This window comes from Oryzias latipes, chromosome 15 (assembly GCF_053564925.1).
Source record: "Oryzias latipes strain Hd-rR chromosome 15, Olatipes_Hd-rR_3.1".
In the NCBI taxonomy this organism is placed as follows: Eukaryota; Metazoa; Chordata; class Actinopteri; order Beloniformes; family Adrianichthyidae; genus Oryzias; species Oryzias latipes.
The window spans coordinates 8,013,619-8,074,566 of record NC_136251.1 but is presented as its reverse complement, the minus strand read 5'-3'; the positions used below and the strand labels follow the sequence as shown (position 1 = coordinate 8,074,566).

Genomic DNA, 60,948 nt, shown 5'->3' with positions numbered 1-60,948 from the left:
TACGGTTATTATGAAACACCTGTTCGCTCATCATTTGAATTTTAATCCGTGTGGTCAGTGCTTTTTCTGAACGAAGCCAGGATTAGCAGTATGCTAACACGGGCTAACAACATTAGCTTTAGGTGGCGCTGCACGTAAACGTGTAAGAATAACATCAGCCTTTATTTAGTCGGGACAAGACTGGAAACACAAATCCGCGTGATTGTTTGAATGTTTTCTAAGGACTGAGCGACATTTCTGCCTGAAGCTCAAACCGCTGTGTGTGTGCTGACGATCCGAGCTGTGCACAGACACACACTTTTAGACCCGGTTCTGAGTTCGGTTGTTTGTACCCCTAGAGCTGCGGGACGGATCGCAGTCTTAAATCTCCCACACATAGCGCTCATGTAACAAGAGCCCCCCCCTTTCCCATCAAACACAAAGCTGTAAATCCGCACTCCGCCGGTCCACTTCACTAGTGAAGTGCGGGAGCGGACTACTTCTTTTCTATTTTGTTACTTTTTTTGTTAAAGTCACCTCCCTCCGTTTATACTGGATCATCGTGGATTAGTCATTAGTTGGGAAATAAAATGAAAAAAGCAAAAAAACGAATAGCAGTTATATAAGAACGAAAAATGTAAAAATACCCCACCCCCCCGACGATGTCATCGTCCATCCCGATGGTTGACGGCAAACATCGTCAACGGCCAATTTAAGGGACATCGCCCAACCCTAATTGATACAACCAAATCAAGATTATCGGAAGAAAGGTATTTATAAATGTTTTGTGATGGAAAACATTTTAATCAATGGAGTTCCAGCTTTACTGACACAGCCCTATTTTTGTGGATTTGGAGCTCTGCTTTAAACCAGTTTTACTTGTTTGTACGTTTAGTGTCTCTATCTGGATAGTGACTTTCTGTGGCATTGCCACATGAATGATCTGTGGTTTAGACAGTCAGTGAAATGCCTCTGTGGTTTAGACTCTCATGAGCAGAACATCCATGAAAGCCATTCACCCTCACTGGTCACCTCTTTGGGTTTCACTTGCCAGCTTCCTTCCTCCCTCCTTCTTTCCCAGGACTCTGCCAGCTGAACTTTCCTTCGATCTGTGATGTTCTAATCAGAACAACCACACACACACACACACACATCCTCCCACTCACACCAGCAAACTAACTCTGGAGTCCAACACTGACAAATTAACTTATTTGTGCGATCGACAGTATTGACACTGTGTTTGTGTGTGTTTGTTCTTTTCAAGAGCTCATTTCCATATAAACAAGCCCAGAGTTGTCTTTAAATTGTGAAAATGTTTTGTGCCGTCATGCACCCTGCTTTGTGTGTCCTTTATGTCTGTGCTTGTGCTTCAAGAATAAAAAGACAGGCTGTTTTTTTTAACAACACAGATGTGTGGAATTTCTCTAAATTCAAGTCTCCACATTTCCTGTTTGTTTTGATTGCAGGTTGTTTTGTTCCATCTGCCACTTCTTTCTGCACATCATCTGCAATGATATGGATCAGGGAGAAGAGGAAAGAAACTGAGGGGTTATAAATGAGAGCTTCCCAACCAACAGATTGAAAATGCTTCTTCATGTAAAGTAAATCTCTTCAGTAGAGAAAAACTGTTTTAGCTTCAAGTGCAAAAGACGTGTAGAAAGAAATTTAAGCTTAAAATTGTATTTCTGAGTTTTTATTTATTCAAATCATTTTCAATCAAGAGCAGACAAAAAAATATAGTTTTGACAAAGAGCTTATTTGTGACATAAGAAATACACTGGATGGTCAACAATTAATTTTAAGCGGGAGTACAAATAATATTATGACAAGCAGTAGTAGCCCTTGTGGCTCTGTTGAGTTGACAGCAGGTAATTTTAGTGGAAAGATGCATATAAATAAAAATAAATAAATAAAAAGATTGTAAAATGATCAATTTGTTAAGGATCCATAGACTCTAACTTCAGAAGTCTATTTTAAAATTAAGCTGGGCAATGGCTCAGCATGAAACCGAAAATTCTTATTTTTTAAATGTTGATTTCTTTTTTTTTTACTTCTAAAATTTCCCAAAAGATTGTACATTCAAAATACCTTTAATAGGACTTATACACGTCTTAAGTAAATGTTATCCCTTAGATTACAACTCTATAAAAAAAACATCTACACATTTACATTTGATCAATTTTTTTCTCCATTGCATTTACCAAAAACATACATCAGTAACTTTTACTTTAAGTTTAATGTTTGGTTCTGTAGGTCAGTGATGGGACAAATGTCTAAGACTTCCAGTTGGAGGGGGTTGGCTGTCAGAGCAGAAAATGTGGTAAGATAAATGAGGGGTTCCCCAGTTTGAGCCCTGGGCAGCAAACAAGTCCAATACTTGGGAGAAGACTGACTTAAAATGTCTGGGTTATTGATGGCTGCCCGCCAGTGGAAAAACACGTCGAAGTTCAACCAAAAGCGCTAATATTCACACAAATACGGTATAGGTTCTTTTTCTCGTATGTTAAGTACTGTAGCTGCAGGAATTTTTTTTTATTATATTTTTAATTTTTAAAGTAAGTGAGTCAGCTGTCAAAGGTTTCAAGACATAAAAACAAAACAATATTAAACCATATAATAGAGATGCTGAAAAAACATATCAAAGAAATGGATATGAAAAAAAGCCCTAAAAGTTGAGAGAAATCTGAGTGAGAGAAGGAATCATAGATAAACGGAGATGTGTTCGTCAGCAGGAGAGAACACAGAGCAGAGAGAATAAAAAAACAAGAACACATTTTCAAGATAAAGGCAAAGGCAGAACTAAGTAAGAACAAACAATTTAGCCCCAAAATGATCAAAACTTTAACAAACCAAAAAATGAAGACACAAAATCTGTCCAGTGGCATTCTACACGGTGATAACTACCGTATTTTCCGGACTATAAGTCGCTCCGGAGTATAAGTCGCACCAGCCCAAAAATGCATAATGAAGTAGAAAAAAACACAGATAAGTCGCACTGGACTATAAGTCGCATTTTGACGGGAAATTTATTTGACAAAATCTGAGACCAAGAACTAATAACTTGCACAACCTCATATGACACAATCATAGCAGACTGTTTATCTCATAATTTCACAGTAATTCTTTCTCATACCTATTTATTTATTCTTTTCATGAAGCATCATTGGCCAACTAATACTCTGTTTTCATCCTGTATTTGTAGAAACAGTTGTCATTTTTATTGCATTTCTGAATAAATGAAATCATTGGAAAATATAATATTATGTTGTTAGCCTTCAAAATCTTACTGTAAAAAAAGATTTGCTGATTCTCTGAGTCACTTAACATACTCTTAACACTTAACATACCTCATACATCAAATTGACCCAGGAACATCATCTCTGTTCCTCACAAATGAACATAACAGGAGGGTTAACAATGTATTTATTTCAATTTAGTTCTAATATAAGTCGCTGCGGAGTATAAGTCGCACCCCTTGCCAAACTATGAAAAAAAGGGCGACTTAAAGTCCGGAAAATACGGTAATTGTTGGCCTTTGTTGATTTTTTTTTTTAATTTTCTTTGTTTTTCCGTTTTGCTTTTTTCCTGTTTCTGGTTCCAGTCATAACAAAATCACTGAAACAACATATTATTTGACTCAAAGTGCATCCATCTAGAAGCTGGGTTGGTTTCTTCTTCCTGCAGTTTAATCGTAGAAAATATACAGAAAAATCCTACAAAGAGATTTTAATATTTAAGTATTTGTATCATAATATCAAATGCAGGACTGCTTGTGGTTCCTAGAATTAGTAAAAGTACGGTTGGAGGTAGAGCGTTTAGCCACCAAGCCCCTGTCTTATGGAATAAACTCCCAGCTCATGTAAGAGAGGCCGACTCAGTTTCTACATTCAAAGTTAGACTTTAAACATTCCTCTTTGGACAGGCTTATTGTCGGACTAGCTAGTGTTAAGAGAATTTTTACCTTACTGTTAATTTTTCTAAAATTGAACTGAACAATAACAATAAAGTTGTTTGTAGGCTGCTAGAAGTTGAAGCTGGGGTAACTATGGTGCTCTGGGGTTCTGTCCTCTTTTCTCATCTACTTCTACCCTTCCTCTCTAGTCTATTTTTGATCATTATTCATTATTTAGTTCTCCATGCATCTGTTTGGTGCAGTGCGATTCATGTACTGTCCCTCTTACCCTCTCCCCTCCTGTGGGAGTGGGAGTGCTTCCAGATTCCAGTTGGCTTATCCGTGCTCCTGTACCTGACCGTGTAGCTCATCTCTGGCTCGTCTCTACCACTGCTCCTACATCTGGCTGTGGTTTCTGTCTCCGGCTCGTCTCGCGCCCCCAGCCGTCCCCCAACTTCATCTGGATGAAGCTCATTTGCTGGACTTTAAATATGTAGTTGTAGCGTTAGATAAATTAATTCTTCTCTATGAGTTCTGGTAAATCGCCTGTCCGTCCTGGGGGAGGATCCCTCCTTCGTTTGGACACCCCTGAGGTTTCTTCATTTCTTCCGGATCCCAAATTTTTTTAGGAGTTTGTCCTTACCGCGAAGGAGGGTCTAAAAGCAGGTAAGCTAGTTTAGTCTGTTTAGTTAAAGTTTAGTATTCTACTATTGAATTCTATGCATTTATGATCCTTTTTGATTGTATGTTAACCTTGCAATTACCGTGCGAAACCCATTGAGACGACTGTTGTGAATTTGGGCTGTATAAATAAAATTAAATTGAAATTGAAAATGGAATTGAATCATTCAGACATCCATGTTTTTCTACAAAAACAAAGAAACCTCTGACATGCTGGTCATCCAAGTTCAACACTAACCCAAACCAGACAATGACAACTTTAATGTTGGGAAAAGAATATTTACAGACCTGCAAAAAAAATGAAACTTCCAGTTTTGTCCATGAAAAGGCGAGAGGCTGTTCCACAACTTTTTATTTGTCTGATTAATAACCTGAGAGGCACTTTTGTTCTGTGTTTTTATTTTTACTTGCAACACTGTCAGGATCAGTCAGCTTTAAAGGGACCAGAAACCAACATTTTTAGGTTAAGTAAATGGCCAATAACGAATGTATGAAGGAGATTTAACATTTCTAAATCTGACTTCTCAATTAACCCTTGTGTTATCTTAGATGACCCCACCCTTACTTTGAGGTGTTCTCCCTACCATGACAAAGTGTCATGACGAGCGTAACGGTTAGACCCAGACGCCGGAACCCGGAAGAAACACAGGTGAGTACGTGGTGGAGTGAAAAAAGGATTTAATATTGATTCTTGATTTGTGGATTGGTCTTGGCGGAGTTGACGTCCTTGGAGGAACCCACGGCGAGGATGGTTCGGTCCGGTGGCCCGTGGCGTCACTGGTGGGTCGGCAGAGGCTCGTGGTGTTTCAAGAGTTATGGCAGAGGCTCTAGGTGTGACAGGAGGGCTTGGATCCGTGGATGAAGAAGACTCAGACGACCACTCGTGTTTATGGATTCCTGGGAACAAGGTAGAGAGCGAGACTTAGACCAAGGCTTAATAACGAGAGCTATGAACATGACAACCATACTATGCACCATCAGGGGCAACGGACTGGCGATGAATTCTGGTCCAGGGGCTCCTTAAGAAGACACGCAGGTGATGAGGTAAGTGGTCGCAGTTGAGTCGCATCAGGAACCAAGCAGAGAGGGGAGGAGTCTGACAGAGGCACCATGACACAAAGGTGGATAAAGGTTTCATGTAATCCATGGACACCAGTGAAGATCACAAATCACTGAAGAAAAAAGGTTCAGAGCACTGTCTAGTGGGTCTAAATGACCCAACTCCCAATGTTAAAGTGCCTAGGATAGCACAAGGGTTACAAAATGGTGAAACCCCCTGGTATTGGGAATGAGTCTGCTCCCCAGGTGGATGTTCTGTTTACTATTGAGATGTGGAGAATATGGGCTTTGTGGCGAAGAGAGTGAAAAGTAAAGCTCTAAATCTGCCAGTAAATCTATATTCTAAACCTCATGTGTTAGCTGTGGGATGTAAACAAAGGTTAAGGATCAAAGCTTCAAAATTTGGACCTGGTCTTCCTGTAGGGTGACTGAGATCTCCCAAAAGTCAAGATGCTCAGGTCAGCCACTCCTGGAGGAACACTGCAAGCTGCTACACTGCAAAAAACGGAATCTTAGGAAAGTAAAAAGACCCTTGTTTAAGGAAAATGTCTTTCTTTCTGTCTTGCAAGAAAAACAATCTTATCTAGAGAGTTGTTCAACAACAACATTATCTTATTTAGAAAAAAACTATTTTAATGACTAAAATTTTGTTCTTAAAATAAGAATTCTTGGTAGGACCATTTTTCTTACCCAAATGGCAGATTTTATTTTCTATATTTAAAGAAAATTTGGGGTAAGAATTCTTGACTAAGAAGCCTTTTTCTGCAGTGTACACCTCCGCAAGCATGCAAAAGGAGGAGGAAGCCTTGTAGGCAACGCTGGACAGGCTAAAGATATAATTTCCCCTTTTAGGCCAGGAACTGAGTCGGTTTCCTCCTGAAATTGGAAGAGGTGGCTGAGGAGAGAGATCTGGGCTTCCTTGTTGACACTCCTACCTCTGTGATCCAAACCCCATATGGCAAATAACAGATGGATCAACGGATGACTACAGGGTTTGGTTGATTTCTATAATATAAATATTTTCATGTATGTTTTTTTTACACTGGCAGATACTTCTGGTTGTCCCCTTATTTTTTTCCACACAAAATCTTACCCAAATTTGCCGTGCTTAAGATTTTAGGGATCACACACACACACAAACTCTACACAGAATGACACACGCTGAGGAGACCCAGGTTAACTGCCGAGCCGACGGAAGGTCCAGTGAACTCTGACTCTTAATAACAGGAGCCAATGTCTGATTTCATTTCCTGTGCAACCCTTTGCCCTTTTACCACTTTTTCTGTCCCTTTGTGATTTCCCACACTTTGCTTTTGCCTTTATGAAGTAAAAGAGTGAACAAAATGTCTTCATCTCTCCTTGCACAAAAATATAAAAAGTTTTTTCTACACTGGGATTCCAATAATCACTTCTGAAGAAAGTGAAGACATTCTTATTTTGTATAAATGTCAGCTTCATTCGTTTGCTTTTATCAGTGGCAACTCTGCTCATGGTTCTCTGAGTTGGACCTTTAAATGGAAGATATGTAAGATGAAATAATACAGGTTTTAAAGTATGACTCATGAGTGATTAAAGGCAGCATAACTGCTGACTCTTTCTTTTAAAAGTAGCTTTCTGGGAAAAAAATCACCTTACTGCTGCTTCCATCCTGCAAATGTACACTCATACTTACAGATTAAACCTTTTCAGAGTGGAAGAAAGATTTTTTTTTCTTCCAATTTATCCATTCAACTCTCACCCTTATTAAGTTATTGCTAAAGTGGGTTGAAGTGTCATGGCTCAGAAAGCCAATTATCTCCTGCTGTCCTCTGAGACGTGACTTTAATTATCAACTTTTTATAACTCTGGTCTTAATGATATAGCCGTCGGTGAATATGTCTGGCTTTATTTATTTATCTCTTTTTTTTGGTCTGGTTTGATATCTCACTCTTGTGAAGCAGCCTCCGGCTGTACGCTTCTAAATACGGCTCTAACCTTCTTTTAGCGCTCTGCTTCAGCGTGATCCATTGCTATCTTTTGTTTTTTTGGCTTTACCTTTGCAAATGAATTTAACAGGTAAAGGTACAAATGTCAATGTGAATACTAGGATAAGGGCTGTGTTGCAGGATCTCTCCCTGAATTTAAAAATGCAAAACATGTGATGGCAAAATGTGGAGAAATGTTTACTTGTTGGTTCGAAGGAAAATATTTTGCTGTTCTCTATTGAAGCAGGAAATCCAAAGCAGGACGTTTTTATCCCTCAATGGAATTTAGCTTTGCTTCCAGAAAAGCTGTGCAGAAAACAATCGAGATGTGGAAGCCCTTCAGCATTAAAATGCTTTTTAATTAATGTCTTCCAGCTCTTGAAAAGTGCAGACTGATGATTACCAAGCTTTGGTTTGATCATTCTTGTGTCCATATGGCTACAAAGCGACTTTAACTTTTTAAATGTTCTGAAAATGCTGATGGTTTTTTTAACTTTCTACTTTATTTTTTATTCTGTCCTGCACTGCAAGAATCAGATTGTTTTTGCAAAATTTCGTTCTTACTCTTGCACATTTGAGTGAAATATTCTCAAACTTATAATTGAAATTGGACACCTATTACCTGGAGAAAATGAATTTTGGGCATAGTAAGCAACCCCCCCCCCAAAAAAAACAAACAAACAAACAAAAAAAAAACAATAAAGATATCATAACGGAGTAGACTGTCAAAAAAATGAATGGGGTCAAAATATCATATAGGGCTAAAAATATTTCCAAATCTACACACAAAATTAAATCAGAACACTATGACCACACAATATTCAACAGAGATTTTTAATTATTATGGCTGCAGGATCTATGGTTTGGTAACCATTTCACTGCAAAGTTTGAAATGATGCGATTTTCACATTTTCCCACAGTATGGAAAAAGAAAAGTTGTTCTTCCAGCGATCTTCACACGGATACCAGGTTAAGTCAACAAGAAGAGGCTGCCATCTTGCCATCACTACCAGCTATAAATTTAAAGTCCTCTTAAGGATTTCAATCTGTCGCCTCCAAACTCCTCGCACATCATTGGGAAACTACTGTGGAAAAAATGTTGGAATTAGAAATTGTAGATTTTGATCAGCGTCAGCATGGTGGAAATGAAACTGGAAACAAAGGAAATGAAACTGCACTTACTCTGTCCTTTTGTGGACAGATGGGACCTCCCTCTGCTGCAACAGTCCCTCTGGCCTTGAGCGATGCTCTGAAAAAACTCCTTCAGATTACTTTTCAGTCACAATATCATCCAAAGGAATCCCTGTCACCTTGCTCCATCCCTCTGGGAACTCTGGTTATGGACATAATCTTTAGATTTTGCTGGCGCATGGTGGAGGTTGGAACAGATCCAAGTGGAGAGGCAACCGCTGACCTTCAGGGAGCTGCCAACTGAAGAGCTCTGGAGTGCTGTCTCTCATCTCCTGCAGAGCTTCATATAAAAACAAATGTGCAAAAAACTCCTAATCTTCTGTTTGCATTCTCACTGCTGTTAACAAACAAAAATGTTCAACAGTGCATCTCTACAGGTATGGCCCAATCTGAGGCTCCGGAAGATCTTCTTTGACGCAAAATGTATTTTATTTTGAAAGGACACTGCATGTCCAGTGGTTAAAAGTAATATGATATAAATATAGCACTGTTCTCATTCAAGAATTACAATTATCTTAGAGCTAATTTTGCAAAAGAATGGCTTAATGGGAAACGGAAATAAAGCATATTTTTCTGATCAATGAGGTGGCTTTTGCGGCCCTCAGTGGGTGTTGGTGAGTAAGAAACTGGACCATATGTCTCTTTTAGTGTTAAAGGTGGCAGACCCCTGATTTAGTTAGTTAATTCACATAAGAGGCCTATTGTCTGTTTTTAGTATTTGGTATTTAAACATATTTTTCAAAGAACGCTTTGTCATGTCAGCATCTCTGTGACGCACTTTGTGTGTGAGAGGAGCTTTGCAAATAAAGGTGCCACGCCTTGTGGTAAAACTGCATTTTATACAGTGAACAAAGCTTGTCCAGATTGTAATGAGAGGATGGGTTAGTTCAGCACAGCCGGAGAGCAAACTGGGACTGTTAGGAGTTTTTTATTTCTGTGTCCCCAGCAGCAATAATAAAGGGGAGCAGAACCTCCGGCTCTGTGACCGAAACTGACAGAGAAACCTCACAAGCAAGCGTCCACTCACTATTTTAAATCCAGCAGTGGACAAAAATAAATAAATATATATAATATAAAAATAGCCAAGATGTAGTGTTAATGTGATCAAAGTGCAATTAGGCATCTGGACCATGAGCAGCAGCTTGAGGCAACATGGCGAGATGAATCACTTAACCAGGGCTTATTTGCTATTAGGCATCTCATGCTGATGTGCTGCTGGGATTAACCGTAACATATCCTGGTTGTTGTTCAAATGTCCCTGCAAAGCCTATTTGCTTTCACAGCATTTCTTTTGTAAGCGACACATCCATCCATCTTAGGAAGTCAAATAAAATTAGGTCAAATGTGTAGCTGCACGAGTGCAGACAGATGCAGCACTCTCATGGAGGTCTGCAGCAAGAAGGAAAGAAACAAGAGAAAGGAACCCAAACTGAAGCTAATAAAAAAAAAAAAAATTATTGAGAGAAAGAAAAAAAAACATTTATCAGAAGCTTTTTTTTGTCATTATGCAGTTCACAACGACATTATTTGCCAGTAGCTCTTTTCAATAAATACCTATACAAGCAAGTGCAGCCATAGCATGTCAAGGTGAATTGATAAGTTAGTGGGTCATGTTGAGTCTAAGGGAGCCAGTTTAGCTTGTGCTGGTTTGCGGCGCCTTCCGTCCGTGAAACCTGGGTTCGACTCCGGGCTGCTCCCTGTTCCCTTCTCTACCTCTGTGCCGGTTCCAAGCCCGGTTTGAGAAGGTTGCGTCAGGAAGGGCATCCGGCGTAAAACATTGCCAAAATTTACTATGCGACTTGTTCGCTGTGGCGACCCCTGATGGGAGAAGCCGAAAGTGGAAGAAGAGTGGGTTATGTTAAGTCTGTGAAGGGGGGGGTGGCACAAGTGTGTGATTGGGGGGGAAGGGGGTGGATGGACTTCACAGCTCTGGGAAAGAAGCTGTTTCTCAGTCTATTGGTGTGGGTTCTGATGTTCCTGCATCTCTTTCCAGAGGGATAGAGGTACCAACAGTTGGTGTCCCGGGTGGGTGGGGTCTGCAGCTATACAACCAATCTTCCATCGGACCCTGCTGTCGTACACGAGTCAAATTGTTGTAGAGTTCCTCCAACAATCTCCTGTGTGTTTTTCCTGTCTTGAGTTGTACAGCTCCCGTCCCACACCATAGCACTCCAACGGAGGATGCTTTCTATGGTGGCTCTGTAGAAGTTTCCTAGTAGTTGTGTTGAGAGTCCAGTCCCCTGAAGCTTCCCAAGGAAGAAGAGTCTCAGTTGAGCCTTCTTCATCAGGTGGGATGTGTGCAGCGGCCAGGTTAGGTCAGAGGTGATGTGGATCCCCAGGAACGTCATGTGGTCCACCCGCCAACTGTCAAACAACTGGTAGCCCAATGCTCTAACATCCACAAACAGCAACTCCTATCACAACTTGAAATTGAAGCGATACAATACAATACCACGGGAGAGCCAGAACAGCAGGTCAGAGAGGACGCTATACCACGCTCCCACCCTGAGATTGGCTACACAGCCCCAACACTACAGATATGCTGAGAGAGGCAGCAACTGACCTGAAAGACAAGATCATGTCTAGAATGACCACTAGGCAACCCCGACACCAGCTACAACGGTTAAGTAATGTACCGCCTGAAAGTCTTCTGGAAACTGTGAATGAAGCATTGAGGGCAATTCCTACAACAACCATCACAGAAACCAATGAACTGGTTTACACTTCAGCAGCAGTGATCCTTGAGATGCTTGGCTATAAGAACAAACATGGAAGAAAACAATACCCACCATGGACGCAACGGTTAGAGGCCAAAATCAAGGCAACTCTGAAGGATGTGAGTAAGCTGACAGAGGCTCAAAGAGGTACAATGAGAAAGCAAGTACCTAAGAGATACAGTCAGATGCCCATACCTGAAGCACTGGAAACTGCCAAACAAAGGCTCCTAGACTTGAGCAGCCGCCTAAAGAGGTACACAAGAGACAATGAAGCCAGACGGATAAACAGGCTGTTCGCAACTCAGCCTGCGAAAGTGTACGCTCAGTGGCATGGTCAAAACAGCCGAGCACACCCACCAAGGCTGGAAACTGAACAGTACTGGAAAAGAATATGGGAGAAAGAGGCGGCACATAACAGCAATGCCCAGTGGCTGGTCTCTCTGAGAAATGAACATAGCAACCTCCCTGAACAGAATCCAGTATCCATCACAGTGGCAGACATCCAAAAAAGAGTCTCAGGTATGAAGAACTGGACAGCACTGGGCCCTGACATGATACATGCCTACAGGCTAAATAAACTCACCGCACTCCACGAGCACCTGGCAGCACAAATGAACCAGCTGCTAAGAGATGGGACTCACGAATGGCTAACGGAAGGGCGAACGATCCTAGTCGATCCTAGTCCAGAAGGATCCCTCAAAAGGTGCAGTCCCATCCAACTACCGGCCAATAACCTGTCTGTCCACAACATGGAAGCTCATGTCAGGCATCATTGCAACCAAGATAAATGGGCACATGGATCAATACATGAGCAACACACAGAAGGGCATTGGTAGAGTCTCCAGAGTAGCCAAACACCAACTCCTGGCTGACAGAACAGTCGCTCAAGACTGCAGGTAACGACACACCAACCTGTGCACAGCCTGGATTGATTACAAGAAAGCCTATGACTCAATGCCACACACATGGATCACTAAATGCTTGGAGCTGTACAACATCAACAGAACTCTAAGAGCCTTCATAGAAAACTCAATGAAGCTGTGGAAAACCACCCTTGAAGCCAATGGGAAGCCACTTGCAAAAGTGTCCATCAAATGTGGGATATACCAAGGTGATGCTCTGTCCCCACTGCTGTTCTGCATAGGTCTGAACCCCCTCAGCCAAATAATCAACAAGACTGGCTATGGATACCGACTCAGGAATGGGGCCAATATCAGTCACCTCTTCTACATGGATGACATCAAGCTATATGCTAAGAGTGAGCTTGACATTGACTCCTTGATCCACACCACCAGGATCTACAGTACTGACATTGGGATGTCATTCGGGCTCGAGAAATGCAGCCGGATGGTGACAAAGAGAGGCAAGGTAGTCCACAAAGGAGGGGTCTCACTCCCGGAAGGAACAATAGCAGACATTGAGGACAGTTACAAGTACCTTGGAATTCCGCAGGCAAATGGCAACCTGGAGCAGGCAACAAGGAAAGCTGCAACAGCTAAATACCTCCACAAGTAAGGCAAGTCCTGAGAAGCCAGCTCAATGGCAAAAATAAGACCCGGGCAATAAACAGCTACGCACTGCCAGTTATCAGATACCTTGCGGGAATAATCAGATGGCCAAAGGAAGAGATACAGACCACGGATGTTAAAACATGAAAGCTCCTCACCATGCATGGAGGGTTCCATCCCAAATCCAGCACCCTGAGACTGTATGCTAGCCGCAAGGAAGGAGGCCGAGGACTAGTGAGTGTAGAAGCCACTATCCAGGTGAAACATCCAAGATCCATGAGTACATCAAGCTCAAGGCCCCAACTGACAGTGTGCTCAGTGAATGTCTCAGGCAATGGAGAGCAGAGGATACAGTGCTGGAGAACAGATCCTCACGGGAGGACAAACCCCTGCATGGGATGTACCACCGGACCATAACTGAAGTGGCTGATATCAAGAAGTCCTACCAATGGCTAGAAAGAGCTGGCCTACAGGACAGCACTGAAGCAATCATCCTGGCAGCTCAAGAACAAGCCCTGAGCACAAGAGCGATAGAGGCTCAGATCTACCACACCAGACAAGACCCAAGGTGTAGGCTGTGCAAAGAGGCGCCTGAAACAATCCAGCACATAACTGCAGGGTGTAAGATGCTGGCAGGGAAAGCATGCATGGAGCGCCACAATCAAGTGGCTGGAATAATATACTGGAACATGTGTGCAGAATATGAACTGGAAACCCCAAGGTCAAAATGGGAAACACCTCCGAAGGTGGTAGAGAATGAGAGGGCAAAGATCCTGTGGGACTTCCAGATCCAGACTGATAGGATGGTAATGGCAAACCAACCAGACATTGTAGTGGTGGATAAAGAACAGAGGAAAGCCGTTGTGGTGGATGTGGCAGTGCCAAGCGATGGGAACATCAGAAAGAAGGAACATGAGAAACCAGGGACTCAGAGAAGAACTGGAGAAAGCATGGAAAGTGAAGGTGACAGTGGTGCCTATGCTAATTGGAGCACTCTGGGCAGTAACCCCCAAGCTGGAGGAGTGGCTACAACAGACACCTGGAAAGACCTCAGACCTCTCAGTCCAGAAGAGCGCAGTGCTAGGAACAGCTAAGATACTGCGCAGGACCCTCAAGCTCCCAGGCCTCTGGTAGAGGACCCGAGCTTGAAGGAGAAACCACCCGCGGAGGGTGAGAGGGGCGTTTTATATATATATATATATATATATATATATATATATATATATATATATATATATATATATATATATATATATATATATACACATACATATGTAACAAGTTGAAATTTGGAAACTATATAATTCAAATATATATATTAATAATTTCTTATATCATTTGGAAGAAAAGGAAAAAAAAGAAAAAAGTAACTGGTCAAAACTACTGAAGAAAAATACAGCAAACTAACCCAGGTTATATCGACACACTTTCATCATTGTGGTTGAAATTTATCATTTTTTCTTTATTTCTTCCCTATCACACAGCATTTTTTTCCTTTCTTTTTTTTTTTGTTGCAGGGTATAAAGCATAAACTGCTCTTGATGTAAAAAAAAACTGTCAAACAGGCTAAGTAATCATTAATGTTATTACGCAATTAATTTGACTTATTGACTTGACTGCAAAGTGGTTGTCAAAGGACACCCTTTGGCTATAAAATAGTTGAATTGAACTAAAATTGACTGAACTGAAAGAGAATTGCTCCCAGAAGTGCTCAGATTCAGCAACTCTTACAGCAGGATCGGAGCGTATTTTGTTCAGCGGAGCTCGGTGGGATCTACTGAGGGCAGAGGGGGTCAGATATCTTCTTTTGTACACTGCTCTTAAACTGTAGTTGCAGCCTGTGTGCTGAGGTGAGTAAAACAGGTCCAGCTCTAAAGCTTTAAAAGCTCATGAAGCATAAAAGAGGATTGCTTGCATCAATCATAAATTCATATTAGGAGAAAATGGCTTTAGGATTAATAAAAAAAAAAAAAACAGCATTCTGTCATGGTTCCCAAAATCTTTGACAATTATACACACACTGGCTAGTCTATTAGGCCCACTTGTCAGGAAAACAAATATTTAATCATTTTCTAAACGATCTCCTGATGTTTAAACCGGGCATCAGAATGGAGAAGACTGAGTTGACGTGATTGTTGGTGCCAGACGAGCTGGTCTGAATATTTCAGACACTGCTGATATACTTGGATTTTCTCCCACAACCATCTCTAGGGTTTACAGAGAATGGTAGAAAAAGAGAAAATAACCAGTGAATGGCAGTTTTGTGGGCGGAAATGCCTTGCTGATGCTAGAGGTCAGAGGAGAATGGCCAGACTGGTTCTAGCTGATAGAAAGGCAACAGTAACTCAAAGAACCACTGGTCCCAACTGAGGTCTGCAGAAGGGCATCTTTGAGTAACAAACCTGCAGCAACTGCGTGATGCTGTCATGTCAATTTGTGTCGAGCTCTGAGGAGTGTTTCCAGTACCTTGTTGAATCTTTGCCACCAAGGATTAAGGCAGTTCAGAGGGCAAAAGGGGATCTAACCTGGTAGGAGCAAAAAGTGGCCGGTGAGTGTATATATAATTTTTTTGGATAACAATACATTTATTTGCTTTAGGCATTTTTTTTTTTTTTTTTTAACTTGTTCTGTCCAACAACAGAGCAAACAGATTAGAGCTGAAGGCTTTTTGTGTTGGACAGGTTTTACTATCACAAAAAGAGGTTATATAGCTTCGAGAAACTAGAGTGTAGATTTGTATAAACCCCTTTTTGTCGTATTATTTTTTATTTATTTGTTACATTTAGTGTGTGTGGGGAGGGAGAGGGGAAGAATGTGAGGGGGGGTGGAAGAGAGTTAAAGGAAGAAAGGTGAAAAGGTGGGGGATACAAGCACTGATTTGAATAAGTTATTATTTTAAGCTGTAACAATTATGCCAGATCTGCTGGAAAGACGAATGTTACATCAAAGGTGAAAATCTGACACTAAGATGAGCGAGAGAAAAAAAAAAATCTGTCCATCAATACACTGTGGGTAAGGAGGAGGGATGAAGCAGACAGGGAGCAGTGTGGCAGTGTGCACGTGCACGTGGGGGTGGAGATACATGCATGCTGCCGACGTGAACCGTGTGTTCATAAGGGGAACCAGATCCTACCCAGCCAGACCTGGAGAGGGGAGGAGAGCCCCCCAGGCCAGAAGCCCCCCAGCACCCGGACCCAGGCAGCCCGGGAGGGGAGGAGGAGGGGACCGCCCACCCCACCAGCCAGGCACAGAGAGGGCCCCCCTACAGGGTCCCCCCCAATGGCCAGAGGCACAAGCGAACCCAGTGACTGGCCCCCAGGCCACGAGACAGGAGCGCTTAACCGTACCAGGCGGCAGCCATGGGGGCCACCGGGCGCCGGACACCGAGACAAAGGCCAGGGACGAAGCCAGGGCCCCCGGGACCCATGAGTCGGCCACCCCCCGACCGGCGCCCCGTCTCCGCAAGCCAGCCCAGGCACGCGACCTTAGCAACCCAGGGATCGCCATGCACCCACAGCCACCCATGTATGGAGGTGTGGGAGTGCTGTGTGTGTGCTGCAGGTAAAATAGGAGGTCCCCAGTTTGGGGGGCTCCACTGCTGCCAAGCCGCAAAGCCCCCCACTCCGGGGTCCCTCTGTGAGTGGTGTGTATTTGCTGCGTGTGTGCTGCTAGCATGCAGTGTGTGTGTCTACAGAGGAAGTTAAAATTGTGGGGGGGCCAGCGAAAGGTGAGCACGGATGTTTCACCGTGCCCCCCTCCACCAGACCCTCTCCACAAGGCCCTAGATGAATCAGAGTGTCTAATATGCAAGTAAAAAGCGGGAAGGAGGGCGGGTGCCAACGAGAACCCAGAGAGGGGCATCCCCAGTGAGCCCCGCCAGCATACACCTCCCATCCAGATCCCGGAGCCCCATGTGCCTGTGTGCAATATTTGTTTGGGTGAGAGCGGGGAGGAGCAGGCGGATGGGCACAACCGGGGGAGAAGGCTCCCACGAGCGACCGGCCCCCCCAGCCGGCCGCGGTAGGCGCCCCCCCTCCCAGAGCGGCCAGGCAGCCAGAAACGGCAAGCCAGCCGCAGTTGGAGGCCAGAACCTCGTAGCGCCGAGAGACAGCCAGCAAGGAAGGGTCCCGGTGCCAGAACGGAGGGGCAGGGGGTCCAGCCCCACCATTCATACCCTGGCCTCCCTAAGGACTAGCACACCACCCCCCCAGCCCCCCCCCCAAAAAAAATAAATAAATTAATTAATTAATTTTTTTTAAATAATAATATTAATAATAATCAAATAATAATAATCAAATAATAATAATCAAATAATAATAATAATAATAATAATGATAATGATAATGATAATAATAATGAAATAAACCCACCCAAGTGAACCCGTTAACCCCTGCTATGACTGCGGCGTCGACCCCCGGGGGGCCAGGCCACGCGCCAACTACCGGCCACGGGCGAAACACCGGCCATGGGCAGACGACCCCAGGCCCCAGAGCCCCAAGCCCCCCCCCCTCCCAGCCCCCGCCACGGCGACCAGCCACCGAGCACGGCACCCGGCCGCCGTTCCCGGTCAGCCGCACTGCCTACCCCGCGCCCAGAAGGCACCCGCCCAGGAACCCCTGCCAAGTTGCTGGCAGAGTGTGCGCCCCCACCACCACCCCACCCAGGCAACCAGAGCCCCGAGCCGGGAGAACGGCAGGCCCGGCAGAGCCCACCCCCACAAACCCACCCCGGCCCACCCAACCAGCCAGGACCCGGCTCAACCTATCACCATCCCACCCCTACCAGGTGATGTGACCAACCAGCTGGAGCCAGGGAGAGTCTGAAGCGGACAGGTTTTTTGTGGATGACATTATCTCTAAACTAATATGCTCTGACATGAGGTTTCTGTAGTGGTTGATGCTAAGATTATTTTTAGATTTCCAGTTTAGGAGGATAGTTTTCTTTGCGATACATACAGCGGTGAGAACCATATAGGCCTTGTTAGATTCCATTCCATTCCTATTTGCTTTAGGCATCTTAAAACAAAATGTCCGGTCAGTACCGGGTGGATTCTGTCAACAGAAACCAGTCAAATCCGTTGGATTGAAGGTGCAGGAGTCACCATGTTCTCTTTCACTCGCTCCCTGATGAATCCTACGTTTCCAACTCTTCAGGCTTTGTCTGCCCCACTTAATGTCAAAGAAATACTTCCAGCAGTGTTAATTGGTGTGTTTTCTTGCGACGCAACAGAAAATCCCCTTTCGCTCGTCGCCAAATTGATGCCTGAAGCTCTCTGCTGCTCTCAGACATCCTTGAGGAAACGGTTTGACCGCCTCAGCCTGAGATTACATGCAATGCTAAGTCCTTGTCACTTTTTTATGGTCTTTGACTCTGCGCTATAGAAGAAATGACTGAAAGATTATTCATTTTGGGATAATGACAGAAGAGCAGCACATATGCCAAAAGCTCTTGACAGACTGCCAGACAGAGCAATCTGCCTCAGTGCGTGCTAATGATAGTTTACCGAGCAGAATGACTGCCTGCAAGTGTCTGCGGCTGCACTTCAGAATAATTTGGAGCTCAGCTAGATTTTGTTGGATCCAGAGTACTAAAAGAGAAGAAACAATCCTCAAGAGCTGGATTATTCCTAAACAAGTGCTTATCAGAACCACGGTTCAAACTTTTGAAGGACACATTAAAGTATCTCTGCTAGGAGTTTGTTGTCATTTACTGCCACCTTGTCGTCCTTTCAAAGATATCTTATTCCACTTTTGAAGCTCAGCTGATCCCCTGGTCCTGATGACCTTGGTGCATATTCAAAGTGCAGGTATGAAAGATGTTTCCAGGAAAAAAAGAAATATTCCCAGATTTCTAAACACAGCATAACCAGAAATGGGGGTTCAACTTGATAATTAAATGACCAATAAATGCAAATCTGGATTGAGTTCAGCACTTTAACCTGAAGGAAAATAAACGCATGAATAAATTAGGATCCAGATACATCATCGATGAAATTGGTTTTCTAACTCAATTTCTTTTACTAAAAATGCTAAATCACTGTAGCATTGTGGTGAAGGGTTTTGTGACCATAGTAGTGGAGGGAAAATTCCTGTTTGAGTCATCTCCTCTTTTATACAATTTATTAATAATAATAATAATAATAATAATAATAATAATTTATTATTAATGATAATAACAATAATAATAAAAATAAAAAGAACAAACTGACTATTTTTACTCCAAAGGATAGTTTGATATAAAGTAACTTAATTACCAGAGGGAACAACATTTTTGAATGGACAATATTATAGTGACAAACAGCTGTTAGTCAAAAGAAATAGTAAGGAAATGGGTCTGAAAACTAATAGCTTACTCTATGGGTACTTTCAGTGGCGGTTTTTGATATGGGCGAAGTGGGCGGTGGCCCAGGGCGGCGCCCTGTAGGGGGTGGCATTTCCCGTGCCTGCGGCGTTACACATTGGGATAAGCTCAATCAATTCGAGGCTTCAGCTTTTATTTTGACATGCCTGGGGCAGCCTGCACATTGCGCTTTTATTTTGACACATTTTGCACTGAACATCGCACCCATGTCTTCATCCTCTCCCCCTCCACACTTAAGGTGCAAAAAAAATAAATAAAAAGGATTAATTAACTCAGAGTGAAACAACGTCAAACAGCCACATGAAAAGGAATTAGGCAGAAGAAAAACCCAATTTCGACCAAAGCAGGCAATGGGGATTATTTCTCACAATTGCCAGCTTCAACACAGCAGACCCGACGTGCACGTGACCACCGCCCCCTCTGCTGCAAGACACTTGCGCCCCCACCTCTTTGCGGTAGTCTTTGGAACATACCAAGTCAAAAAATTCGAGAGGGGGGCGCAACTCACCGGTGGCTGGGTGAATCACACTAAAGGCCCGTACACACCGGGACGAATATTCGCCAGGCGTTATTCGCCAGCGTTTTTCGCCACGTCTTTTGTGTTCACACCCAGGCGATTTTCGCTGCCGATGAGGCGAGCGAACATGCAATTTCCTTCCCTGACATTAGATGGCGCTTAATGTAAACAGAAATACTCCTGTACACAAGGTGGCGCTGCGCAACTTTACGATTCTTAAAGTCGCTTTTCACTCAGAAGAAGAGAGCAAGTATTTACGCGCTTGTCAGAATCATACAAAGAAAACATGAATATTTCAAGCATCAGTAGCTCCAACTGGTACTTGGTTCGGGGATATTTAAGAATGTCCGTCATTATTTCTTCGCGGCAGTGTAGACGCTACTTGGCGTCTAACTTCTTCGCTGGTATGTGTGCTCAGCAAGGCAGTTTTGTGTTTGAGCGCCCCCAAGTTGTGTTTTACTGTAACTTCAGAAGCTCCAGACACGTGTGCAAAAGCGCCATTCTCATTGGTCGAGTAGATTTCGACGCGACGCGTCGGAAAAAAAAAACGAACCCGAGGCGTTTTTTTTTTTTTTGACGCTTTGGCGCTTGGCGTTTTTTCGCCTCGGTGTGCACACTCACATTGGTGCCCTTTGTTTAGTCACGAGGCGTTAAACGTCGGCGAAAATCGCCGGCGAAATTCGTCCCGGTGTGAACAGGCCTTAACAGGTAATTGGGAGTCTTTTCACTCTAACAATCAACTCTAGGCTGCAGCTGTGCTCTCCTGTCTTAGAGACGGAGCCGCGTATGTCAGAAGGAGGGAAGGGGAGGGGTGGTGGGCGCAGACAGAGGAGCGCAGCTTACATTACGCAACATCTGTATCAGGGGTGTCAAACTCATTTTAACCGAGGGCCACATCAGCATGGTGTCTGTCCTCAAAGGGCCAGAGATAACTTATACATGTCACTAAATGTAATGAAAAATAAACATAACCGCTCCTAATGTTAAATGACTAATTATTTATTTATTAGAACTTTTTAAAGTGACAATTACAGTTGCATAGAAAACATGTTTGCTTGTTACTTTACCATAAATCAGGTTAGGTTATATGGACAGTGTTTAAGTCATAATGTATAGTTGCCCAATTCGATATTTTAAGTCCGATTCCCCCTAGATATGAATAAATACACACCAAATTTTTATTTTATTTTAAGAAATTAAGAACTTTTATGCTCTTGCGGGCCACATAAAATGACATGGAGGGCCACATTTGGCCCCCGGGCCTTGAGTTTGACACATGTGATCTGGATCATCGCGTGCTGTTGGATCACTCAGCAGTTCATGTTAATAATGTCATTATTTACCAAATATTGTAGACATTTTTATTACGTGTCTTTTCTGTCGTTTAGTTGTTGTCAGTATTTGACATAGATATAGCAGATAATGCAGGAAAACAGCTGCACTTTATGAGATCATAAAGAAACTATAGATCACTTTTCATGGATTTAGGTTTTTTGGGAGGAATTCTACTATTGGTGTTGCACAAAATTAGGGAAATGCCAAATATGTTTGGAGTTATCCCACTGATGAGTTCTATAACTCTGGTGGAGTTACTCGCCCAGGGAGCAAGTTAATGTAGAACCGCCACTGTGTACTTTTAGTTCCTCAAACCATTTGCTGCTCCACATTTTCACTTACAATATGCTTAGACATCAGCAAACAACCAATTCAGTTATTTTACACCCCCATACAATAGGTTGCGGTGTTGACTTGATTTGTTGCTGAGCTACTAACCAATCAAGACCTCTGTAGAGTCAAAAAGAAACCGTCTTTTAATGAAAAATCGTCTTTTATACGCATGTTAAAAGTCCCACTCTGATCATTTTTGAAGCGTTCCCGGTGGTCTTTTGATTATGATTTTGCTGTTTTAGCCCAAAAAATAAACCAACAAGAAAAAACTGTGTATATTTCTAGGACATAGTTTTCTGCAGAGTAGCGGTGGTTCATTAGAAATTTACCTCTGAGTTGTGGGTGTGACCATTGGCGTGGAATAACCCAGTCCCCCTTTCCCCTCCCTCCTGCTGAAAGCAGGGAGATGTGACCCGCCCAGCGTATTTTCTACATTACAGATACACTCTTTTTCCAACAACATGTGTTTGTCTGCTCGTGATTCACAATCATTGGAAAAAATAAATATTCAAAACATGTGACAGAAAAAGCCTTTTGTGCTATTCAAGACACGTTAATGTTGGGAGTGGGGTCATCTGGAACCCACAAGACTTTTTTTATTCAATGATATTTTATCTTCACATTGTATCCATGGCAGACATGAAATCCTGTCCACATTTGTCATGGAAGGCAAAACACGTCAATGTAAAGGTGGGGTCATCTGGACCGACTTGGTGTCATGCAATCCCATCCGGGCTCTTCCGAAAATTAAAAATCAATACGTCACTATTAAACCCGAATCCCTGACAGGTTAAAGTTTGACCTGGTTCAACTTTCAACGTGCATTCAAAGGCTGCACATTTTGTACGTAGAGCCCAAAAACGTACTGGAAAATGGGAGTGTTTTGAATGCAGAACTGCACTCATATATGTACATTTACATGGACTTTTCACTGTAGACTGCCACTTGAACGGTGTAAAAAAGTAGCTAAATCTGCAACAGCCACTGGGACCTCAACAGCAATTGGCCCCATTAAAGTCGGTAAAAACACTGCAAAGAAAATAATTCATGTCAGATCCACTTCATTCACATATGTATGCAACCATACTCAAACACTTAAAGCTACAAAATGCTTTCATATTGTTAATTCAGTTTCCCATAAAAAACATACGCACAGGAGTCCCTTAGGGAGGCCAGGAGTCAGACAGCTACAAGGAGTCAGACAGCTACAGATCCGGGCGGGATCGGGCGGGAGATGCTGTAGTATCGCGAGACCCAGCGAGACGAGTGTGGTGAGTCGACTTGGCGGCGCGTAAGCATTTGAACAAACATTTTCGATCTTGTTTCATTTTTCCGCCATATTAAAATATTTCCTGCTAACTAACACAACCTGTTAAGAGTATTAAGCTTCTGTCAGCCTGGAGGACCTGGAGAATTTCATTGACGAGTGTTTTAATACCTGCAACATGGTGAAGCCCAGAACCGCCACCACCACCCCCTCCGCCAAGCGTGAACGGCCTGAGGACTCTCCCGGGGCTGTGTCCTCTCCGGGCAGCGGAATGAGCGATATCCTGGATTCGATTGACAAAAAGCTCTCCAGCTTTGATGGCCGCCTCAATTTGCTGGAGATCCTCCATAGAGAATTTCAAGGTCTGCGGGAGTCTCTGGAATTCAGCCAGCAGCAGGTGCGGGAGCTCGCAGCGGAGAACCAGGCCCTCAGAGAGACCGTGAAGACCCTGAGCAATGACACCGACCATCTCTCAGAGGAGAACCGATCCATAAAGGAAACCCTCCTGGATCTTCAGTCGAGGAGCATGAGGGACAATCTAGTGGTCGCGGGGGTTCCGGAGGAGGTAGGAGAAGACCCCGAGGCCACCGTTAGATCCTTTTTACAGGTCCACCTGAAGCTCCCCAAGGAGGAGGTGCAGAAGATCTCCTTCCACAGGGTTCACCGCCTCGGAGGAAGAAGGTCCGACCACCAGCGCCCGCGTCCTATTGTGGCTAAATTCGAACATTTCAAACAGAAGGAGTTGGTGAAGGGCCGCGGACGGGAACGGAGAGGCACGCATTACAGCGTGAATGACCAGTTCCCGGCAGAAATCCTCCGTAGAAGGAAGATCCTGTTCCCGCTGAGGAGGAAGCATCTTGCTGCTGGTTCGAGAGCGATTGTGGCCGTTGACAAACTTTACGTGGACGGCCGGCTGTTCCGGGACCCGGAGATCACCCCCTGGCTGTGCTGAAGGCTTTCAGATCCGCGCTGAGAACATCTGCGCTGCCCAGAAGAAACCCGCTAAACTTACTTCAATGAATGGAAAACCGGATCATCAATAATCCACACCTCGATCGCAGGAAAACAGTCTTTTTTTTTTTCTTCGTCACCTCAGTCCCACTCATGTTTCTATTGTTGTTTTGTTGTTGTTTTCGTTTTCCCTTCTATCTCTTTTTTTCTTTCCTTTACTCTCCCCCCCCCCTCTCCCCCCTCATCATATGTAAATCACCTGGAAGCAACTCATCCTCGGTAAGTATTTATTTATGCACGGAGCGGGCGCGCGCACACACAAGCGCACACAGGGGCGTGCACATGCGATCCCGCACACACACGCCGACATACTGCAATCACCTCACACAGGCTCTCATAGGACGCACGCGACACGCAGCTCACATAGCCAGAAAACGTTCACGCGCACAGCGCTTCTCAATGCGGGCACGCGCACACGGACTGGTACACAAGCACTACTTAGCTTTACACCTTTTCAGTCAGAGCAGCTATGAACAGTCTTAACATCGTTAGCTGGAATGTGCGTGGACTTGGCTCTGAGCCAAAGAGACTGAAAGTGTTAAATCACCTGGATGGTCTAAAAGCAGATATAGCTCTACTGCAGGAGACCCATTTATCAAATTCTTTGGATCACCTTATGTGCTGCTTACAATTTCCAGGTATATACTCTGCCAGTTACAACTCCAAACAACGAGGAGTTGCTGTTTTAATTAATAAAAATCTTAATTTTACTCATAAGGATACAGTTACTGACCCAGAAGGCAGATTTGTAATAATTAATATATCCATTCAGAATAAGGACTTTTGTATAGTGAGTATTTATGGTCCCAATGTTGACGACTCTTCCTTCTTTCACAGATTCTTCACCTCACTCTCAGTTCACTCTGACTCCACAATCATTATAGGAGGAGACGTCAACCTTGTTTTGGACCCTGAACTTGACAGACTCAGCACAGCAGCAAATCAGCGTACATGGCGATCTGCAAGTATTCTAAAGCAGTACATGAATGATCTGGGTCTCTGCGACGCGTGGCGCTCATGTCACCCAAGCACTAAAGGGTTCACCTTTTTTTCTCCAGTTCACCACTCACACACCCGTTTAGACTATTTATTAATCAGTAACTCTCTTTTAAAAAATATTCAAAGCTCCAATATCCATCCAATTATTATCAGTGATCATGCACCAGTCTCTGTAAACATTTCTAGGGAAAAATCCACACCCTCTGGTACAACCTGGAGGTTTAATACGTCTCTGTTAAAGGACCAGGAATTTCTTGAATTCTTTAAAAAAGAGTGGGGAACCTTCTTAGACTTCAACAATACTCCAGACATCGCACCGTGCGTTCTTTGGGAAACAGCAAAGGCAGTCATGAGAGGGAAAATCATTTCTTATTCAACGCACAAAAAACGCAAAGAGAAAGCAGATTTATTAGAATTAGAAAATAAAATCAAAACCCTGGAGACTGCTTATGCTGCTTCTGCACAGGAACACATTCTGAGAGATCTGAAAAATTTAAAGCTGCAGTTAAATGACATCATTAATAAACAAACACAATTTCAAATACAAAGGCTACGACTTGAAAGATTTGAAAACTCTAATAAATCTGGCAAATTTCTGGCTAATCAGCTTAAAATTAACAGAGAAAAATCATCAATCACCTCTATTATGGACCAAACAGGAAATGTCACCCATGACCCGGTCAAAATTAATAACGAATTTGAAAACTTTTATAAAAACCTGTACACACCGCAGATCAATCCGTCAGAGCAAAGTATTGACTCATTTCTTAATAATGTAAACCTACCCAGGCTAAATGAGGATCAAATCACAAACTTAGATTCTCCGCTCTCGCCGTCTGAACTTCATGAAGCTCTGTTACTTATGCCCAATGGTAAAGCACCAGGGCCTGACGGCTTTCCTGCTGAGTTTTATAAAGAATTCTGGGAACAACTGGCACCAACATTTTATAAAACTGTCACATCTATTAATGAGAGCCAATCAATGCCACCTAACATGAACTCAGCCAACATAATTCTTCTTCTAAAACCAGACAAAGATCCCACTAGTCCTTCAAGCTATCGCCCTATTTCTCTAATCAATGCAGATGTAAAAATTATCTGCAAAGCACTAGCACAGAGAATAGAAAAAATCACTCCTCACATAATTCACTTCGACCAGACTGGATTCATCAAAGGCAGACACTCGGATGATAATGTCCGTAGACTAGTTAATATAATAGACTTTGCCACCATTAAAAACCAGGAAATGACGGTACTATCGCTGGATGCTGAAAAAGCCTTTGACAGAGTTAATTGGAAGTTCCTTATTGCTGCCCTCCAGAAGTTTGGTTTTGGAGAAGCATTCATCAATTGGATCAAAATATTATATCACAACCCCAATGCATCAGTTAGAACTAATAAACAGACTTCAAACAGGTTTTTTCTTGGAAGAGGAACCAGACAGGGCTGCCCACTCTCTCCTTCTCTTTTTGCTATATTCATTGAGCCTTTAGCTGCAGCAATAAGACAGAATGAGAGCATTATAGGAATAAAAACCAAACACAGCCATCATAAAATTAGTCTTTATGCGGATGACATATTACTGTTTTTAAGGAATTTACATTCTGTAAATGAAACAGCAATGATCATAAATGAATTCTCCTCCATATCAGACTATTCCATTAATTGGAATAAGTCTGTTTTATTACCACTCAACAGGAATATGGAACAAAGACTCACAATTCCAGTTAAAACAGGAAATATCAAATATCTGGGTATCTACTTTTCCCCCAAACTATCAGAACTGGTGCAGCTAAACCACACCCCATTACTGAAAAGCATACAGGACGATCTAACACGCTGGACCAACCTGCCTTTGTCCCTTATGGGCAAGGTAGCCACGGTTAAAATGAAAATCTTACCCAAGGTTAATTATCTCTTCTCAATGATTCCCACACAACCGCCATTAAAATGGTTCAAAACATTAGACTCATCCATATCAAGCTTTCTATGGAACAACAAACCTGCAAGAATTAGTCTAAAAACTTTAAAATCTGCAAAAAACTGTGGAGGATTAGAATTACCTAACTTCCACAAATACTTTCTTGCAAATAGATTACAATACATCTTAAAATGGTTAAAAAATAATCCAGAAACCAACTCATGGTTAGACTTGGAACAGGCGTTATGTGGAAAGATCAACCTGTCACAGCTACCATTTATTAGCCAAACAGTTAAAAAACAGGATTGTTTCAAAAGCATTAATATAAATGCCACCTTAACAGCCTGGTGGGAATTTCTCAAAATATCAAAATCATCAATTCAACCGTGCAAAATGACACCCATCTGGAACAACCCGGACATCCTTATTAACAAAAAAATGATTCACTTCCCAGCTTGGCAAGCAGGGGGCATAAAACAACTAGAGCACGTAATTATTGATAGAAGATTCATAACCCCCCAGGAACTTCAAGACAAACATGGAATAAATAACTTCTTGGAATATCAGCAACTTAAATCAAGTATTACTAAAAAGTATAAAATTAAAGACGACGATTTAAAGCTACCAGATGTAGTTACCACTCTGATTAATTTTTCAATGAATAGAACTCTCTCCAAAATATACAAACTTTTATGTAATTTAGATAACAATATTGCCCTTCCAACAAAAAAATGGGATGCAGATTTGAGCATCAGCACAGATGAAAGCTTCTGGTCAGAACTTTGTCTAAACACCTTTAAACTGACAAAAAGTCCAAATCTGCAGCTAATCCATCTCAAAACTCTTCACAGAATTTACTACACTGGACAGAGGATGTTCAAGATGGGTCTCAGTAACTCAGACATTTGCGAGCACTGTGATAATAATCTACCCGACAGCTACATGCACGCACTGTGGTTCTGCACTCCTGTCCAGGCTCTCTGGCAGCAGGTATGTGCCGATTTATCAGTCTGGCTTAAGGTTTCAATCACTGCCTCACCGTCACTTTGTGTGCTTGGTGACATGAGTGCCATCGATATAGAAGAAGGATTAGCTTCTATCATTTTCATAACTCTTTGTATTGCCAAAAAAACTATTTTAATAAATTGGAAAAACAAGAAAAATATAAACATAAGTCAACACAGAAATCTGCTGTTTGATCATATCAGCTTGGAAAAAATGTCAGCCCAAAGCTCAAGTAACTTTGAAATAATTCAGTCTCTCTGGTCTCCTGTGGTTGACTCCATGACTTAGGGGGTGGGGGGCTTGGTCGTCGCTGCTCCTTGCCCTTCTGCCGTGGTTTGGGGTGGGGGTCGGGGCTTCCGGTGCCTGGCGGGGGCGGTGGGGGGCTCCGTTGGTCGGGGGGTCGGGTCCGGTGCCTGGGTGGGGCGGGCTGGGGCGCTGCGTGGTCCTCTGGGCTTGGGTGTGGGGGTGCGTGGTGGGGGGGTGGGGTGGTGGTCTGGCTTGGCTTGGGGGGGTGGTCCCTTTGCCTGTGCTGGGGGGGGTTGGCGGGGGGCCCTGCTCGGGTGGGGGGGGCCCAGCGGCGCCGGATGGGCTGCCCATCTGCACCTGGGGCTGGGATCGGCCCTTCCCTGGCTCTGGGGCGGGACGGGACAACCCTCTCGGGGCCCCCGGTCGCTCTGGGTGTCACCCGCTTCGGCTGCGGGGTCTGGGGTGGGGTGGGGTGGGGGGCTTGTCGGCCCTGTCCTGTGGGGGGGCGTTCTGGGGGGGAGGGGGGGCCCATTATTAGTACGGGTCGGGGGGGCTAGCGGGTCGGGGTCTCCGCTGAGGCAATCAGTGGTTGCCTCGGCCGGTTGGCCTCCTCGGTCCCGTCGAGGCCTGACCAGAGCTCTTCTAGGGCCGGCGTCTGGGGGTGGGGGCCTGGGCTTGCTCCGGGGGGGGGGGGGGGGGGGGGGGGCGACGCTTTCTGGCTCCTCTCTCTCTGTGTGGGGTGGGTGGTGCCGGGCCTGGGGTGTCGGCGCCTCCGGGGGTGGGCCCCTGGGCTGGGTGGCCCTGGCCCCTTTGCTGGGGGTGGGCTGGGGGACGGCTGTTTGACCACCGGGGGACAGTCTACCAGCTGTCCCCAACTTACCCCCTTCCTTATATAACCTCATATTAGGGTGAGGGGTTGGGGGGTCTAGCCTGCGATGCGCCTTGGGGGGGGGCTACTTGGGAGTGGCCCCCCTCCTATGGTTGCCGTATGGAGTGGGCCCCCCCTCTTTCGGTTTTATTTGCACCTTAGACATGTAGGGTCCTTGGTAGGGGGGGTGCTTGGACATCACTGCAAGCAAGCAGCAGATGTCCTCCTGGCACCCTACCCGCCAATTTTAACCGCACCTTAGACATTTAGGGCCCCTTGGTGTGGAGGGTGAGGGGACATCACTGTGAGTAATCAGGAGATGTCCCCTTAGTGCCCTACTCGCCAATTTTAACTGCACCCCCCTTAGTACACACACCCCTCCCCCTTCAATATATACATTCAAACATAAACACACACACATGCACACAAACACCCTCTCAAACACCCATACACGCACACACATTTTACAAGGAAGGTGGGACCTGGGTCCATCTGTCCCCTACCCCTTCCCTGGTGGGGGGTGCGGGCCCCTTGGCGATGGCGGCCGTGTCCCTTGGGTGCCGGCTCCCTGGGCCCGGCGGTGCTCTCTCCGCACGGTGGGGGGGTTCATATTACACCTGAGCCGGGGGTGTTCGTGTCCCTGGGGGGTGGGTCCTGGTCCTTGCCCCTGGGCGCTGGGCCCCGCCAAACTTCCAACATGGCCGAGCCTGGTCGGGCCATATTTATAACATCCCTTGTGGGCCGCCCTTTTTTCCCCGGGGTTCCCCCCTCCTGGGCGGGGGCGGCGGGCCCCTGCCTTGCTCCTACCTGGACCAACCGTGGGCCGGGTGGGTGGCTGCCTGGAGTGCGGAGCGGGTCTCCCTTGGGGGGTCCTGGCTCGTACCTGGGGTCGGGGCGGGGGGATGCCCGGAACTCCTGGGTGGTGGTGGGGTGCTCGTCTGGGGCTGTGGGCGTCCCTCTCCGGTGGGGCCCTGCGTTGGGCTCTTCCGGCGCGGCGGGGGGCTGCTTTCCTGGCTGGGCTGGGGCGGCGCTCTCTTTCCCTCTGCGCCTCCCTGCTCTCTGGCTCGGGGGGCCTCGCGGCGGTCCGGCTGGCCCTGGCCTGGGTGGCGGTCTTGGTCGCCCGGGGGGCGGTTGTTCCCTGCCTGTTCCCGTGTGGCGTTGGGGGAATTCCGGCTGCCGCTGCTGCTGCGGCGGGGGTATGGGTGTGGGGGTGGCTGGGCGCTCCTCCTCCTTCTTTTCACATTCCACCATCCATTTTAGAAGAATATAAACACTCATCTGAGCACAGGTGTTAGCTCACCTTTGCACTAATAGTTTGCATGATTGAATGAATGAAAGATTTCACACTAGTTGGTTTAAAGGCATAGGTATGCGTTCGTGAACACTATCTGTTTTGTGTGCATGTTGACATGTGGACATTTTTGCGGCTAGCAGGTGTGTTGATAATATTTGAGTGTGTGTGAACAGGCCCCGCCCTTTTTGTACTACATTTGAACCGTACCGTAACGATAAACAACCAGTAAACCTGTCTGCTCTATGCTGCTTCATGGTCTACCCCCCCTTCCCCTCCTATTATCACCCTCCTACCCCCCCCTTTGGTTTGTCTGAAGATGAATAACCCCTCTTGTTAAAATAAAATATGTCCAACACAAGAGGCCCTCAGCTCTCATCTGTTTGCCTAGCTGTTGGACAGGACAAGTTAAAAAAAAAAAAAAAAAAAAAAAAAAAAATATAAAAAAAAAATAAAAAACGCACAAACACACCCATGCACTGTGTCCTTGAAGGGAAGGTTAAGGCAGAACCCTAGCCTCTGGGTGCGTGGGAAATCTAAAAAAAATAAACTGGGGAAAATGAATGGAAAGCAAAACATTTAACTGGTATGAAAACAGCTTCAAACTCCTGCCGTTTGCTTTGCTTCTTTATCTCTTACTGCTCACTATGCCTCTCTGCAGGTGTCTTCACATCCTTTCTTCATCCTCTCACCTTTATCTTTATTCATTCTTTCCTCCTCCCCCCTGCAGCTTGCTCAGTCTGATGGTGTGAGTGTGTGCGTGTGTGTGTGTGTGTGGGGGGGGTTGTTGTGACATCACCCCCTTCAACCCTTAAGCGATCCAGTGTTAGCACCTTATCTTTTCATTCAACATACTACATTATTCATTCCCCCTCATGCTTAGACCAAACCCTATTATGAAGAAGACACAGCACAAGACGGAGATCAGCGAAGATCAAAAAGTACAGGAAGGGACGAGGAGTGGAAGAAATTTGACTAAGTCCAAAGACAGTATTTTGGAACTCTTTTTTTTTAACTTTGTCATGAAACCACTTTATTTAATTTCTTCCTCATTATTGAGTTATGAACTCTGACTTTCTGTCAGTCAAGTCAGACCTGCACTTCTTTCCTAGTTGGTCTTCTGTTTTTTTTTTTTGTAGAAAAATCCTGCATTTGGACTAAACTGTTTCAAGGGTTTGCAGACAATTAATTCGTCTTGGAGTAAACAGAATGACAAAGTCGAGCTCTGTGCTGTATCCACATGGGGTCACTGCAGCATATGTAGATTCAAATGGGTGAAAGCATCACATACAAACCCTGTTTTAAAGCTCGATCTAAGGTCGTGTCAGTCTGTCATCCTATCGCCAGCTGCAACAAACTTGATTCATTCAAGAAAAGAAAAAAAAATAAGAAGACGCACTTCACATAAGTGTATCCATTTTTTTAATTATTTTTAGCTGACGTGCAACGACAAAGAGGTACCACATGGTTTGGTTGTTGGTTCAATACAGCCCCAAAATCACTTAATTTAAATCATTTCTACTGAGGTGCAGAGAGGAAAACAAGGATACAACTGTTAGAGGGTGGACAGTTTCAAATATTTTTTCTGGTTGGATGTACGCCAAGTGTTAGAAAACAAAACAATAGTTTAATTCAGAAAACTTATAGCTTCAGTGTTTTTTAAGCTTTAAAGACCCACATTAATAACAACTGTTTTAGGTGTTCTTAACATGTTATAGTAGCATTGTTCTGACGACAGAGTGTGTAAGAATTTAAGCTTAAAACGGTGTTTCTGAGTACAAGGTATCCACTCTGAGGTGAGTTGGGTCTTTGATTTATTTTGGATTTGTTTGCTTAGCATGCTAACGTTCAGATTGCACATACATTTAGTTTTAGACAAAAGTTGGTGTGTAGAATGATTATTGTGTTTTTTTTTGTGTCTTTTTATTGTTTGTTGTTGATTTTTAATGCCAACTATTCTATAGTATTTCCAAACAGTTTAAACTGAATGTATTGTTTGACCCTGTTGTGCGAAACAAACCAATCATCTTGTTAATGAAATTACATACATTTAGTGCATTGTTTTTGTTAGCTTTAGTGCAAAATGAATGTGACTTTCATTAAAAAGGTTCACTTTACATTTGCATTTTAATATTTCTTTATTTGTTGTAACTATGAGTTCTCCATCTATCCATCCACTCTCTTTACCCGCTTATGCCAGTTCAGTTTCACTGAGTCACTGAAGCTTTCAACTGAAAGCTTCAATTGAAGTACAAAAGATGGAGCACACCCTGGACAGTTTGGAAATCCATCATAGGGCCACACAGAAAAACAACAACCTCAAAGTCACACCTAGAATACAATTTAATATCAGCAATTCACTTATTAGGTTTGGAACTATGAAAGGAAAACTGCAGAAAAACAAGGCTTTAATGGGAAGAACATGCAAACTTGACACGGAAAGGACACGCTGTGAGGCCAGGGTGGTAACCACAACAACTGTGCAGCCTCTAAATAAATTGTCTGCGTGCTAAATGAAAAATGTCACACTGTATTTATTTTTTTCTATGCTTCCGATAGCTGTTTTTTAGGTTTGATCACTGACTGTTAACAGGAACTGGAATGACTGACCCCTCCCTCCTGGCATTCCAAAACAGGAAGTACCTACTGGTTCCAAGAAGCCAAAATCCCATAGACTTCTATTGAGAAATGAACGGCTGTTACTTAGTCATTCTGTCAGAAAAAAACATTCTTGCTCTGGTATCTTTTTTAAAGTATGTAGTCTCACGTCAAACATTAAAAATGTCTTACTGGCAGATTTTGTGAAGCCTGCTTTCAAGTTGTAGGGGTTTGGACTTCCAATAAGCTCACTCCTGATTGGCAAGAGTTGTTGCCATAGAAACAATGAATCAGACCAATCATTGCTCATTGAAGATTTCTGGTTCCAATATGGTGACATCCATATCACAAAAAATGACAACTGATTGGCTTAATTATGTTGGAGCTGGAAATAAACATTTTCTATGGGTGGCATCACACTCACTTGATCTAGTTCTTATGTACAGTCAATGGGTCTGATAGGTTTTTTGGCCTTTTAGCTGATATTTATTTCCCCTCCACTTCCCGCCCTAAAAAGAAACAGTCAAGAGGGAAGATGAAAGATGGCGTTAGCAGCAATTTAGTTATGTCAGTTATTACCCACAACCTTATTGTCTTTAAGCCGTTTCCTTATTTATTGACTCAAACTTTTCTCTATCTGGAATATGTGAACTATAACAACATGGCATTGGACCAAAGAACTTTGACTTTTTGGAATCCTGGTGTTTGAACCGCACCTTATGGTTTTTGGTAAAAACCTTAGAATTTTGTAAGTGTGTGGGAGGGGGTGTCATGGTTTTTGAGCTGTGTGTCTTCTTGCATGTGTGCACTTCTGTTATATTTTCCTCCTGAAGTCCTGCTCATTGCCATCAGCTGATGGGTAGCAATTGATTAATTGATTAAGGCCAGCGTAGAGCGTGGAACTGATCAGCTGGAGTAGTTTTTTAAAGGCTAAAAACCTTTGGCAAAGAAAGCAGCATTTTCATTTTCAGCACCGCGCTTGGATGAACTTTAATTGTTGCTTTTGAATTCATTTTGTATTTTCTTTCAGTTTACTTTTGTTACCATCTACTCTGTGCTTCAGCGTTTTCACAAAGAGCAACAAATCATAATTTGGGTATTATGGAAACATTAAAAGTTTAAGAAGATTTTTTCAGCTTCACGGCTAGATTTTTTTTCAATTGAATCCATCGTACATCTCTGTATTTGCTGAAAAATTGCCTTCTGACTGACGGGCCTGGGGTGTCAGAACAGGCTGCTTGGGTTTCTTAAGTCCACTGAAGTGGTTCTGACAGACAGACTGGGAGCCTCAAGAACAAGAAGATACAGACAATTTATAAGATGTTTTGACATTTTAGCAATTTCTTCTCTTTTGCTGCAGAAGTGTTATAGTTATTCTTAAAAAAGAAATCAATAGATTTAGGCATATAATTTGAAATGAACGGATATGGGTTTTATAAGGACTCATGCTGACTTTGACGCCCAGTATTTAGGGTAACTGATACCATCCAATATATTAACTTTTAATTGTCCTAATGGTTTAATTTAGTTTTTCAGATTATAGTGAGGTAATACATTATTTTCTACATTGAAGAAAAGCTCATCTGAAAAAACATTTTGTAAGATCTATCAGTTTGATTGACACTGCAGCTAAACAAACTACAGCTGGTGGACTGATCCTAAAACAAGAAAGATTTACAAGGAATTACAAAAAAGAGAAGAAAAAGATGATTTAGAAGCCAGTAATGGTGTTTTTTTTTGTTTTTTTAAATGCATGTTGTGTCCTTAAGTTGATAGAGGTTTTTTTATTGATTTCCTTAATTAGAATTTTTATATTTTTTGGAGGGTTTTTGGTTTGATTTCCAAATTAATGTAATTTGTTGTAGCTCTCTTGGAAATATTTTCCTGGTTACATTTGGAAGTGTAGACTCCATCCATCCATCCATCTTCCAAACTCTCTGAATCCCTTTTAGGGTCACAGTGGTGCTGGAGCCTATCTCACCTCCTGTTAGGTACACTCTGGACAGTTCAACAGTCTGTCACAGGATGTAAAAATTGTATAACAGTCTGTGTGGATTTTCCTGGATATCTCAAAGATTTTTTGTCTGGAACAGCCTTTGATCAAATATAAATGCGGATGGAGCAGATATCCAGCTGATGTGAATTATTACAACTCTGCTAACTCAAGTAAAAAACTACAGAAACACGCTGCGGGCGTCAGGTTGTAGTGAACACTTAGACAACAGAATAAGTATGGGTGAAGTCGGTGTGCTGTATAGATTTTTTTATTTTCTCAACCTCCAGAAAACCTGTGCACTGCCCAGGGAGCTCATGGTACGAATGAGTGAGCACTCCTGCGCCTTTTGCGCCCGTGCAAGCAGCCTTACTGTTTGGTTTTGTAGTTGTTAGTGTGTAGGTTGTGGATTTATCCTATGGGTGTTCTACAGTTACTTACATATCACCTGCATTCCCCTGCGTGCAGCATTTACACGCAGTCTTTACAGAGCCAGTGGCACCACCTTACCAATGACTAAAGTGTGGCACAAGGGCACCGTACAACAGCCTCAGCCGTGCATCATATGCATGTAACTCATTTTATTCGTACAGATACTTATGAGAGGATACAGTTACCATTAACAAGATAATTTTACATTTCATTTTCACTAATGATGGCCACACCAGCCACAAGGGAACAGCAAGACACACCTGCGCTCCCTCACCTGCATGCAACTAAGGCTTTAATTGCATGAACAGTTGAAGAGTTACGATTGTCGGAAGAATGTTAACCCTGAAGCTCAGATGTTAAAGGGTTGATCAATATTAACTTGTGTGTGTTTCTTCACAAGTGTGTGCATCTGTATAGCTACGGATACAGGTTGTTCCCCTTAAACGCTCAAACTGGGGCAACACAGCTGAGCAGCGAGACTCGACTGAGCACGTGCAGATGTGTTAAGTGATAATGAAACAGAGGAATGGCACTGCAATGCACTCAGCTTTTCGAACACTAAAAAACCCTGCTGTCGTCATGACAAGCTGCAGACACACACACACGGTGGTTCACACACACCTACTCTAATTGCTGTCTCTCTCCTGCAGGGTGAGAAAATAGGCTACCTAAGGGCATCTCACCCGCTCTGTCCCTCCCACCTCCTTCTCTGCTGCTGCTCTCTTACCCTTTTCCTGGCTCCTAACTTCTTTCCGTGTCCTCTGATGTCTCATTACTTCACCTCCCTGGTCCTTTCTGGACTCAGTTTGCTTTTTCTCTATTTCAGTTACCCCGATTGTCTTTTCTTTTGCTTTTTTTTTTGCTCACAGTACTTGTGATTTAACACAGAAGGGAGGGCAGTGGTCATGGAGACACTTATTCTAACAACAACTGAAAATCTCATCAGTCCACATCAGATTTTTCTTTCCCTGGAAGAAACAAGGTTATAGAAATGGTAAAAATAATTAAAGATGTCCCTTCTTGTATAACTGCAATCTAATTTTTATACTAAGTTTGACAAAAAGTTTTGGAATTTTTGTAAGAATGTTGACCTTTTGTCAAAAAATACCAGTGTAATCAACTCTTGATGGACAAAATCCAGTGAGACAGGTCCTCTGTGACGGGGAGGCCAAACCTCAGTGCAACACGACAAGGAATGGAGTCAGAAACAGTGATGAACTTTTACCAACAAGTCCATCGGTCCAGTATTCTTAAGCCAAATTTAGTTGACAAATTTGTTCATAAGGCTACATGGTACATATGGCACATCAAAGCCTCATTAGGTTTCTCTTCTTCTTCTACCCTTATGAAGGAGGGTAAACATACCCACCAAACTCTATTCCGGATGAAGTCCTCCCATTCAATGTTTCATCATTTCTCATACATTTTCCTATATGTCTGTGCTACCTAGTTGGAAATAGAGCACACAAAATACACGGGAAATCATTGCAAGATCAATGGGTGTATTCAGACTGGATGCATTTGGTATCACTTAACCCTTGTGCTATCCTAGGCACTTTCACATTGGGAGTTGGGTCATCTAGACCCACTAGACAGTGCTCTGAACCTTTTTTCTTCAATGATTTGTGATCTTCACTGGTGTCCATGGATTACATGAAATCTTTCCACCTTTATCCACCTTTGTCATGGTGGGGAGAACACGTCAATGGAAGGGTGGGGTCATCTAAGATAGCACAAGGGTTGCAGTGAATCAGAGTTTGGTTCCCCTGATTATCCGAAACAGATTTTCAGTCTGAATAAACCCAGCCGGACCCTGGTCTGGGACCAGAAACTGCTCTCTGACCCATCTTTGAAGGTGGTCTTGGTTTGTTTCCAATCACACTGAGCATTGGTTTGCTCTGAGATTCCTCAGTTTAAATACAATCAGTCCTCGGAGTGGAAGAACTGGACCAAAACGGCGATCGTAGCCGGTGGACACGTGATCTAAACGCAGCCAGAATGCAGCAACAGATAAGCCATGGATAAATGTAAAGCAACAATTGTGGTGTTATCAAAGAGTAAAAAGGGGACTAACTCCTTACTTGTTACGTGTATTTTGACACAGCTGAAAACACATTTTACGTGCTTTTCTGTGTCTTTACTTGGCATGCGTGATGTCATCCTAAAAGTTACCTTGTAGTTCCGTAACAGAGTTCTCTCAAAACAATGACACCACAACTTTGAGACACAGCAACTAATTAAAATGTGGTTTAATGTATTCAAACCTATCAAAACAACTTTTAACGTGATACGCATTGCTTCTTACTGTTTTTCCAACAATCTATATGTCGTAAACACTAATCAGTGTACCTTCCTAGCTGTCTGCTTGTCAGTAACAGCGCTGCAGGATGTAACCACCGAACCAAAAAGCGTGTAGAAAGTGTTGAGTCTTTTGGTCAGCGAAATGTATAGTTTCAATGAACTACCCTGGGAAAGACTGCAAAGCGCAGGACTTCCATAATTTCTGTCTTTAGTTGCTTTGCTCCACTCTCGCAATTCCTGGCCAATTAATGAAGAGATTTTTATTCACATAATTTTGTTTTCTACCTTTGGTTTGAATGAGGAAAGGCCGCTTAACAGCAGTCTGAATATAGACTAAACGCAAGGTTCAGAGCTCGATACGAACAAAATTAAGCAGACTTGGTCCGAAACAAACGGTTGTACTAGTCTGAATACACCCATGATTTTTAGTGATGTGATGTTTGCAAATTCACTTGTACAGCAGTCTCTGACACAGGAGGACACACATATTTTGGGGGTGGTGTGACTAAAACAAATGCACTGATAGGATAAAATGCAGCATCTGGGGAAGATTTACTGAGAACAAAAAAAATACAATAAACAGTCAAGTCAACATATTCTGCAACACTAATCCAACTCATCCATGAAAGTGCCAAAGGTGAGAACCTGTTTGATTTGAGGAAAAACAATGATTGTAACAATTAACAGACATTAAAATCCAGGTTCACCAATCAATAATTGTCATCAAACATGTAAGGAGGGTGGACCTTTGAGTATCTCAGACCTTGCTAAGCAAAATGCACTACACCTTAAAAATGGAAACAAAGTAAGCAAAGAAAATAGGTTTTAACCACGATCATCTAGACCCAGAAAAATATCTGTAAACCCAGAAGCTCCTCTGCTTCTCATTCAGCTCTCGTTTAACTGCTGTCCCACCCCGCTCTGCATTCTTTTTATGCTCTGAGAAAGACGGAAAAAGGGCGGAGGAGATGGGATTCACAGGGCTGCCCTCAGGCACACACATGCACACACACACAGGTTATCTCAGCTCCCATGCCATCCTTATTTGTTCTATTCACAAAAGCTGCTGTAAAGCTGGAGTGATGCAACAAGTCTCCAGGAAATCTTTTTTCAAACTTGCATTTTAATGTGGCACATAAAAGATCACGGAACCCTTTTTCAAGAAAAGAGTGCGGCGGTCAAAAATGAAAAGAATGAATCCTGAGGAGTTGTTGGTTGTGCTGCATAACAACGCCATGTACTGCATTTTAAAAATCACGTGAAAGACTTAATGAATAATACAGCTAAATATGATATTACATAGCTATAGCAGCTCCTTTTTTAATGAAAAGCACAAAAAATACTTTAAAAAAAAGCATCAAAATGAAAAAAGGAAAGTACGTTTAAAAAAAATAAAATAATTTTTATTAAGTTTTTTTAAATAAAGTTCTATATTATATTTCGGTCTTGTTTCCACTGTTTCCTACTTGTTGATAAAAGGAGGAAAACATGTATTTTCTGTGTGTTCAAGTGTTGTCTTGATCTCATATATTCACAAAATGTAAAAATGATACAAATGATTGTGAATGTGGCTGTTTCCTTTTTTTCTGTCTTACCAAATAGGCTTCATGACTATCTGCTGTGACGGTCAATTAAACTTTAAGACAATTGATGAAAAATGCACCAGAAACAAATAGACTGTGCTATATGACGTGAACAAGGGAAATTAAAGCCTTCTAAAAATGCTGGAAGAGTGAGTATAAATGAGACAAAGCCGAGTGCAGAAGAGGATGAGATGGAAATGACTCAGTGTGTTCTGTGAATCATCCTACAGAATGCCAGACCTTGTTGTGGGATCCAGTCAAAGGCGGCAAAACTAAAATAAGCACAGCTGTCACTGAAGAACAGGACAGCTTCACATCAGGGCCCAACGACAGCTGTCAGTACTGAGAGAGGGAAGAGGAGGAGAAAAGGTGTACGGCTTAGTGCAGGGGGAGAAGGAAAGGCGTTCTGGTGAAGACTGTTTCATCATTGATGCTGTGGGACAGCTGTCAATGAGGAGGAAAAAGAGGAACAAATAGGGCCGGCTGGAGGGAATGAAGCCAGGAGAGAGTGCTGAGCTGAGAGAGAGAGAGAGAGGTGCAGGACTGAAGAGGGAAAATGACAGTCACTTAAGCAGTGCCGTGTTTGTTGTTGCTGTCACTGGGAAGGATGTTAAAAGACAAAGGGAGTGACGCAGTTGTCAGACGGTGCCAGCTTTCTATTCAAATTGCAGCAAACCAAAGTTTTCCCATGAAGTTTGCCCTCAAATCCACATTAGCTGTTAATGCCATACAATTTTCTGGACTACACACAGAGAGAAAAGGGTGAGTTTTCACTCACATTGGGGTTTAAGTATCATTTAAACAGCGGTACTTAGATATGAGCTGTGTGCAGTCTCATTTGCACAGTGTCCTTTTCACCTACATTTCGTTGATGAATTTTGAAATGTAGATCTGTTTTCCCGTGTATTAGGCCAAGTTTAAGACTTTTTAATCAGAAGCAGTTGAGAACAAAAAAAAAGGGGCCATTTAGGCAAAACCCAGTTTCATGCCAAAACGTGTAATAACTACGTTTGTTCACAGGACAAAACGTATGTACTTTACGAAAACGGCTTTAACCCTTGTGCTATCTTAGATGACCCCACCCTTCCATTGACGTGTTCTCCCTACCATGACAAAGGTGGATAAAGGTGGAAAGATTTCATGTAATCCATGGACACCAGTGAAGATCACAAATCATTGAAGAAAAAAGGTTCAGTGCACTGTCTAGTGGGTCTAGATGACCCAACTCCCAATGGTAAAGTGCCTAGGATAGCACAAGGGTTAAAGCTGCATCATCCGTATTCTTTCCTCATTCTTTTCTATGGGCATACTGAATGGAGTCTAGATATAGAGGAAAACCAGACTATACAGTTGGATCATGTGAGCAGAAATCGGGCCCAATCACATTGTTTCAGACTCGATTAGTGTTGTATCCCAATTAAATCAGAGATTTATTTTATCATCAAATCTGTTATTAATTTCAATATTATTTTAATGTGCACTATACATTTCAAGGTTTATTACAGATGGCTGTTCAACTAGAAGTCTGCATTTCATAAACGGATCACAACATTTTATTGGCATAAAGCACACCAGAATTTGAGCACGTACAGGCACACAAAAATGGATCGACAATGAATTAAAGGAGGATCGGAGTGGGACCTTGAAGAAGCAGTTGAGCAGTCAGACGGCACGGGGAACATCTAATTTCATGTGTCTTGTCGATCTGGAGCACAGAGCTTGCGGCCTACTGAGCGTATTTTCTGAAAAAACAAATACGATCTCTTTCAAACTGCATTTCTGTCTGCTCTCGATTCACAATAATTTGAAAAAGCTACATAGAAATGCAAATTTAAGCTTAATTTCCTTAATATCCAAAAATCCCAATTTTCATTGGAGTGGGTCTTTAAGCTGTAGTACTCCTGTGATAAATGCAACTTTGGTTTTCCATTTAATCCTAGGCCTGAGGAACTGAAAAGCCTGCAGTGCTTTAGGGAAACAGGGAAAGAGCACCAAACTGATGCCTATATTTCTGTCTTACAATCGCAAGCATATTTGGCTCTTTTAGAAAAGAAAAGACCCAAAAATGACATTTGAACAGCAGGTGTAAAGCTTGACTGATAAAGCAAATCCTCTGGAGGTTATTAGTTTACACATGCTAATACACTGAAAGCTTTATGTGTGCCGTGTCAGCAGACATATTGGTTTATGTTGTAAAGACTGGTTAAAAACTACTTGACGACTTGCTTCAAGCACAGCTCCTGCACACAAACATTCCTCTTTGAGGCAAGGTTTAACATTATCTTATCTTAAGTGGATAATAAAGTACATCGATTTCATCCCAGCCAAGGCCAGGCTCTCATGCAACAAACTTTAATGTGGAGCTGTGCGGACAACTTTCGACCCGTCCATCCCTGTTTTCACTCTGTCTGCATTTCTTGGCCTCTTATCACTGCCCCCCTTTCCCCCATCCCATGGATGAGAGCCCTGATGTTGCTGCCACACTGCTCACTGTCTTAAGAAAAACAGAGAGAAAAAAACTTTAAAGGCGATGTGGTAAACTTTTGGGAGAAATTGACATATTCCATAATTCCAAGGTTCGATTTGAATTTCGGCGTAGGTACGTTAACCCAGTCAGCTAAACAGCAGACTAAAGGAGACATTCTGTAGTATTTTTGTGTTTGAAAAGAAATATTTTTTTTGCACCAATCATGCTACAGATGGATGTCAAATGGATGTCAAATGCTAGTCTAGTAACCTAATTGCAATCCAATTTGCAACCCGTGTGCTGCGTTAATTACAGTCATTACTGTGTCCTTTTCAAATTAAAATGTGACAGCTCTTAAAAGAAAAGCATATATTGTTTGTGTTTTTAGTAATCAACTTCTGTAAAATTACAGTACCGGTCTTTCAGGTAAAAATAAAGCAAACTTGTTGGAGGTGTGAGATTTCTGATTTTTCAATGTGGCATTAAAAAGGGAAGATGCAGCCTTTTACATACCTGCCTTTTACATGTCAAAGGAGAGAACACAAAATCTTAAGAGACAAATGCTCCAGGAAGAAGCATTTGGTCACTCGCCTTACTTCTTATCGAAGTACTAAAGTGTTCCAGCCCAAATCTATATCATCAGAAGTGGCCACTGCATGTTTATGAGCAACTGGGATAGCAGGAGCTGTGTTTGTGACACTAGACAAACTAGATGTAGAGGGCTGAGCACGGTAAATAAAGTTTACAGTACCACCCATCCAGTTGTCTCTGCTGCCCCCACTAATGCCCTGGCTCTGGCGGCTTTGCTGCTACTGCTAGCACTAACTTTAGCAACCAGAAACCTGCACATAGTCAACTCGTTTCTCAGTTTACTCCCAACCAGAACAAAAAGGCAATAGAAAGAGGACAGTAATGAGTTGAAATAACGAGTGATCAATTAATTTCAGCGATAAAAAGTAGACAAAATCTCCGACAAGCGACTGAGCTCTGCTGACAGACGCGGCTGTGACCAACGGAGTGAGACGGGGAGCGGGAGTGAAGCATAAGGCCGTTCCCTCGCTTGCATCTACCAATCAGCACTAGCAGCTACTTTGAATGGGAGCTAGAGAGAGCAGATAGTGCTCTGATTTTTTTTTTTTTAAATTAAAAATTTCAAATGTTTGCACGGCGTCACGTTTGGGGGCAGTCGCTTTGTTAAATTTAATTTCTGATTCATGTGTCTTATTTGGTTCCTTTTGGGTGTTGATAATTCTTGCAAATGAAGACAACAGTTTTTAAAATAATGTGTCATATACTATCTGCCCAGTTTCATAAACTGCTTAATCCCTTTAGGGGTCATGGGGTTGCTGTAGCGAACCCGGCTACTGTTGGTCAATGGCGGGACTCAGCTTGAAAAAGGTCGCCAATCTTTCACAGGGCCGCACACTCATACTCACGTGAACAACTGAGGAGTATTTAGAATCACTAATTTACCTAAGCATGTTTTTTGACTGTGGGAGGAAGCCAGAGATCCCAGAAATAAACCCATACACGCACAGGGAGAACATGCAAACTCTCCACAGAAAGAACCCAGCTGGGATTTGAACCAGAATATTCAGACTGATCACCGTGCCTCCATGCAGCCCATGTTATATGACACAAAATCTATAACTTATAAAGATATTCCTTAAACAGTATTGTTCAGGAAGTGAATTGGAGTTTGGGGTATCTGAATTGGCATTAGACTTAGGATTGAAACTGTTGGGATGAAAAGGCCTACACTGGGGAGATTTAAAATGACACGGTTTCCATGTGGAGGACAGAGGTTAACAAAGTGTGTGCATACAAATGTGCAGCTCTGCGTGTTGAAAACAGCAGAATATGGCACCACAAACTCCTTCATGCTGAGACGTTTCCCCAGTAAGTGCACCTCCTCTTCTGAATGATTGGTTGTTTCTGTGAGTGTTTAGAGTTTGAGTTTGTTTGTATGTTTTCCAGATTCTTCCATTGATTCCTTAAGTGTGAATACAACATTGCAACGTGTTATCTATGCTCTAATTTTTTGTCTTTTTATGTGTTTTTATTGTTATTTTTATTTTCTATAACTGCACTATTAAGAGGATTCTGAGCTGCTGTTAAAATCCCTTTTCCAGACATGGTGGTTTTTTGCTATCTTCTTTTGTTTGTTTTTTATATACAAAAATCCATCCTACATGTGCCTGCCTCCATTTCTATCTAATGCTAGATCGGTTTCTCATAATTTCACATCTGTCAAGTTTCTTTGTTTTTGCTTGTTACAATTGTTCTTTTGTTTCAAATCTGTCATAGATTTTTTCAGACTGTAATGCAAAATTCAGATCAGCCAAAGTGTTACTGTCTCCGTACTGAATGAGTATTGCAATGTGATAATTATACATGGGCTGTACTTTGTGTGGAGTTTGATAGTTCTGTGTATGTGTGGATTTTCTCCCATAGTCCAAAAACATGCTTAGGTGTGACTGGATGTGGGTGGTTGTTTGTCTCTATGTTGCCCTTGATGGACTGGTTAGCTGTGCGGCTTTGCCCTGCAGTGGCTAGTAAGGCTCTAGCAACCTAGTGTCCCCCAAAGACTAATAAAGTGGGTTAAGAACATTGGAAAAATAATGATGCATTAAACAGAAAAAGTATTGTGTGTCTGCAAAAATTAAAATAACAGTGCAGTTTTAGACTAGGTAAATGTAAAACAACATTTACTACATCTATTTAGAAAAAGTTTAGACACCCAAGATGCAGTTAGGATGTTAAGCTAGTACAGGGGTCGGGAACCTTTTTTGCCGAGAGAGCCATAAACGCCACATATTTTTAAATGTAATTTCAAAAGAGCCATACAATAATGTAGTGTTCCTTTCCCACACTGAGGCACGGAGACTTAACCTCTTTTAAGGTTCTTTATTCTGGTTACTGCAGACCGCAACAAACGCCGTACAATTAATTCAGCAAGTCCTGAATCTCTCCCGCCGAGACGAGAGAGAGCTTCTCCCAACTTTATATTCCCCTGCTCCCGCTCCAGCCCTCCCATTTCCCTTATTCGGCCCATAGCTGAACCCCATTGGTCCGAATTACCTAACAACAGGCTGAGCGACAGAACTGAGAGCCAATCAGATCTCTGCTTGATGCGTTCAATGAACTCCAGAACTTTTAACGCGGCCCAACAGCCAAGTTAAACTCAGTCCGCGACAATATGTTTAAAACTAAATATACAAATGAATGTGTGCATTTGGTGTAATTTCAACATTTTTAAAGTACAATAAGTCTGTGGATTCTTTTTAATAACATTGTTATGCTGTTGCTAATAAATGATGAGTATTTCTCGTGGTAGTTTTGCTGATGGTCTAGTCTGGTTGATACGTGGTGAGTTTCTGCTTCACGCAGGCGTTGAGACTTTAAACGTGATCGTAGGTCTGAATGTTCTGTAGATGTGAGGCAGACTGATCACATGCAGACGGGGAGCCAAACACACACTCACACGCTGCAGTGAGTGACGTTTTTACAATCCCTGCGCGATTCACCTGCTGCCGGTCCCCACAACCCCTCACCCCCACCCTCTGCCTTCTTCCTCACACATCCCGTCCCCGCAACTGCGCGCTCTTTCTCAGAGACGGGAGCACGCAGTTTTAGGGACGTCAATTCACAGGTTTCCGGGTGGTACAAACTCTGTGAAATAATAGATAATAGTAAAGTGATAGTGCTGGCGCAGATTTTTCTCTCCAAGCACCGCTACTACTCCGCGCCTCTGGCATCGCATCGCGCCCGAGAAGGACTGGTCTAATGAAAAAAAAGTATAATTAAAGATTTGTCAGCGAGCCACATGTGACTATCAAAAGAGCCATATATGGCTCGCGAGCCATAGGTTCCCGACCCCTGAGCTAGTACAACTAGCACAAAGAAAAAAAAAGCTTGCTCTACTTGCTTAATCCAGAGCCTTGCTGTGAACCTTGGGCTGGATAATCTCATCACTAATTTAGAGAAATTGCAGCAAAACATGTGAATCCATCCATCCATTTTGGCTCTCTCATGGCCAGGTCAAGGGGACAGCATTCTGAGCAAAGATGCCCAGACTTTTCTCTCTCTGGCCATTTGCCTCAGTTTCTCTCGGGGAATACCAAAGCATTCCCAGACCAGCTGAGAGACCTGGTGTCTCCAGCGGCGATATGTGAATTAACAACAGTTGAGACAGACTTGTAATGCAAATCAAAGATTTGTGTTGAAAGTACTCAGCAGCCTAGGTGAACTGAATGAATGAGAGGGTAGAGTACAAAATGTACAGATAGACAGTGCTGAAGAGGTTTCTAATATGTTTAAAGTTGGTGCAAAACTTTAATGTCTTTGTAGTTTGTTCTGAATAAAGAGAACTGATAAGGCTGTGACATTTGAAACTGACAGATCATTCATCCATTTTCTGAACCCGTTTTATCCCTTACAGGGTCTCGGGGATGCCACAGCCTAACCAGGTCATGTCATGGAAAGGGCTGTCTTGGGTTTCAGCTGTTATCCTCCCTGTAGGCCCTCCCCTTCCTGAGGTCTCCTGTCACAGGTGTTCTGCGTCATGTTATCATTTGTGTCTCTATTTAAACTGTGGCTGTTCTGTGTTCTGTGTCAGAGCATCTGCTTATCATGCTCCAGTATGTGTTTTGAGCTTCTGGCATTAAAGCCTTTCGAGTAAGAACTGGATCTGTGTTGTTTGTTCCTGCTCCTGCAGTAATCAATCAACCTATGAAGCATGTTTTTGGACGGTGGAAGGAAGCCGGAGTCCCCGGAGAAAACCCATGCATGCACGGGAAGAACATGCAACCTCCACACAGAAAGGAGGCAAGAGCGCTAACCACTGGGCCAGCCCACTGTGCCAGCATGCAGCCCAAACTGTTATCAAAATTAAACAAATGTTAGTGTGACTACGCTAACTCCTAACCTCCTCAGTAACTATCAAAAAAACAAAAAAAACAAATACACAGACCGACACCAATACATTGGTCACATTGGCGTGTTAACAATAACACCCAACCTTGCTTGGAACTTGTAAAAACCAAAGATTCTTGGCACACTTTGGGCTCCTTGGTACCAATTAAGTATGGTTCAATGCCACAGCCTGCCTGAGTGTTGTTGCTGACCATGTTCCTCCATTTATGACCCTGTGTACCCATTTTATGATGGGTACTTCCAGAAGTATAAGATGCCATGTCATAAAGCTGGAATCATGTCCGACTGGTTTCTGAAACATGACAATGAGTTCACTGGACTTAAATGGCGTCCCAGCAGAGCCCCTTTGGGATGTGGTGCAATGGGAGATTGGCATCATGGATGTTTAGCCAACAAACCTGCAGCAACTGTGTGATGATTTCATGTCAATATGGACCAAACTCTCTGATGACTGTTGTCAGTATCTTGTTGAATCTATGGCAAGAATGATCAAGGCAGTTCTGAAAGAAAATGAGGGTCCAACCCAGTACAAGAAAGGTTTTCCTTTACTCATCGTTTAATGATCTCATTCTTGTAAGATTTCACAAAAAACACCAAATTTTACAAGTTTATTCTTCTAAAATTGAAACAGTTTCTCATACTTTTATGACTTATTGTTATAAATGTTTATTTAATTTTTTTGGTAACCTTAATACTCTTTTGTAAGACAGACTGTATATTTACGTTTGCCTTTTAGAAAATAGGGTCGTCTTTAGTATTATTTTTGTCCACCTGGACTTTTATCTGTTAAAAAAACTTTGAATATTATGACTCAAAAATTATTGGGATTGACAATTTGTCAGAGTGAATGTGGGGGAAAATGCATGGCATAGATTTTCAAAACAATCAATTTGTCCACCTTGCTATTACATTTTCATTCAAGTAGGGTAAAAAACAAGACATTTCACGACTTTCACTGACATAAATAGGGGCTGTCGGAAATTTGCTTTAGCCAAATCCCACAAGAGAATAATATTCACCAGTGCTCATTTCTCATTTAAAATGTCTTTTACTAATAAATACATAAACAACACTTCTATTTAGAGCAGTAATTATAGTTTTCCTCAGAATGTCAGTTGGAGTAAAGATGTCGCGCTGCCCTATGGACATTTTAAATAGGTTTTAGAACAGCTGTGAGCTATTCGAAGGTGAAAAATGCATCCAGACAGCAGCTAAATTAACTAATCTAATTTAGCGAGCATGCATGTTCTTGCATGTGTGTGCTTTGGATGTGTGCACATGCTGCTGTGTAAATTTGTTCGTGTGTCAACTCTCGCTTTGGAGTATGCCTGTACCTTCAGTTCATGCCTTGTAATTGAAGCATTGCTTCGTGGATGTAGCTTGAGCTCAGAACCAAGCTCCAGCTAGCTTAACAGGCACAGTAATTGAAATTAAAAGGTAGCCACATTCATCATGTTGAGCCTGGGCTTAATAGAAATGTATATTCATTTGTGTGTAATGTTTGTTTATGTGCATTTAAGAGGCAAAAGGGGAGTGTTAGAAAGATAACGGGGAGCAAAAGCTCCACAGTGAAAGATGGAGGAAGAGCAGGTTTGTGTCAGTGTGTGTAGAAATTAATGTTTTTTCTGTTTGAAAAGGAGAAAGAATTTGAATTTAGGCTGACAGGCTCAGACTCCATATCTGTACCTGTCTGGGTGATAAATACCACAGAAAACAGGAGGCATCCACAAACACCATTCCTCTGTGACTCAGCTTTACACTTTAAGCTGACATTTTACATGTTTTGCCTTTAATTTGAAACTTTTCCAAAGTTTCCTATTCGGTAAATCTCATGCATTACACACTACAGTGCTTTGTTAAGGAATTATTTTTTTTCTGTGTGTTTATGTATGCACTTGGTGGCGAAAACATTTCAAATGTCTTCAAACTTATCTTAACTGCATTTGGCTCCTATGCAGGAGGACACTGAAATACTTAAAGTATCACCTCAATCATGTTTTGATCTGTTGTAAAAGGATTCCAAGTGGTCTTTTAATTATAATTATGCTGTTTTTAGCCAGAAAACAAAACAATGTTGTTGTTTTTTAGGACGTAAAATATTAACAAAAGCATTTGCTCACTCATCCTAATGATCAGAATCAGGTGTCCTAACCCTCGGCCTGGCCACAGGTGTGTAAAAGAATGGGCCGCTCTCAGGAGCTCAGTGAATTCCATCGTGGAACTGTCATAGCATGCCACCTTTGCAACAAATCCAATCCAGAAATGTCCTTGCTCCCAAACATTCCCCTCTCCCTAAACTGACGGAGAGGGGTAAACATATCCATTAGCGACTTAAGCCTTCTTTAAGTCCAGATTCAATCTACGCCGCTCTAATTCTGCCACTTTGCCCATTTTTCTGCTTTTAACCTCCCATCAGTTGATCAAATTAGTAAACTCATCCAAAAATCCAACACCTCTTTCTGCCAGCTTGGTCTAATACCCACTACTTTGGTTAAGGCTACTCTTCCTTCTCTGTCCCCACTAATCACCAGCATCATTCTTTTCCTTCCTCAAGACTGGAACAGTTCCCTCTGCTATGAAATCAATGGTGACCCCCATACTAAAAAAGCCTGGTTCAGACCTTTCCAACCTCAACAATTACCGCCCAATATCAAACGTCCCATTCATCTCAAAGACTCTTGAAAAAACTGTAGCTGCTCAACTCCATGCTCATCTCTCTGGCAACAATTTATATGAACCAGCTCTAGTTTGGGTTTTTTTTCCCACACAGCACAGAAACAACCCTCTTCAAGATCACTAACAACCCCTCCTTGCCGCAGATGCCAGTTCTGTTTCCATCCTCCTCCTGCTAGATCTGAGTGCAGCGTTTGACAACCCCCCCCCATCCTCCTGGATAGACTTTCCAATGTTAGCATCACCAACCTACCCCTCAGCTGGTTCCATTCCTATCTCTCAGGTCACACCCAGTGGCTTCAATCACCTCAGGTGTGCCCCAGGGCTCTGTCCTGGGGCCCCTGCTCTTAATCCTATACCCAGTCACATTTTTCAGAAACAACATCAATTTTCACTGCAGATGACACCCAGCTTTATATCTCCTCCAAACCTGGCTCCACATTTCCACCTTATTCCCTCTCCAATTGTCTTCTTGAAGTCAAATCCTGGTACACCGCAAACTTCCTTAAATTTAATTGCAATAAGACTGAAATTCTCATTGTTGGCACTAAATCTACCCTTAGTAAACTAGATAATTTCTCTCTCTCCTTTGACAATTCATCCATATTTCCCTCCCCTCAAGTTAAAAGTGTGGGTGTTATCCTTGTTAGGATTCTCCCATTCATTGCCCATATCAATAACATCACTCGCTCTCTCTCCACCCCTCTCTCACTCCACAGCTGTCCTAGTCCATAGTCTCATTACCTCCTGTATCGATCACTGTAACTCCCTTCTTTCTCAACTTCCTCAAAAAACCCTCTGTAAGCTTCAACTGGTTATAGTACAAACCCGAACCCAACATCCATTAGGACTTGGGTCCTCAAAGTGATTCGGTAACCTAGCAGCAAGGAAGGCCCACTGCTGGGAGACCGCAGCAGATGGGTGCGGAGCTACACTGTGACTGTCGCATGTCTTCTTGTCACCCTAACTTTCCTAGCGATGGAAACCAGGAGAAGGCGGTACCAACTATAACCCGCAGGTCATGGGATCTGTATAAAAATACAACACACCTCAACATTGCCACCCATGATCATTCCTACAGGACCAATTAAGCTCCCGGAGGTGATATCTTTGTTCGATCTAACTACTTAGCTTGTGTGCAGGATCAGAGGAAGCTGTGGATTATTCCTGATCAGACGATCATTCGACATAAGAAACCAGACCAAAGGTAGGTAAAACCGAGGATCCAGGGTTCCAGCTGATTGGTACTTCCTGTGCGGACACACTGCCTATTCTATTCCTACCTATGCCATGCCTTCCTCCAAACTGAGGAGCCCTTAGCGCTCTGGTCCCTCTGGTCCCACCTGTGTTCTTCATGAACAGAACCGTCCCTACACCCCATCCCGCATGACGGAAACGTGCTGCACCGAAGTTCCAAATGAATGCCCTATAATGGAGTCCCATGGAGTTCCGCATCTGGGGTGGAGGAGCAAAATTCGGACAGTCACTCTTACCATGAATCGGAGTGGCAAAAGTAAGGGACCACATTGAGATCAACAGGTGCACATTGCTGAGATTCATTAACACCACCTACAAGTTTTCCAATGCATCAGCAGCAGAGATGTCGGCCATAGGAACTATCGATCTGCAAAATCGACTCGTGCTCGACCTCCTAACTGCATCATCGGGAGATGTGTGCAAAATGGTTGGAGGCACTTGCTGCACTTTCATCTTGGACGGCACCAGTGATGGACAGGACATTTCTACCGCACTGCACGACTTAACGGAGCTGCAAGCCTACGTTAGGTCTGCGACTCCTGGTGCCAGTCCCACCAGTGACATCCGGTCCTGGCTAACATCTGGTCCATGGTGGCACGTCCTGCTGAAATTATAGACACCTATACTCATCCTTTTATGCATTTTTTGTCTTTATACAACATGTGCTCTGCCTTGTGTCATGTCCATGTTCAAAAAGGCCACCACGCAGGCTTTCATTCATTACCAGCTTGTCCAACAAGCTGAAGTGGATCACTCCCCATGTGAATACCCCTACTTCAGAGGCATCGTATGAAGCCAGAGGTGAAATTATGTTTTGATGCCTTTTTTCTTATGATTAAAAAAAACATTATTCACATTTGTACCTTCCATTTATCTCTGTTTACTTATGACGTATTTGAAATGATAAAAAGGGAGGGATGTTAGGGTTACATAATTAACATTTGCTTACACGCTATAATCACCATAATATGATTGTCTCAGTTCCATCTTTCAGTAAGAAAACAGTGACCTGAAAAGTTTTGATTATAAAAAAATATGATGTTCCTGTTGTAATCAATCCAGGCTGTTGCACAGGTTGGTGTCTGGTGACCTGCAGTCTTGAAAGACTGTTCTGTCAACCAGGAGTTGGTATTTGGTGTTTGGCTCTACTGGAATCTATGCCGATGCCCTTCTGTGCGTTGCTCATGTATTGATCCATGTGCCTATTTATCCTGGTTGCAATAGTGCCTGACATGAGCTTCCATGTTGTGGAGAGACCGGTTATTGGCCAGTAATTGAGTGTTAAACAAGTGTTCAAATATGACAAATATAGTTTATGTTATAGTAAAGTAATATGGTTTATTTATGATATGCTTGATATGAAAACATTGTGATATAAAAAGTTCTATTTCCAACTGATATTCAAAATGACTGACTTGCGACAATGCTACTGTAATTCGGCCAAAACTCCTTCACAGCACTCTATATTTGCTCATTGCTAATTCTTGCAAATGCTTGATTGTTGCTGCTGGGTGTAGCTTGACCATGCATCCATTTTCTTAACCCGCTGTACCCCTTTCAGGGTCACAGGGCTGCCAGTGCCTAACCTGGCCACTGCGGAGCGACGGTGGGGTACACCCTGGACAGGTTACCAGCCTGTTAAAATGCCACAATATCACACCCATCCAAACATCAGGCACAGTTTTAGAGTAATCAATCAATCTTTAAAGTCATTTATTTATTTATATTTTGGTTGTCTGACGGAGAAAGCCGGAGTGCCCATGAAAAACCCATATAAGCAGGGGGAGAGCATGCAAACTCCACATAGAAAGGCCCCAGCTTAGAGTTTAACCAGGGCTTTCTTGCTGTGACACAAAAGCACCAACCACTGCGCCACCGTGCAGCTGTAGCTCAAGCAGTTAAATTTAAGGGCAAAGGATTTTTGAACTTCTGTTGTAGTCACACATTTTCTGCCTGTCTTCATGCCAATTATTTTGAAAATACCACTAAAAGGTTTGGAGTTACAGCCACTTTAATTAGAGGCGCATCATGATCCAGTCATGAAGTCAAAGTTAAACCCCATTAAGAAGGAAATTAAAATTAGAGCAAATTAGAAATCCAGTTTACATGAGAGCATATCAAATACTATACTGTTTTTTTGTTGTCATTTTCTGGTAATTAACATGCTTTAAAATTAACAAAAAATTCACATTCTAAAATGTTTATAATTGCAGCAAAACAAAAAATCAAAAGTAATCTCTTACTAACCTCACAATAAAAATAAATGAAAGATGAGTATATGAAGTAAATGTAAGTAGAAATGTAAAAGCTACATTTTGGAGACTACCACAAAGAAAATATCACTTCATAAGTCCCGCTGCATCTGATGAGCCTGCAGCTGCGAATGTCTGCCAGGCTGAGGGAAAAGCACACTTGTACGATGCTGCTGTCAGTTTCAATCACCAAGCATGCTGACAAAAGGCCCAACAATCTTCTGAGTAACAAATTGAGCAAAGTAATCTTCATCGTAAACTTTCAGCTTCTTGACATCCTTGTTTTATGTCACACAGTGAATAAATGAACATAAACCAAGGCGGCGTGGCGCTGATAATTAAAGGACAAACTTGCTAAACAGCACACAATAGAGTTGTTGAGCCTTTTTTTTGTTGCACTACTGTATTAACCAGTGCAATCCGATGCCGACCGTGTGCTGCACCAAAAGCCTGATACTTGTCCCTGATGGACAATTGAAAAAAATCAGAAGATAATTGTGATCAAGTGGTACAAATGAAATAGAGATCTTATATGTTCTATGGTCTTCAAGGAAAAAGCTATCTGATTATGTCCAAAAAAGTCCCAAGTCCGTTGTAATGTATTGACTATGCTTGACATTTAAAATGCATTTAGTGCAAAATTCCTGGACTTGAGCCTCTCTTGCATGGGTTTAACTTTATCCCATAGATGGCAGCACTAGTTATCCAATATGGCAGCGCCCCTGTCTAATTCAAGAAGGGCCCGAGTCCAGAGACTTTAGTTTGCTAGTCCTCTGAAATGATAAAAGTGATGTGCTTCATATTATAGCATTTGTAAGCTATGAACTGGTGCTAAATCTGGGTAAAGTATTAATCATTTGGTGTAGCCTCCCTTTAAGCTATGCAATTAAAATCATTTCCTGGAAAAACAAACCTCTTGGACTTGGGCCCCTTTTGACATAACCGATTCAAATCAACTCATGGAGGTTGTTACAGGTCACAAACATGCACATCTTCACCTCACCTCAGCGCTCATACTAACAGCCCGATGATTGCAATAAAAGGTGTTTCTTCATGGTTGTTATCAGTGTAAGTCTGATATCAATTCTGTGCTTAAGTTCTACTAACTCTGGATCAAGATGGTGTCAACATAGTAATAGTTAACAGAAACAGAAGAAAAAGAAGAAACAGAGAGAGCAAAGTGTTTGCACAGGACGAGACATGTTTCCAGGAACAATAATAAATTTCAATGATGTATAGATTAAATGTTAATTTATTTATGTTGTGGAAAAATGCGTTTTCCCGCTTGACTGAGATGAAGAGAAACGCAGAGAAACACCTAATTTAAATCTACTTAATGGCTTTGCTTGTTGTTGAAATTATGTTTTAGTTTTGATCACAGTCCAGTTATAGTCATTAGAAAATGTGAAACATTTTCATCTTTTTGCAGTCATACACATTAACAGTTTCTCATAAAACTGTATTTACTTTATTTGAGATGCCTTCAATCTCTTCAACTTAATAGTACCAACAGTTTTATCATGATATTGTTCAGTTAAGTAGAAGTAAAAAGAAAAACCCCTGCAGCCTCACATAAGAAAGGCCCTGGTTCAAACCCCAGCTTGTCGCTTTCTGCGTGGAGGTAGCATGTTCTCCCAGTGCATTCATGTTTTCTCTGTGTTTCCTCCTACAGTGTAAAACACGTTTTCTTTGTTGATTGGCTCTGTAATGGACTGGCGAACTGGCCAGGGTGTACCCCCCCACTCTTTGCTCTGAATAGCTGGGATGAGCCTCAACGACCCCTGTGACCCTGCAGAGAATGGAATATGAACAGAAGATGGAGAGTTATGGAACAGCAAGGTTTTTTTTATTTTTTGATGAATGTTAGAGAGTTTACAGATGCTTATGCTTCTTCATTTGCGTAAAATTTTAGCTTTAAGAGATAAATACACAAAAAGTATAATTTGAGTGCACAAAATCTACAAACAGTTTAAAATGTTACATTTCATTCAACAACCTTATAAAATTGCAACATTAGCCACAGCTACTACTTTAAAACCTAAAGGAGTGTCACAATTAACTCCTTTTTTCTTCTATAGAAATATCACTCAACATTTTGTGGAATAAGACCCACTCTGATGAAAAATTTGCTTTTAGTGTTCTAATATGTTCCTGTGGTATTTTTCTGAGGATGGAAGAGATATAGAAATAAAATTAAGCTTAAAATTGCATTTATGAGTATTTCTTTATTCAAATTGTTGTGAATCAGGAGCAGATTAAGGAATGCCATTTCAAAAAAGAACTTAGAAAATCTGCAGGGCGGGACACTAGCTCCCTGCTCCGCTCTGTTCTGATTATCCACTTACAGACAAATAGATTCATGAACATCTTTGTTTTCCTCGTCTTAGCTGGAATCTGGATCTAAACTGTACATCTGGATAGCTCCAATATTGCGCCCCATTTTTTTTTGCACTCCTAATGTTAGATTGGGGGTGTGAGGGGTTAAAGAGATGGGCGACAAGAAGGGGGGGCGCGATCTTACTCCGAGCCAAGAGTCTCGCCCACAACTCAGAGGTAAATTTCTGATGAACTTTCTGATGAACTTTCTGATGAACTTTCTGATGAAATTTCTGATGAACTCCTGCTCTGCAGTCCTAGAAAATGACTAAGTTTTTATTTATTTTTTATTTTGGCTTAAATTGGCTAAAAGACCAATGGAAACACTTTTTAAACAAAAATAAATTTAAAAAAATGTATCATATTGGGTCTTTAACAAACCTTTTTCTTTGGTATTGTTTTAACAAAAAATGTAATAAATAAAAATTAAATGCATAACTATTCATGAAAATGTTATAAAAGTATCTAATGTTTACTATCATTAACGTGCACTTTAAGCTTTGAAAAGTGTACGTGTCAATACTATTTGTAAAAACATGTTGGGACTTTTGTTGTGCAATCAAGGTTTGATATTTTCTTTGCTTAGATTTCGATGCTGCTGGAAAACTGACTTTTTAAGTCACAAAAGAAAAATGCAAACATCTAAATGATTTTAAAATACAGCTAAACTGTTTTCTTTTCAAAACAACAAATAGTAATTCAGCACAATTTTTCAAAATGTTTCAACAGATTCGCTCTGAGGGATTCAACCTGTATATTTTTTATTGAAGACTCTTGTAAATCTTGAGTCCAAGTCATGACTTTTAAATGCAATGCAAAGAGGAAGTAATGAATTCTCAGGAGACCAAATGACTGCCTGAGTGCCCTGATGCTCCCTGTAACAGAAAACCTTCAAAGGAGACTAAACATTGAGTGACAGATGTCAATAAATGTAAATTCAACGATACTTGTATGTAACTGGCTGATGTCTCATCAGCAGTGCATATGGAGGCTTCCTGGCTGATTGCTCAAAAGTAACCACACAGGGTATTGTGTCTGATTGCATTTATAATGCATTCTTTGTTTTTTTTCAAAAATAACATTATCAACCCTTTTTATTTTTATTTTACCTTTCATGGAACCAAAAAGTGGTCACTTTTAATAAATGTTTTTCTTATAGTGCAGTAGTCAAACTGGTCCACATCAGGATAGAACGGGTTTTGAGAACTGAGTCGTTGGGGGTTCTCCAAATGATTAGAAACAAAAGCAGACTCTACTGATTGCTCTCTTCCAGATGATTACCCCCCATGGATACCTTCCTGCTTCTCACGCACAAACAAAAGAGGGAAGCCTTCCATCAACTGGCCTTGTAGCTGAAGTTTGCCATAGTAGTGTTAACTTTAGCAAAAAATAGATTTTTGTTGAACATTGGCACAAACTTGAAACTAACTGTATTTTGAGAGGCCGTGGTGTTCTGCAAATGCCCCGTAAGGACTCTCAGTGATGATAACACTTTAGGCTTTTTGGCTTTGTAACACCAATGTGTCATAGGAGAACAACAACAGACATAAGCCGCGTGACATCAGCTCACGCACACTGCACATCCAAGAGACAAATGTCTCAGTCTACGATTTGATGCATAATAAACATGTCAGGTTCACCAGATGGTCAAATAAAAGAGTTTTACAGCTGCTTTATTGGTGTCATGTTCGCTCTTGACATGTTTACTTGTAGGAGAGAAAATGTGACACTATAGTTTTCTTGTTGTGCATGCAGGCGTGAAGAGCCGTGCTGTGTTGCCTGAGGGAAATAGTTTTTCTACTATCTTCTCAGTGCATAACAAGACACTGTTGCTGCCTATTACTAATGAAGATATAGTTCTTTAAAAAAAAGTTGGAAAAAGTTCTTATAAACATGCAAACATTTTTAAAACTTTAAGTGAATCTGAGGTGTTGTTGTTGAAACCATGCAGTTAAAACTGGAGTCGCCCTTTTGCAAATGATTTCCTACTCCGATCATCTTTGGATGGCTTTTAAAAGTGTTCCCAGTGGTCTTTTAATTTTGATTATCCCATTTTTAAACAAAATAAAAAATCCCGCGTCATTTTTTGGACGTAGTTTCTGCAAAGCGGCGGTATAAGAAATTAGTCTGCAAGTTCTGGGCGGGACTGTTGGCAAGAGCCAATGCTCATTTCCTTTTGTAGACTTTCTCCCACTACTTAAGAGTCCCTCGCGATGCTCCTGATTTACCACGATTTGAATGAAGACATTTTAGCTTGCTTTTTTTTACATACACTATATAACCAAAAGTGTTTGCTCCCCATCCAAATTATCAGAACAATGTATCCTCATCACTTGGTCTGGCCACAGATGTATAAAATCAACCCCTCAGGCATGCAGACTATTCTTACAAACATTTGTGAAAGAATGGGCAGCTCTCAGGAGCTCAGTGAATTCCAGCGTGGAACTGTCATAGGACGCCACCTATCCAAATATTCCACAGTCAACTGTCAGCTCTACTTTAACCAAATGGAAGAGTTTGGAAACAACAGCAACTCAGCCGTGAAGTGGTAGACCACGTAGTCTGATGAAGAAGGCTCAGCGGATGCTGAAGCACAAAGAGGTTGCTGACTTTCTTTACAGTCAATTGCTACAGAACTCCAAAGTTCATGTGACCTTCAGATTAGCCCAAGTCCAGAATGCAGAGAGCTTCATGGAATGGGTTTCCATGGCCGAGCAGCTGCATCCAAGCCACACATCACCAAGTTCAATGCAAAGCGTTGGATGCGGTGGTAGAAAGCACGCCGCCATTTGACTGTAGAACAATTTAATTTTATTTTATTTATATAGCCCAATATTACAACAATAGTCATCTCAATGGGCTTCATACCGGTAATTGTATAGTAAACATAAAATTATAAGGATAATAAAGTCAACAAATTCGATAAGTAGATTCTAAACTAAACTAAACTGACTAAACTAAACTGGCATCTATGCCCTTAGACCCTCCTTTGCGGTCAAAAAGAACTCCTAAAAAAAATCGGATTCCAGAAACAAATGAAGAAACCTCAGAGGTGTCCACATGAAGGAGGGATTCTCCCCCCGGATGGACACGCGATGTACCAGAACTCTTAGAGAAGAATTAACTTATCTAACTCTACAACTACATGTTTAACGTCCAGCAGATGAGCTTCATCCAGATGAAGTTGGGGGACGGTTGGGGGCGCGAGACGAGCCTGAGGTAGGATTCACAGCCAAGTACAGGATGACCCAACTGGAATCTGGAATCACTCCCACTCCCCAGGAGGGGAGAGGGAAAGAAGAACAATACATGAATCCCACTGCACCAAACAGACGCATGGAGAACTAAATGATAAATAAATGAACAAGAATAGAGGAAAGGAGGAGAGAAAAAGTAGATGAGAGTAGAGGACAGAACCCCAGTGCACCATACTTTCCCCAACTTCTAACTTCTAGCAGCCTACTAACAGCTAATTGTTCTTGTTATTAAGTTCAATTCAAATATGATAATAGTAAGTTAAATGTTCTCTGATTACAAGATAGCCTAGCAATAAGCCTGTCCAAAGAGGAATGTTTTCAGTCTAACTTTGAATGTAGAAACTGAGTCGGCCTCTCTTACATGAACTGGGAGCTTATTCCATAAAACAGGGGCTTGGTGGCTAAACGCTCTACCTCCAACTGTACTTTTACAAATTCTAGGAACCACAAGCAGTCCTGCATTTTGTGTACGAAGTGTTCTGTTTGGATGGTAAGGCAGTATGAAATCTTTGAATACAGGATGGGGTCATACCATGCAAGGCCTTATAGCAGGGGTCGGGAACCTATGGCTCGCGAGCCATATATGGCTCTTTTGATGGTCACATGTGGCTCGCAGACAAATCTTTAATTATAGTTTTTTTTTTTTCATTAGACCAGTCCTTCTCGGGCGCGTTGCGATGCCAGAGGCGCGCAGTAGTAGCAGTGCTTAGAGAGAGAAATCTGCGCCAGCGCTATCAGTTACTATTATCTATTATTTCACAGAGTTTGTACCAGCTGGAAACTTGTGAATTGACGTCCCTAAAACTGCGCGCTCCCGTCTCTGAGAAAGAGCGCGCAGATGCGGGGACGGGATGTGTGAGGGAGAAAGCAGAGGGGGGGGGGGCTGAGGTGTTGTGGGGACAGGCAGCAGGTGAATCGCGCAGGGATTGTAAAAACGTAAAACCCGCTGCCCGTCACTCACTGCAGCGTGTGAGTGTGTGTTTGGCTCCCCGTCTGCATGTGAGCAGTCTTTGTCACATCTACAGAACATTCAGACCTACGATCACGTTTGAAGTCTCAACGCCTGCATGAAGCAGAAACTCCACGTATCAACCAGACTAGACCATCAGCAAAACTACCACGAGAAATACTCACCATTTATTAGCAACAGAATAACAATGTTATTAAAAAGAATCCACAGACTTATTGTACTTTAAAAATGTTGAAATTAAATCAAATGCACACATTCACTTGTATATTTAGTTTTAAACAAATTGTCGCGGACTGAGTTTAACTTGGCTGTTGGGCCGCGTTAAAAGTTCTGGAGTTCATTGAACGCGTCAAGCAGAGATCTGATTGGCCCTCAGTTCTGTCGCTCAGCCTGTTGTTAGGTAGTTTGGACCAATGGGGTTCAGCTATGGGCCGAATCAGGGAAATGGGAGGGCTGCAGCGGGAGCAGGGGAATATAAAGTTGGGAGAAGCGCTCTCGTCTCGGCGGGTGAGATCCAGGAGTTGCTGAATTAATTGAACGGCGTTTGTTGCGGTCTGCAGTAATCGGAATAAAGAAATTTAAAAGAGGTTAAGTCTCCGTGCCTCAGTGTGGGGAAGGGACACTACATTATTGTATGGCTCTTTCGAAATTACATTTCAAAATATGTGGCATTTATGGCTCTCTTGGCCAAAAAGGTTCCCGACCCCTGCCTTATAGGTTAGCAGGAGGATCTTGAACTTAATTCTAGAATTAACTGGGAGCCAGTGAAGTGAAACTAACACAGGAGTTATGTGATCTCTTCTACTAGTTCCTGCTAACAATCATGCTGCTGCATTTTGAAAAAGGTGAAGACTTCTTACGGAACATTTAGGACATGCTGCTAACAAAGAGTTTCACTAATTCAGTCTGGATGTGACAAATGCATGGATGAGATTTTCTTGATCACTTTTAGATAGTATATTTCTGATCCTTGCTATGAGAGCCAGACCTTCTCGAATGTAGTTTATGTCTTCCATCGTGAGAAAAACGCTACATTGTTGAAAATAATATGAATTAATTTCACTGTAAATATTGTGCTTCTGTTCATTGTGTTGCTCAAAATTATTTAAAATGATTTAATTTTAAAAGTCCACCATGTAAAATATTTTGATTTTACAGCTATTGAACAGATGAAATGGTCAGGATTGTACAGCAGCAGATCATCAGGGCCTGAAGGAGACATGTGGCTGTTGCTGTAACCCAGCTGAGCCTCAGAAACAGCATATAATTAATCAACAGCATTCCAGATAACAGACCAATGTAAACAAAAATGCATCCTCATTAAACTTGCGAGGTTACCCAACTGCCAGATTAATGATGATGATTAATCAACAAAACCAAAAATAGCTTTTCTTTGATTAACCCTAAACATGAGCTTTAAGTGAGTTTACCAGTGGTTCCATGTAGGAGGAACCACTGTGAAATATCCCCACAGTCAACCTTAACATACTACTCATCCTGACTCTGATAACAGTGTAGCGAGTAGTGAGAAACCAGGAGCTTAGCTCTTTAGTTTCACTGTATGAAAAGTACATAATTAGGTATAAACTCTGGAGAAGTTAAAGACACATTTCCAAGCAGTGTGGAGCAAATTAGACCAACTTCAAATGACACATATGATGAGAAAACATTCCGTCACAAACCTCTAGTCTCAAAGCAAGCAAACATGAA

At 42.4% G+C, this 60,948-nt stretch overlaps 1 long non-coding RNA gene across 1 annotated transcript; it reads left to right on the top strand.

Annotated features, from left to right (window-relative positions):
- The first annotated feature begins 710 nt into the window (after nt 1-710).
- Nucleotides 711-51,245, top strand: LOC144984200 (uncharacterized). Its single transcript, XR_013647921.1, has 3 exons — nt 711-5,460; nt 5,534-5,596; nt 45,960-51,245. It is a non-coding gene; the product is annotated as an uncharacterized LOC144984200 (long non-coding RNA).
- The last annotated feature ends 9,703 nt before the right edge of the window (nt 51,246-60,948 follow it).